This window comes from Micromys minutus, assembly GCF_963924665.1.
Source record: "Micromys minutus genome assembly, chromosome: 23".
Classification (NCBI taxonomy): domain Eukaryota; kingdom Metazoa; phylum Chordata; class Mammalia; order Rodentia; family Muridae; genus Micromys; species Micromys minutus.
In genome coordinates, this window is record NC_137958.1 from 11,372,947 (window position 1) to 11,444,380 (window position 71,434).

Consider the following 71,434-nt stretch of genomic DNA (forward strand, 5'->3'; position numbering starts at 1 on the left):
ACGTGGGTCTTTGTATTTGATATCTCAGTGGTCTTAGACAACCCCTTGAAAGGGTCATTGGAACCCCCAAAGGGATTGCTACCCGTAGGTTGAGGAACTGTTGATTTACAAGGTTCAGAGTTGCAGCCAGGGAATGATGCAATTTACAGTTTGTGGGCCCTGCACAGTTCCGATGAACCCATTCAGGATAATTCCGCACAGGCATGACCAGAGGCTTGTCTCCCAAGTAATTCTAGACTCTGTCAAACTGACCACACTAATCATCACATATGTAAGCATCACACATGCAAAACACTCGGATACAACAAACACAACACACACAAGTCTAAGAGGAATACAAAGATCTGAAATAACCTGGGTTTTTTGTTTTGTTTTCGTTTGTTGTGTTGTTGGTTTTGGTTTTTGGTTTTAAAAAATCAGGGTCCTACCTAACTCATCTTTAGCTGGGGTCCCTTACATAGTCCAAAGTGCCCTTGTGCTTCTGATCCTTCTGCCCATCACCTGAGTGCTTGGATTATGGGTTTATGACTTGCCACAAATCACAAATCTTGACCTATTTTATTATATTTTATTTTACCCTGAGTTGAAGTCTGGCAAAATATTAGACCTGAAGCGCTATTGGGTACTTTGGTTTGGTCAGTTTGCTACTTGAAGAAAAATACCATTTTCTTTTTCTTTACACCAAAGCATTAACCAGCTATGACCGGATTTTCTTGAAGACAAATCTGGGAAGCTGTCAAAGGTGAGAAACCCATTCTATTACTACGCACTATTAACCATTATAAAAGGCCATCGCTGTGAAAGACGCTCCCATTCAAGTACAATTAACAACTACTAAGACGGACTCCGTTTTTTTGAAGTCCTCAAGGTGTTCTTCAGGGTTCTTCGCACTCATAAAGCAAGACACTTCCCAGGCTCCGAGGGGCGGAGCGTCCTCCGGGGAGCCGTGGGCGGGTGGAGCGGGCCCCGCCCCGGGGCGTGGTCGGCGCGGCGCAGCGCCGCACGTGTGCGAGCCCGGCGGCTGGTGGGGGAACCTGTCCCTGTGGGTCTCCGCGCCGTGCAGCCTGTGCGGTCAGCGCCGGCCACCGCCTCCTCCGAGTCACCGTCGCCGCCCTCCCGCGTCCGGAGCCGAGCGCCTTCTTTGCCGCTTGGCCCGCTCCCTCAGGCTCCCGGTAAGTGCGCGGCTTTGCGGCGTGGCCCCAGGCCTCTGGAGAGGCGCGCGGCCGGGGAGGGAGGACGGCTATGGTCGCGGCCCGCGCCGCTCCCGGTTTCAACGCCGCTGGCTCCACCTTCCCCGCTCTCCTATCTCTGCTCCGCGCTCCTGGATTCTTGATCCCAAACCCCCTAATTGCTGATCCATGCTCCCGGATCCCGGCTCTTCGCCCTCACCGCTGGTCGTTAGGCGGCGCGGCGTCCCGACCCCTTCTCTAGCCGCGCGGCTGTGGGCTAGAACCTTCTTTTCCCTTTGCTTACTTGCTTTGCAGTGCCTCGGGCACTCCCCGAACTCGTCCCCCTATTAGAAAAGCCAACTCCGGTCTTGCTCAACGCTCCCAGATCGCCCGACCAGCCTGCACTGCCTGGTGCTGGGTACTGGCCGCAGACGTTTTACTTGTTGGGCAGGCCTTAGGGGCCGCTGCTCTTCTCAACCCTGAGAAACGATCAGACTGATATCTGGGGTCTTTCTCCAGCCTCTGCTGGGTGACTGTGCAGGTTACTTTCTCTTTGGGCCATACCACTAGCCCATCACTGAGAGGACTTTAAAATGACCAGCATGTTACCTGTCAAAGAAGGGTTGGGAGAGAGTTTAGTTCAAGGCCATTTCTTTAAAAAAAAAAAAAGTCTCTAAAATAAAGGTGTTACTTTGGTTTGCTTTTACTCTTAAGCAACAACAAAAATCTGTGGTCATCTGTGAAACATTGTGTGAGGGCAATGGTTTTATTATTGAAGGAACTGTCACAAATCAGACTGTTCACTGTAGTGAGAAAGAGGAAGTTATGTCCAGTCATTAGCAAATAACCAAGTCAGAATTTGTTAATTTCACAAGTTCATTTGAACACATACCTCTTTTGTTTTGAGACAGGACTTACTATGTGGACCAGGCTGGCCTGAACTGGAGACACACCCCCTGCCTCAGCCCTCTGGGGGTTGGCCTTACTGGAGCAGGACAGCCACTGAGTTCCCCTCTAAGCATGTCACTCTCTTTCTTGGGGGACAGGTTGAGGCAGAGTCTCTCTATTATGTGGCCTGTCACTCCTGGGATACTCTATGTAGACCAGGCTGGCCCGGAGCTCCTAGGCTTGGGCTACTGCTGACATTCTACACTTCAGTGTGCCTGAGACTTGGCAGCATGTCTGATAACCTGACTCCTAGCTGGGACCTTTGCAGGCTCTGTTCTGTCCCTGTGGAACTCTCACACATTTTCCAGGTCTTTCTTCAAATCTTAAACACCTTTACAGAGGCTTTATCCCAGACCAGCTTTCCTTTCAAATGGCCTGTATGTCCTGATACTGGGTTCATTGGCTTTTGTGTTTGCAGGACTGAGGACTGAACCTAGGGCATGCTAGACAAATGTTCTGCCTCTGAGCACATCCCCCACAGATTTAGTTTGTTCATTAATATATTTTTAAGTAGGTTGTAATCTGTTTAATGGCAAGAAGCCTTTCATTTTTCTCCAGTGCCTATCCAGGATCTACTCAATAAATGACTCTGACAGACTTATTATTTTTTTTTCAGATTAGCATGTGGAGTGAGTTCTGCCATTAAAGAAAGTAATGCCTGCTGCTTCAGGCCAAAGCAGGAGGATCACGAGTTCAAAACCCGCCTGGGCTGCATTGTAAGAACAAGGGCATTCCCAGCATCCTAGCAAGACCCTGTCTCAAAAATGAGACCAGGAGAGTGTAGTTCATTGTCAGCATGCTTGCTTGTCATGCACAGTACTTCATGAGACCCTGTCTCAAAAAACAAACGTATCTGAAGGAGCAAACCATGGTTAAGCAGCAGCAATAGCTCAAGAATCAAAAACTGAGTAAAAAGTATCTTAAAGACGTGGCGTGGTGGCACACACCTTACATCCCAGCACTTAGGAAGCAGAGGCAGGTGGACAGCCAGGGATACGAGGGGCGACCCTATCTCAAAAAGGGGGGATGGTCCTTGTATGCCATGTCCCCTCTCTCCCCAGGGGAATAGTAAATGTCAGTGAGCGAAAGTGGACGGCAGCAGGTGTCGGAGAGTATATCCAAGGCGCTGTAGTTTAGAAGGCTGGAGAGATGGCTCAGTGGTTAAGAGCACTGTCTGCTCTTCCAGAGAGTTCAATTCCCAACAACCACATGGCTCATAACTATCTGTAATGGGATCTGGTGCCCTCTTCTGGTCTGCAGCCATATGTGCAGGCAGGATGCTGTATATACATAATAAATAAATCTTTTTTTAAAAGGCAAATTTTTAAATAAATAAATATATATATATATATATATATAATTCTGGCTTAAAATGACGTGTGTGTGTGTGTGTGTGTGTGTGTGTGTGTGTGTGTGTGTGTGAAAGCGAGAGAGAAAGAAAGAGAGAGAGAGAGAGCACACTTTGTTTGTTTGAGGAAGGGTTCTTATTTATAGCCCTGACTGGCCTGGTCTGAAACTCAAAGAAATCCACCTGCATCTACCTCCCAAACACTAAGACGGTAGATGTGTGCCACCACGTTTTCTTTTTACACATTGGAGTGCATGGCAATGTCAGACTTACTTATTTTCTCATTAAGCGACCTTTATATTTTATTTATATGTATGTGCGTTGGTGTGTGCCACATATTTGCGATTGTTTTAGAAGGCCAGAAGAGTGTCTGCTTTCCTGGAGCTGGACTTGCAGATGTTGGGAGCCACCTGATAGGTGTGCTAGGAACCAAACTTGGGTTCTCTGGAAGATCAGTAAGTGTTCTTAACCACTGAGCCATCTCTGCACATGCCTGAGAATTATTGTAGTGAACGGTTTTTTTTTAAGGGCTCTCTGCACAAAGTTCAGTGTGCTTCTGTTTGAGCCAGCCTCTTCATAGGAGATTGTTAACTTTCTTTCTCCTGTCAAAGGTTCTCTTAAATGTTTTCTTGGAGCCTTAAAGATGGAAATGACAAGCGTGTCCCTGAAACGTGGGTGCCTTGTCGTGGAAGATAATGACAGTGTGACCCCACACGAGGAGACAAAGAAGCAGAAGGTGTCTGAGGGCCATCTGACCAACAGTCAGGACGGGGTAGAGAATGACAGTCCACACAGCAGTGAGAATGAGCCCGGGCCTGCAGATGAAAGCACCGTGAAGGATGGCGAGAATTCCAGCGCTCAGGTGCAGGAGGACGAGGAGGAGGAGGAAGATGGTCTTTCAGAGGCAGGGGAAGAGGAGGAACCAGAGAGTTTTGCGGACATGATGAAGCACGGGCTCACCGAACTTGATGTGGGCATCACCAAGTTCGTGAGCGCTCACCAGGGATTCTCGGGCATCTTAAAAGAAAGGTGTGTTTATCGAGCGTGTTGTTTTTGGTTGTGTTAGTACTGTCCTTCAGAAAGAAAGCAGTGATGCAGTCTCGCACTTAGCTTTCTCTCTTTATTTCTTCCTATTCGGATCCCAGGGCTTAAGGCATGCTAGCCAAGCTCAGCTACTGGGCTACAGTCCCGGCTCTTTCCCTTTTCTTCTTCCTTTCCTCCCTCCTCCATTTCTCCCATCTTCCTCATCTTTCTGTCCAAATTAAAAAAAAAACAAAAAAAAACAAAAAACTAACTTTTTGTTTTTTTTTTTTTTTTTTTTTTTTGTCTCATTAAGTAGCCCAGGTTGACTCAAGTTGTCTTGAACACCCAATCTTCAGCCTCTTGAGCATTAGAAATTTGGGGGTATACCTTTACACCCAGATTTCTGTTTTGTTTTTTATTCCTTTTTAAATTTGTGTTTAATGTATGAGTGCTCTGTTGCATACACACCTGCAGGCCAGAAGATGCCATCAGATCCCCTTATAGATGGTTGTGAGCCACCACGTGGGTGCTGGGAACTGAACTCAGACCTCTGGAAGAATAGCCAGTGCTCTTAACTGCTGAGCCATCTCTCTAGCCCCTCGACTTACTCTTCTAACCCAAGGATTGTTTATACCTGTGATGCAAAAAAAAAGCCAGTGTGTGGGGGAGCTGCCTAAGTAAGTAAATGGTTTTTGAACATCCTGGGTCTGTTACTGGGCTTTCAGTCTAAGAAAACATTCTTGCTGCACCATACCTGTAATGTTTCTTGCTTTCTTTTTCTCCTCCTGTTTCTTTTGCTTTTAATCTCATTCTTTCTTGACAGGGTCTTGCTAGGTAAAGCAGTTTGACCTTTAATTCACAATCTGGCTCATGATGAATTCTGACTGTTTGAATAAACAGTGATATGGGTTGTTAATGTGTGTATAGGGGCTGGTAGTATTTGTTTTGTTTTAAGGTTTTTTTTTTTTTTCTTTTTACATTCACCATATAATCTTAACTCTTTCATCTGAATGGGCCATATTTTCAGTAGGAAGGAGTTATTTGGAGCTAGAAATTGGATATGATTACATTCTGCTACTTAGTAGGTGTTTAAGGCTCCTGAGTTTCAGTGTTCATATCCAGAAGATAGAGAATACCATCACAGTGAGAGTCTGTTAAATATGGTGGGAACAAGTCTTCACTGTAATGCCCCTGCATTAGGAGCAGGATTACTGCATTCTGATTTAACTATTCTTAATTAATTAATAAATAACTTATTAATACTTTAAAATATACTGTCTAATCTTAGGGGTGTGTGTGTGTGTGTGTGTGTGTGTGTGTGTGTGTGTGTGTGTGTGTGTAAGGCTAGAGGCCAACCTCAGGTGCCATCAGTCACTCACCACATGGTTTTTTCCTTTACTTTTTTTTATTAATTTATTTTAGAAAATATCATTACAGCTCACAAAATTTGTTACATAATATATGATGAATACACAATTTTTTTTTCTTTTCTTTTTCTAAGAAGGACCAAGGCTTCCACATTTTGGCCTTCCTTCTTTTTGAGCTTCATAAAATCTGTGAGTTGTTTCTTGGGTATTCAGAGCTTTCTGGGACTAGTATCCAATTATCAGTGACTGCGTACACATGGTTATTTTTTAAAGATTGGTTTTATGTGTATGATGTGCGTCCCTGCATGTATTTATTTGTTCCACATGTGCACAGTGCCTGAAGGAGGCTAGAAAAAGGCATGTGGTCCACTGGGTGTGCAGTCGCTGCCATGAGGTTACTGGGGACCAAGCCCATGTTCTCTGCGAGGACAGCTGGTGCTCTTAACCATTGAGTATCTAGATCTTCAGGCCTCTGTGTTGTTTGTTTTTGAGACAGTTTCAAAACCTGGGGCTCACCAGTGCATATGGACTGGCAGGCCAGCAGGATCTAGGGATCCTCTTGTCTCTGCCTTCCCAGCAGCTACCAGGCCTGTGTGACCACAGCTGGCTTTTTCACCTCAAAGGCAAGTCCTCTTCCGTGCTTGCTACTCAAGTGCTCTACTGACAGAGCCCTAAATATTGATGAACTTTCCTTCTGCATTTGCTCATATTTTCTATGATAATATTTTAGAAGCTTCTAGTATAAAACTGCATGTGTTTCGGTGTTCATTAAAATAAGAGAAAATTGCTCGGTATTACTTGACAGTAAAGATTTTCTTTAAATTTGTTTTGAACAATAGTAAACTTTGTCCTAAAATTGGGTAGAAAGTAAAACAACATCCACTTCTTGAACGCTTTGGTTTTCTTTTCATTAGATACTCTGACTTTGTTGTTCATGAGATTGGGAAAGATGGACGGATCAGCCACTTGGATGACTTATCTGTTCCAGTGGACGAAGAGGTAAGCATGTCTCTCGAGGAGCCGTCTTCTGTCTCTTCTGAATGCTCCTGGGATTGAAGTGTTACTGTCTGTGCATGACTCTTGCTTTCTTGTGGTTAAAGGACCCTCCAGAAGATGCTCTCACTGTCTTGACGGCTGAGGACAGGCAGCAGTTGGAGGAACTGCAGCTTTTCAAAAATAAAGAAACTAGTGTTGCCATTGAGGTAAGCTGCTCTGGAAGCGAGGTCTCGGGGTGGATGTTCACACATGACAACTAAAGACTGATCTGTGGTTAACAAAAGGGTGGCTTATCTTACTGATCTCAAAGGACACAGTGGACCATTGATCAAGTATATTTGTTTAATTCAGGGCAAATAATCAGCTTCAAGATAAATATATCACAGGAGAAAGTTGGTTTGGTTTTATTCTTACTGAAGCAGGATTTCAGTGAGGGCTGGATTTGAACCTTTAGTCCTTGTGGGTCAACAATGCAAATGCTGAGATTACAGTGTTTGCCAGCACAACTGGCTTCTGTTTGGGTCAGTGTATCTCCCTATAGCCCAGACTGGCCTGAAACTCAGCTAGCAAAGTAATGATTTTTCTGCAAAATAAAAGTCTATGAGCACAGTGTAACCAAGACCTGCTATTTAGAACCACAGACTCCATGGTGATCTCTCTGGGGTCTGAGGGGAGAGATGGGGGTGGGGAACAGAGGAGGAAGCCCTTTGCTCACTCTGAGAAAGGAAAAGCTTCGATAACAGGTAAGCTAGTGCCTCTGCCATTCTAGCTTTTTCCTATGAAGTTTTATTTCCCTAGGTCAGTCTGTCTAGTGATATTGTGATGTTAACTAAACATGGTGCTGGGGCTTCCTTGATGCTAGTCACGTGCTCTGCTCTGAACCTCCCCACTTCCCTCTGGCTTTGTTTCGACCTCACGTGGACCAGACTGGCTTGGAACTGAAACACACTAGATAATCAAGGATGGCTTTGAACTTCAGGTTCTCTGTCTCCTAAACAGCTAGATGTGAGCTGTCGTACCAGCAGTATAAGCTCCTCGGGATCAAACTCTGGACTCTGTGTGTGCTGCACTAGCATTTTGCCACTGAGCCAGGTCCCAAATCACAATTGTAATAAACTACTAAATTTTAGATTGTCCTAAAATTTTTCCTCGTATGACTTAGCCTCTTAGTTTGGGTTTCCATTGCTGTGAAAAACACTATGACCACGGCAGCTCTTATAAAGGCAAATGTTTAATTGGGGCTGGCGTACAGTTGAGAGGTGTAGTCATTGTCATCGTGACATGGTGCCCGAGAGCAGCTGAGAGTCCTGCATCCCGATCAGCAGGCAGCAGGAAGAATGATGCTGGGCCTGGCCTGAGAAACCTCAGAGCCCACCTCCAGTGACACACTGCCTCCAGCCACTCAGTTTCCTCCAGCTTCTCACAACTCATTAGGCTGTGAAATCAAGTTAGTGGGTCTCCTAATCAGCACTGTAATGTTTCTGGCTGTCAGAGGCAAGGGACCTTGAAGTCAAGTGGCCCAGTTAACTTATTCTTTTAGTTTTTAAAAACTCTCATAGAGTGTGTATATGTGCACACGTGGCCACCAGAAGAAAATTGGTGTGACTGGTGCCCCAGCCATTGAGCCATCTTGGCAGCCCCAGCATCAGTATTTTTAACAGACTAATTATAAAATAATTAATTATAAAATATCTGTGCACTGAATACAGAGAGCATCTGTGCATTTTGGGAAATCTTTTTGTCTTTAAAATATGACATATTCAGCCTTTTGTCCTATTGGGTAGAGGTAAAATCTGTTTCTAAGTGAAAAACATTAAAAGCTGACAAAAAAAGTTGTTAAAATGACAAGTCTACGTTTTCTTTATGCAGATTTTCTTTATTGTGTTAGGCTTCTCCTCATAAAATTAATTTAGTACAAAGTTCAGTAGGAGGCAGGTGTGGCAGAGGGATTAACTTTCTGACACCCCAGATGCTGTCTGTAAGCATCTTGCTCTGGGGCTCCCCCGTGCTATTTGTCTGATACCACAAGCAACCCCTGTGATGACCGCAGAGGCTCACTGCCTGTTTCACATGCAGGCCCTCCCACTGTATAACTGCAGACATTTCTCTGTTGTGTGGCACAATAGTAGATTAATAGGAAGATTATGGGGATTAAAGGAAGAGGTGAGTCTGGAGGGCTTGTGTAGTGTCTGAAGTTGGACATGCTCTGACAACAAGCCTTCGGGATCCGAAATACCAGAAAACCGTTTTCTGAAACACTGGGCAAGCGTTCTTGTTGACTTTGTGGAGTTGGTAAACAAGCTATGTCTTCCCCGTTTAACACTGTTAGAGTAATGCATCTTTCACCTTAGGTCATAGAGGACACCAAAGAGAAACGAACCATCATCCATCAAGCCATTAAATCTCTCTTCCCAGGACTAGAGACCAAAACAGAGGATAGAGAGGGGCGGAAATACATCGTAGCCTACCATGCAGCTGGCAGAAAGGCTTTGGCAAGTAAGTGTGACATTGGCCCGAGGCCTCCTACCAGGCAGGTGGGACGGGGCAGACCCTGCTCCTTTACCTTACCCGGTCATGTCCATGCGCTGACTTGCCATCATATGGAGAGGGATCTATGTATGGGTCATGCCACATGTCAAAAAGACAGTGGAGGGATTACTGCTCATTGTGTGCTCTTAAAGGGAGAAGAAACCTTTCATAAGCGTTCACCTCCCCTCCTCGGGGCATGTTCCCTGTTCTGCATGTCAAACACGGGTGTCTTCCCTCACATACAGAAAACATGGTATTTTAAGGAGTTGGCCATCACCTGAGCCCATCTCTCATTACTATTGTTCAGTTAGTGCACTTATCTTCTCCACAGCCATGAGAATTTCCATTTACTTATAGCTTGATATGAAAATCAGTACATAATATGTCTGTGTCTCTGCTACATGTCTCGAGTTCTCCTGTCAGTGGTCTGTTATTTCAAAGTAGGTGTGCCACAGGAAACCCTTAGGATGATGTCCTGTGAGACTTGAACCCCTTAGGATTCGGTCAGTACCCCCAAATGACTTTAAGAGAGAACTCTGTATATGAAGATTCCGATGTTTGTGATGATGCTTCCAGTGAACTGAAAGGGCTGAAGAAAAAAGCCAGGCTGACTCCCTGAAAACAGTCAACCAGAAGTGAGAAGCTTTGAGTTGCAGGGAGGAAAAGGTGGAGACCTGAGGCTACTTCTCTGTTGATAACCCCTGTCCCCAAAAAGGAGGAGCTGGGCGTGGTGTCACATCCCTGTCATGGGAGGATCAGGCAGGAGGATGTCTGTGTCACAGTGTGAAGCAGGGTCTTAGCATCCCTCTGTCAGACAAGCTTGCAAAGGACTCATGGCAAGGGAGGTGATTTCAGCGACCGAGTTCCTGTGTTTTCATTTCTCTCAAGGGCAAGATGCCACTTCCAGATGTCTTCTAGGGTAACTTACCAACATGTGGGCACGTCGGGTCTTCATTCTCTCATGTGGGGTTCATTCGAGAAGGCAGGTGATCAGCATTTGTTCAGCAACCACTCTGCAGAGAAGAAAGGCACGGTGCTAGTGTGGTCATGAGGATGCAGATTGCGGCAGGCACAGGCTGTGAAGCTATGTGGTTTTTGACTGACTGCCTCTTTAAAAAGACCTTCATTTCTTAGGAGAGGCCATATTTTGCGCAAGGACGAGGGAGTTTGTAGCCCAAGGTAGCCTTTATAGTATGTCCCCTCTTTTTCTTTAAGTAATACTGTCTCATCTTGTTCCGTTTCCATCTGGATATTCTGTGCTTATGTCATAGGCAACTGTTTGTTTGTTTTTGAGACAGGGTCTTACTGTGTAGCCCTGGCTGGCTTCAGACTCACCATGTCTCAAACTGTCTGGTCTCAGACTCAGAGATCAACATGTATACTTTAATCGTAAGATTTCATCTTCAGTGCATTATGTGACATGAAACACCCCTCCCCACTAGAGTAACAGAATATTTTAGTTTTCAAAGAAGCATATCAGAGTGCCATTTTCCCAGAGACCTGAACCGCTCAGGCTTGAGGGCATTTGGACAAAGGTGGGCTACATCTGTTCTGTGATTTCTTCTACTGCCTCACAAAGGCTGTTTTCAGGCTGAGATAATCCCTTTGGGAGGCTACATTTATCTTTCCTCCTCCTGTTCTCCTGTCCCCAGTTGAGAGTATCCTAAGGTAAAAGTCCCCAAGGAATCAGAACAAGTCTTGAGATATCACCCCGTGCCCATGGTGCTGTTCTCCGGGCCCTTTGGCATTTGAATGTCACAACCTCTAAAGCTTGTCATTTGTTTGGAACTCATCCACTGCCAAGCTCTGGTATAATCTCTGAGTTATTTGATATTTAGCAGTTACAGCACTCCTTCTGTTTTCACTTACTTATCTTGTCAGGGTGTTGTAGCCCAGGTTGACCACAAATTCACATGTAGTGATCTTGAACTTGTGATCTTTCTGATCCAACGTGGGCCTCTCCAGTGCAGTGTTTTGTTTTGTTTTGTTTTGTTTTGTTTTTTTGTTTTTTTTTGAGATAGGCTTTCTCTGTGTATCTCTTGGAACTTGCTCTGTAGACCAGGCTGGTCCCACACTCAAGAGATCCACCTCACTCCCAAATACTGGGATTAAAGGTATGTGCTACCACTACCACCCAATCAAGATTAACAATATTAAACTTTCCCCAAGTATGTTCTGAAACATACACATTAACTTCTGAATCACAGCACCCAGTATCAGAAATAACCTAGTCCAAAAAGACACATTGCTCTACCTGTTCACGCATGGTAAATTTTATAAAATTATTACAATATATAAGCAAGTAATAGATTGATATTTTTGGATTATATGCATACCACTGCTTGTTTTTAGCCACAAACTTGAAAGAGATCTGGGGCTGGCCATGGAAGCATATTGTATCATCTCTGCTTTTAAGAAGCAAAGGAACTGTGAGTTCATGGCTAACCTGAGCTACATAGTCCAAAAGGGCACTGCCTTCAGGGAGGGAAAACTTGTACTTTCTGAAGTAAATGGCTCCCAGGCAGGGTCTCTGGACCCAGGCCTTTATCCACTGAGAAGAGGAGACACAGATACAAGGACGCTCTCTGGGACCAGCTCCAAAAACAAAGAATCCCAGAACCACAGTGGAACATGCTCCAGATGTAGCGTGCTAGTGACCTGGAACCTTGCCCATCACTGAACAGCACAGGAAGCCGCTAATGCCTGTTGTTTAACCGGTGTGGTGTTGGAACGGTGAGACTGGAAGAGTACACACTGGGCTGAGACAGAAGGAGCCAACAGAGAGTGCTTTTAAATAAAACGGTAAAGGGGAAAATAGAGTAAGGAGAAGGCATAAATGTGCCTTCGAAGATAAGGGGCCATGATTATTTTATATATCAAATGCAAGGGCTTGAGAAAGGGGCAGACTCAAGACAGCCAGAAAGGTGGCGAGTGGAGCAGGGTGCTGAGAAGCAGAGGGCTGGCTGTGGGTGCGTCAGTGAAGGTCACCTTGAGTAGGCAGAAGGAAGTGCTGCCCCGTTGTGTCGCTTTCCCCAGGCTTCTAACATCTGCCTTCCTTATTCGTGGGACCTCGGAGCATGATTTCTCTCATTTCCTATGAAGTGGTTTCCTCCATGTAGGTCTGGACTGTGATGTCATTGCCTCCCTAAGGAGTGCTCATCTGTGTAAGGGCCAGTGGTTACAAGTACCACTGCACTGCACCAGCTCACACCGCTCCTGGCTTTTAGCTTTTAATGATAGACATACATATATGTTGATAAAGCAGGGACAGAACCTCACATTCACTGGGTGTGCCTCATAGGTCATTTCTTAAGCCTTCTAATCTGTACGGTGGTGAATATACTAAATCCCAGTGTCTAAATTTTAAAGATTTTTACATTGCAGTGCAGGAAACATTTAAAACACATCAGCATGAAGCAAATCGGCAGCTTCTCATTCCCACGAATGTCACACACAGCATTTCCCTTATTGCTTATGGGGGGAAATTCCGTAGAAAAAGCGGCATTCAGTATCTAGGCTTAAGGATTTGCTGAATTCCAAGGCTGCCACAGGACAGCTTGGAGACTGGACATTGTGAAGAGACTGAGACAGGGAGGCTGTGTCGAGAAGGGAGTTCCCTAGTGGTTCACTCAGTGTTTGCCTCTACAGCATTAGCATTGAAGTCTGAGTGGCTGTTGACCAGCACAGAACTGTTAGGTGCTGTGGAAGTCTTCGGTCTGCCCTCACCATGCGACCATGTGCATGCTCACCTCTAACGCACGCTAACAGTGTTATAAATTAAACATTGCTCTCTTGTGCTTTTTATGCTGTGCATTCGGACAGAGGTCAGAGCTGCGGCAGGTAAGAGCGGTTGGTGTTTCCTGTAGACAGGGTGAGGTGCCGGCGTTGTCATAAGGGCTGAGTACAGAGAACTTGGCTGAAGGGTAGTCAGCTAGAAGGAAAGGGAAAAAGGTATTTCCATTCACAAAACCCTATGGAAATTGTGAGACATTCACTCCAAGAGCTGAAGAGGCCCTTGTAATATTTCCCTATATGTGACTGTACAGTGTTTCTATACATGACTCATGGTCATCAAGAAGGAAGTTGATTTTTCTCGGCATCTGTACATACTGTGGTGGTTTTCTGAGGTGGGTTACTGCTTGTCTACACTGGGTGATGGTTCTTTACTTTGTAAGTGAAATCACTAACCTGCTGCCATAAGTGTTTTTACTTCACAAAGCCAGATGTTCAGTTAACTTCCATACCAGGAGTATTATAAGTTTGTGTGAAAAAGACTTGTTTAAGGACAAAGGAAATATTTTCAAAACAAAGGGATTCTTTCTAGTTGATTGTGCAAGATCCTTTTTTATCATTTTTCTTTCTTGGAGTTTTGTGCCATTGAAGCTAGATGCAGTCCTTGACACACGGTCCACTGTTGTATAGGACTCACGACTGCAAATTGTAGCTTAGTTTTCTCAAGAGTCCTGATTTCTTTACTCTGAATAGTTTACATGTAAACCTTGCATTATTTAAAATCGGTTTCTAGGTTGTGGTTGAAATATCAGTTTAAAGAACGTTGTAACACTCAGCTCTCCGAGTCAGACAGTTTTTATGGTATATATGACATTTACATTGTTTTGTTTTTAAGATCCAAGAAAACATTCTTGGCCAAAATCCCGGGGAAGTTACTGCCACTTTGTTCTCTACAAGGAAAACAAAGACACCATGGACGCCATCAATGTGTTGTCCAAGTACCTACGGTGAGTATCTTGTTCTTGTTCTCGTATAGATCGGTAAGGTGGGGGTGTGTTCTTTCTTTCCGTGTGAGTTTGGGAAAAGCAGGAACAAAGATTAGTGAAGGAAAAACGGGCTCCTTAATGGCCATGTTCTGGGAAGTAGAGCAATAAAGCTTTTCATCTGCATGCTTGTGATTCAGGAGGAGAGTTCTGGAGGTAAGTGATTCACATACAGTTTACAGTTGCCAGTACGGCCAGGGGGAATGATATTTGCTCAAAGGAATAAAAAAAGTAGAGATTGTAGGTTTTGAGGGTAGGTGAGGTTTCTGAAATTTTTGTGTTTGTGTTTTTAGTATAAATGAAGTGATAACTTAGCAGTTAAGACTGTTGGCTGGGGGGCTGGAGAGATGACTCAGCGGTTAAGAGCACTGACTGCTCTTCCAGAGGTCCCAAGTTCAAATCCCAGCAACCACATGGTGATTCACAACCAACTGTAATGGGATCTGTCATGGGATCTGCTACCCTCTTCTGGTGTGTCTGAAGACAGATACAGTGTACTCACATACATAAAATAAATAAATAAAGTCTTTAAAAAGAGCACTGACTACTCTTCCAGAGGTCCTGTGTTCAAATCCCAGCAACCACATGGTGGCTCACAACCATCTGTAATGGTGTTTGATGCCCTCCTCCGGTGTGTCTGAAGACAGCTACAGTGTATTCATATACATTAAAAAAAAAAAAAAAGACCGTTGGTTGCTTTTTCATAGGACCCAAGTTAATTCCCAGCACCCAAGTCATAGCCTGTAACAATGTATAACTCCAATTCTAAGGGATCCAACACCCTCTTGTGGTCTCCACAGACAGCAGATGTGCTTATAATACACACATAAGTATGTGCAGGTATACACTCATAAAATAGGGCTTTTGTTTGTTTGTTGTTTGTTGTTTCTGATTTGTCAAGACAGGATTTCTCTGTGTGACAGTCCTGGCTGTCCTGAGCCTACTATGTAGACCATGCTGGGCTGGACCTCTCAGAGATCTGCCTGCCTCTGACCTCAAATGCTGAGATTAAATGAGTATACCATGCCAGATTAAGATAAAAAATTTTTTAAAGAAAGAAAAATATCTGCAGATATTGCAACAAATTTGTATTCTGTGGAAATACAGGGTATGTGTTTTCCAGAACAGCCGTCACAAAATACCACAAACCTTTAACAGCAGACGTCAGTCACAATTCTCCCACAGCTCCAGAAGCTACAGTTTTCAAGATCAGAATATATAGGTTTTTTTTTTTCCTTTTGCTTTTTTGTTCTTTTGTGTTTGTTTATGTTTGTTTGTTCAGGCAGGGTCTCTAGCCCTGTCTGTCCTAGAACCCTATGTAGAGCCCACCCTAGAGGCCACACTGTAACCTGGTCATCTCTTTAAGGGCCTTGTTTCTAAGTGTTATAATATGAGACAGTGAGGGACAAGGTTTCTAGGAATCGAGGAGCACGCAGGTCAGCCCTAATTAAATAACATTTTACCTTTTTATTAGCTTCCTGAAAAAGGAATCTTTGGCTTCTCGCCAGAGCCTCCTGTGAGAGCGGTCCTTCTAAGGATGTAGGCAGGTGGAAATAGTTCCTCTGGGAAGTACAGTTGGGACTTCTGGGAGTATGCAAATACCCTTCTGAGGAACTTTGTGTATTTTCATATCAGAACTATCCAGATCCCTGTTTTAACTTTTGGCGTTTTTAAAATGTCGAGTTATAAATTATATTTAAGGTAAAAATCACATTACTATAGTGTCTTGAAAACTGAAGCTATAAAATGTTCTACTTTATACCTCTAGCATATTTCCCCCTTTACTGTCATAGTTTTATGTAACTTAACAGATTGTTTCCGACTATGGAAGAGTGTGACTTGTGTGTTTTTCCTGGTTAGCCCAGTCTGAACACCAGCTGATTCTCTGAGTGAACCTTGATGTGTTAGTGTGTGTATTAAGTTACTAGAAATGTGGTTTGGTTATGGTGTGTGACTTCACATTGCTTTGTTTCTGTCTCACCAGGGTAAAACCAAACATATTCTCCTACATGGGAACCAAAGACAAAAGAGCCATTACCGTCCAGGAGATCGCTGTGCTCAAGTAAGTAGAGCACCCGCCCAGCGCCCACCCAGGCTGTGCTAAGGCCTCAGCTCTGCTTTACCGAACTTACTGCTTTCAGCTTGATGTAGTCTCTCTGCCTTTTAAAGTCTTGTAGACATATTTATTTGCTGTGTGTGCTTGTGTACATGTGTGTGCACACACAGTGGCATGTTTGTGGCAGTCAGTGACCACTGGAGGAAATCCATTCTCTCCTACCCTGTGACTCCTTTGGATTGGAGTTCGCAGCAGATCTGCTGAGCCAGCCAGCCAGCCCAGCTTCTGGTTTTTTGTAGATGCTATTTTCTACTTCATTTTTTTTCCACCCCGAGTCTCTGTCTGTCTCCTAATCTATCAAACGTGGGTTTTGTTTGTTTGGTTTGATTTTTTTTTTTTTTTCAGTAATTTAAGAAGCTGTTTGTGATGGGACCAAAAGAATAAGTATGCCTTTGTCTCGTTTATTAAATGTCAACATGTTTCCTTTAATACTCACCTAGGAAACAGTGAGTAAGAGTTTGCGAATGTGAAGGACAGACAGATGGGTAGAACCCTGCTGGGGCGAGATGAGAGCTGAACTGGGGGGTGTGCTTTAGTCAGTCTGGGGGCAAGCGGGGACTTGTTATGAAGGCCAGTCGGGAAGTTTGCACAGATAAAGGATGCTGTGGTTTTCATTGAGCTGAGGGTGTCTCGCCTCTGCGCTGTGTGCTTCGCAGCTGGGAAAGTGCCTGTTGTGGGAATGGTGCTGTTCACTGTAAGATATTTAGCAGCCTCTCTGATCTCTGTCCTTTCCTTATGAGCCCTGCTTCTCATACAGCTGTGAAACTAAAACTGTCTCAACTTGTCTAGTACAGTACCCCTGGAGGTGGGCGGGCAGGGGCAGTGTTGCCTCTGGGTGAGAACCAATAGTCTTGATTCTGGAAGGTGAGGTGTTTCTTGGGGGCTGGGGGGACTTAGGTTGTTATCTCCAAAACTGATAAAACAGCTTATGTGGTATTGGAAGGACCTGCAGCACTCAGCACATGGCCGCTGGCTGAGTAGCCTTGTGGGCGTGTTGTAAGACATGCAGTGTGCTCTGTGCCCCTTTGAGCAGTGTTTATGCTACACTTGGAATCATGCAGATAGCATGACATCCACACAGGAAAGACAAACTGCTAGGCTCCGATATTTGCAGGTAAAAAGGTGCTGCAGAAGAGCATTAAATAAGCAAAATTCCCCAAGACTCAACCTGCCACATCTGGTTCTATGTGCAGTTTGTGTGTGTGTGTGTGTGTGTGTGTGTGTGTGTGTGTGTGTGGTGGGGGTATCATGATGTCATGAGAAGAAGGTAGACATCTCAAGAGGGAAGACGGGAGAAAAAGGAATATAGGAATATGTGTGGCAGAAATGGAGAGATGGAGGCTATTTTGAGAAAGTTTGGAATCTCAGCAAGTATTGGAGACTCGGCAGGGTGCAAGGCATCAAATAACGCATCTGTACGAAGGAAACTCTTCCACTGTATGCTAAACTACGGGGGGGGGGGGGTGGAAAAACAGTAAAAGTGAATTAAGACTATTAAGGAAGGAAAGGACGAAGGGAAGGAAAGAGGGTGGCCGAGGGAGAGATGGAGGGAGAAAAGGTCCTTTTCTTCCTTAGCCTAAGGCAGCGGCACAGTGTCATGGGAAACCTCTCCATCACGTTTACTGGGAACTCATGAAGATGCTGCTTTGTTTGGAATGGGGGCAGAGGAGAAGCCTTGCTAATTTAAGGATTAAAAACATAGTAACTTTTAAGTAGTCGCCTTTAATCCTGGTACTTGGGAAGCAGAGGCAGGCAGATAGATCTCTATAAATTCGGTGCCAGCCTAGTCCAGTACAGCCTGGGATACACAAAGAAGCCTTGTCTTGAAAGACCAAAAAATTAATAATAATAATTTTTTAAACTGAGGCACTGGGCTCCCCTCCACAGCCAGCAGGTGTCAGGCTTGATCGGGGTATTGCTCTGTCCTCACCAACCCTGCTCTCAGCTTCCTGTTGACTTTGTGAGGAACTACAGTCAACTTCCAAATGCACACAAGGACCTGTGCTAGACTTCCAAATGCTGGCCTCTTGAGAGCACGTCACACTTATCTCGAGGATACAGGCTACACCCTGCGTTTTCTTAAAGGATGCGTGTGGCGGGTGAATGGGCCTTTCCCGTGAGAACGGTAAACAGGACAAACCTATTCTGCCACACAGGGATTTTCATTCTCACCGGGTTGCTCCATCCTGGGATAAGCAACATTTCTTTCCAGCTTCTTGCAACTCTAATCTATTTCATCATTTCAACTCTAATCAACTTTGTAATCTCAAAGTACCTTATTCAGAGTGACTCCCTTCTTCCCTGCCTACTCCCGTCTGAGCTTGGGCTAGCATTTCTGGGGCTGTTTTACAAAAAGCTTTTGTGTGACAGATCAGTTTAACTAGATTGTCACACATAAACTTACCACCAAAAGTGCTTGCTCTGCATTCTCCAGAATAGGTGGACAGTGTTGTCAGTGAGAACTGAATGTAGCCCTGCACTTTGGGTGCATGGGTGCAGAGACGGCTGTCCATTGTGTGTTGGGGAAGAGGATGTTATTCGGCTATAAAAAGAGTGGGATCTCTTACAGCATAATAAGCTTACGACTGTTGCATTGTGGGCATGTTGGCACAAGCCGGTAATTCTCCCGCTCTGTAGAGTGAAGCAGGAAAATGGCATGTTTGAAACCAGCCTTGGCTACACAGGGTGACCCTGACATTTAAAAACAATAAAAAAAATTACACTAAGTAGTCAGGCATTTAAAAAAAATCATTATTTGATTTCTTTTCCATTTACATGAAATGTCCAAAATGGAGAGATCTGTACACATAAAACACATTAGCCGTCACAGGGGCAGCAGGGAAGGTTGGAGGCCATGGAGCTGGTGCTGCCTGGGTGGGGTTTCTTCTTCAGGTGGTGGGGACACTGCACATGTGAAAACAGCTAAGATGCTGAGCTTTATGGGCTTAGAAAAGGACGGAGCTGGGCACTGTCAGGACACAGGCAGAGGCAGGCAGGTCTCTGTGAGACCAGCAAGGCTGCATTGTGAGGCCCGGGAGGGAGGGAGAGTGGAGGAAGGGAGAGAGGGAGAGAAGATAGCCATCAGTCTCTGTCCTGGCAGAAGCTGTCTTCCAAGGTCACAGGACAGCCAGACTGACAGATTGATTTTTTTTTTTTTTTTTTTTTTGCCCCATCTTTTGCTTATTTTTATTTTATTTATTTATTCTGTCCTGCTCTGGAACACTGTCCCTTTCTCCAGCAGTGTCTACTGACTACAGAGCTCCCTCAGTTGGTCCGCACTGTGGGTCCTTTGCAATACAGTCCTGGACAATTGCAATACAAGCCTTGACTTTCAGCATCCTCCCCCCACACCACGATTCAAGGGCCTGCTGCGACTTGGTGGCTGGAACACACCTGCTCTTCTGCTTGAGCTTACCCTGGTTTGTGTGAGGCCTCCCACTTCACCGGTACTAGGGGACCCGGTGTTCAGATTTCACCCATTTCCTGACTTAGATGGCTGTCTTCCTACCTTTCCTATTAATGAATGGAGCAGTAACTTTTGTTTTTAACTTAGTAAGGCTGGATACCCGACAGTGACCAGGAATGGGGAAAGGAGAAGCAGCAATGAGAAGCTAGTCAGTCTGCTTCCTTACATAGCAACCTAGGAAATAAACAGGCTGATACCCAGTCATGTGTGTGCATTCCTGTATTTGTGTCTGTGAACACACAACCATAGAAGCCCTGGGGGTGTGCTTCAGTGATTGTCTTCAGGGAGTATTGGGGCATTTTTGCTAAAGAATTCCAGGAGAACCAAGAATTTCAGGGTAGAATGTTTGCCTGGCATGTGTGAAGTCCTGAGGTCAATTCCTAGCATTAAGTATCCTGAATTCCAGGAACTCAAATATTATAGAGATGATATTTTAAAAGGATATGTGTTATTTGTGTGTGTGAATGGTTTTCTAGCTTCTATGTCTGTGCACTGTGTGCATGCCTGGGGCCTATGGAAGTCAGAAGAGGGGTCACATCTTCTGGAACTGAAGATACAGATGGTTGTGAGCCACTGTGTGGATGCTGAGAAACAAGCCTGGTCTCCTGCAAGAGCAAGGAGCAAATCCACTCCCGGGTGAATTTTTTTCAAGATTTTATTTTTAATTTGTGTGTGTGCCCTGTGTGAGGTGCCTTTGCAGCCAGAAGAGGGCATCGGGTCTCCAGCTAGAGCCGTAGGTGTGTAACCGGGCGTGGCTGCTGAGAGCCACAACCATCTTAGGTTCTAGAATAGCAGCAGGTGCTCTTAACTGCTGAGCCACATCTCCAGCCCTGTAAAGGTGAATTCTAAAATGTACGTAGCTTCATTTTCTTTTGAATTTATTTACTTTGGCCAAGGAGTAGAGCGAAGTGGCCCCATTAGCTTCCCCCATGTGTTGGAACTGGAGAGGCCTGTGGAACCAGTCCCAGAGCAGCTGCATGGGGGTGGAGCCACACCCCAGTGTTTCCATGGTTCTGTGTTCATAGACATAGATGCACAAGTACACACATGAGTACACACATGCACATAAATATTCACATGTACACACATAACCAAAATGTAGCTTGCATGCACAGACATAAATATACTGGAAGCCACTGGCCGACTCAGGCTCACCCCCCGGTTTCTGCTACTTGCCAGAGTAGCTATCAAAGGAAACATGGGCGTGGGAAAAATTAAAACCATGCTCTTAGGCACCATGGGGTATTATGTTGCATTGTTTCTAATAATTGAAAATTGGAAACAACTAGTCTATGATACAAATTAGAGAATCTTAAAGATAAATCTTAAAGAGAATCTTAAACTAATAGATAAATTAAATTGGATGGATCTAAGGACTCCATTTGTATTCGGATTGGTTTAAAGCTAGGTATGGAAGCCTTCGAGGTGGTGATGTCAAGTGACTGTCATGGGGCTGAAAGCACTGGCAAGCACGTTTCATCTGAATATTGAATTTTGAGGTTTAGGGCGTTGTTTATCTTTAGGCAGGGCCTCACTTGTGACCTTGGCTGACCAGGATGCCTCTTTAGAGCCCTTACAGGGGCTTTTGGCTTTGCCTTTTTTGTTTTGGTTTGTTTAGATTCGTCTTATGTTATGTGTGAGTATTCTGCCTATGTGTGCACTATGTGCAGAGGCTTGGTGCCTGTGGAAATCCGAAGAGGACATTGGATCTGTAACGAGTTCCATGTGTGTGCTGGGAATCAAACCAGGTTCTCTGTAAGATCAGCCAGTGCTCTTAACCACTGAGCCATCTCTTCAGCCCCAGTGTGGTTGGTTGTTTGTTTAATAAAAATATAAAGTTTAGCAATTTCAAATTTTTTATGTATCAAGAACATGAAGCCCTGTGAAGTAAACATCTTTTGTTATTTATATATTCATATATTTGTTATGTTAATATTAATCTTATTTCAAAACTATCCAGGCCAACAGGCTACAGATATAGTTCTGCAGTAAAGACTGTATGCTGCTTTTACAGAGACCTGAGTTTGGTTCCTAGCACCCACTCTGGGCAGTTCATGACCTCCGGGGTCACCTATACTTACTCACATACACACACACACACACACACACACACACACGCACGCACGCACGCACATAATTAAAAATAAACTAAAGAAAAAACCTGTTAACAGTAGCCATGAGTGGGGAAGGTTATGGGATAAAAGAAGAACAAAGACTTTTCAGTGTGCTGTTTGCTTTTCTGCATCGATTTCCTGTCGAGGAAGACAGAAGACTTTTTAAGGAGACAATTCTAACAACATGGGAAACACTTGTGTAAAATAGCAGGGTACAGGGTTGTCTGAGTCTAGCTGTACACATCTTCAACGTGCTTTTAAATGAATGAAGAAATGCAGAGACCTGGTGCTTTTTCAGGGGATGAGCCAATGAAGTTTCTTTCTTCCCTGTGTTTTTGTGTTTCCAAGGTTGTGGGTAAGTCTGCAGTAGTTCTCTTACTGGCCCAATTACGATTACTCTTAACTGTTAGAGAACCTTTACATGTATGTAGATTGCTATCTGCCACTTTGTGCCCACAGAGTGGACACCACTACATCTCATTTACATGTTCTCCTTGGTGTCAAAGTCCCATCTTTTTCAATGCTGATATGCACAGGAAGAATTCAGTGGGAAAGGAAGACAAGGCACCTAGCTACCTCCTGCTGGCCTCCTCGGTGACACAGCCCCGGTGTGACCTGTCTTCTGTGGGAACTCACGGTGTTTTCTCCCCTCCTTTTTTCTTTTAAGAATAAGCGCACAGAGACTTGCCCACCTGAATAAGTGCCTGCTGAACTTTAAGCTAGGGAATTTCAGCTATCAGAAAAACCCTCTGAAGCTAGGGGAGCTCCAAGGGAACCACTTCACTGTTGTTCTCAGGTAAAGCACCACAGTGGGAGTGCAGAGCCTAGGCTGGGGTGGGAGTACAGAGCTGGGCTGGGGTGGGAGTACAGAGCCTGGGCTGGGGTGGGAGTACAGAGCCTGGGCTGGGGTGGGAGTACAGAGCCTGGGCTGGGGTGGGAGTGCAGAGCCTGGGCTGGGGTGGGAGTACAGAGCTGGGCTGGGGTGGGAGTACAGAGCCTGGGCTGGGGTGGGAGTGCAGAGCCTGGGCTGGGGTGGGAGTACAGAGCTGGGCTGGGGTGGGAGTGCAGAGCCTGGGCTGGGGTGGGAGTGCAGAGCCTGGGCTGGGGTGGGAGTGCAGAGCCTGGGCTGGGGTGGGAGTGCAGAGCTGGGTTGGTAGCAGGGTTCCAGGAGTCTGTCTGCACATGTGCTAATGGGGTACAGGGTACCTATGTCCAATAGAAAGTCCCAGGAGAGCAAGGCCTATAGGCATGAGGAACAAATACTGTGCAGTGTTTTCCCTGATAAATGGTCTTTGTGTGTCCTTCAGATGCAGAAAGATAAAGATCCTGATGTGATTTGGATGAGTGCCTAGAGTGGACACATTCAGAGAATGAGGAGAGCTTGCTTTGGAGGGAGTTGTTGGTTTAAGTTTCCGTTTGGGGTCAGGAATAGTTGCACAGGCCTGAAATCCCAGCACTCAGGAGGCAGAGGCAGGACATCACACTGCCTTCAAGGTCAGCCTGGTCTACATGGATGGCAGGCTGGCCAGGCCTATATATATAACAAGAGTGCAAAATGAGTGAGCGAATGAATGAATGAGTTTGGAGGCAGTGAAGAAGTCCGGGAACTACATAGTGGTAGATGCTGCACCACGTTGTACATGGGCTTTAGGCTGTAATAATTGGTACTTGAAACTGACTAGAGTGAGCTGGACAATGGTGGGACACACCCTTTATCCCAGCACTAAGGTTTAAGGCAGTGAAATCTGTGAGTTCGAGGCCAGTCTAGTATACAAAGCAAATTCCCAGACAGCGAGGGCTACACAGAGAGACTCCCTTGTCTCAAAAATGGTAAATTTATATAATCACATTAATGACCCAGCAAAGTCCTTGGGAGGGAGACGAAAGAAAAGATGAAGCGTGGAAGCCGCCCTTATGCTGTGCACCATAAAATGTGTTTGGCTATCCGTCTTTCCCTGTGGATAATCTGGGTCCCTGCAGGAATGTAACAGGAACTGATGAGCAAGTGCAGCAAGCCATGCAGTCCCTGAAGGAGACCGGCTTCATTAACTACTATGGCATGCAAAGGTTTGGGACCACCGCTGTTCCTACCTACCAGGTCGGAAGGTTGGTATTCACTTTGCTGACATTTACCTTTTTATCTCTGGTTTTAAGGTTTTTGTTTCAATTTGTCTTGTTTTGTGAGACATTGTCTCACTGTGTAGCCAGAGGCCTCTCCTTTACTTTTTGACAGGTAAGTGGACACCAGTAAAAAACAGGTGACACAGATCTCCAGTACCCAGACCCAGGGCGTGCACACTGATCTCTCCTAACACATGGGTCACCTTTGATTCAGCTTCCATCTGCCCTTCCTCCACCCTTTCAAGATAAGCCTAGAAGATAAAATTAGTAATGTGGAATTCAAGGGCTTGGTTCACACCTAGATAAACTAGAGTAGAAATCCCCTCACCCCCCATCCTCCCATTCCCCATCCCCCTCACCCTCTGTCCCCACTCAATCCTCTAACCCCACTGCTTCCCAGCTTTCTTCCCATTTACGTCAATGTGTTCCACGTGTGTCCCTGAGTTCATTAGTTGATTACAGGAGCATCGGTACCTTATCCCTGAAGAAGGTGTGCATGAGCCACACTCCATTCTATGACGGGGTACCAACGGGCCCCGTTTTCTGTGGAGCTTGTGTGAATGATCACAGCTGCTGAGTGTTCAAGAGTGCCACGGTCTATCGTGCTCAGAAGTTAGCACCCTTCCCCGCCCCCTCTAGCTTATACATTCTTTCTGTTCTCTTCCTCTTGGATGCTCATTGGAGGAGATGATACAGATGTCCCATATATGCCTGGGCATTAAGAAATGGAATTCAGGTCTTCAGGAGAACGGATAAAATAATGTGTGTGTGTGTGTGTGTGTGTGTGTGTGTGTGTGTTTGTGTGTGTGTGTGTGTTTGTGAGGGTTGTGCATATTAAGTGTAATGCACATAGAGTTCAGAAGAGGGCAGCAGATCCTCTGGAGCTGTGAGCATTGGAGAGAGGTCCTGAGAATCAGGTCCTCTGCAGGAATGCAAACTCTTCTTTAAGAGGAGAGACATCCATCTAGCCTAGAGAAGCTCTTTACAGTAGAGGCCACTGAATGTATTAACATTTTACTACATGCTTTTAAATTTAATAAACTAAGAAGTGTTACTTTGAGCATATAAAGCTTATTTTATGCAAAGTCATCAACTGTAAATACTGTTTAATTCTAGAGCAATTCTACAAAATTCCTGGACAGAAGTCATGGATTTAATATTGAAACCCCGCTCTGGAGGTGAGAAAGATTTGTATAAAAATAAAGTGCGTAGAATATAGATCTAGATATTCATGGGGTCACTTTAAGTAAAAGTAACTGCAGGTTGTTGTTATTTTAAAGTTTTTGGTCTTTTATATTCAGATTTTTAATGCTGTTTTATTTTTGTGGGTTTGCATGTGGGATTGAATTTTTAAATCCGTATCCGAGTTTTAGCTCTTTATTCACGCATGTTGAATGTACTTGAAATAAATTGCTGTCCCTGTGGTTACTTCCAATTTTTCTGACTTACAGGAAACTTAAATGTATGGCTGCTTTGCTAATGCGTAGTAAAATGAAATATGTCGTTTTGGCAAAATACTTTAAGGATTTTTTTTTTAAGTTGATTAAAAAATTTCCAGGAAATAAATCTAAAACTACACTGAATGCTAACGGGTGCTGGCAGACCCAGAGAGAATGCACTCCCGTGGGTCCCATGGATCCCACGGGTTCCGTGGGTTTGCTTTCGGGTGACTGAGCTTCCTCATTACACAGAAACACTCTCCCGGCCGTGGCTCTGTGTGAAGCAGGCCAGTGGCCCACGGGAGTCTGTCGGAACTTTGACTGTGCCTTCTCTCTGCTGCAGCTGAGAAGGGGTACTTGGTGAAATGCAGAGAAGAATGGGCCAAGACCAGAGACCCAGCCTCTGCCCTCAAAAAGCTACCCGTCAAAAGGTGTGTGGAGGGGCAGCTGCTTCGAGGACTGTCAAAATATGGAATGAAGAATATAGTCTCTGCATTTGGCATAGTGAGTGCAATCTGTGGAGTCAGGCGCTGACTCGGGTGGTCAGTGCTTTTGAAAGAACCGCAAATAAGAGTCCTCAGTGGTCTTCAGAGGAATTTGCTAGGGTGGGCCTCATTCTGATCCTGAAAGCAGGTTGATGTGGGAAATGCTGGCAATATTTATTGACATTAGAGGCGAAAAAAGCTCGTGTGGAAAATACTTGATATCGCTGAGTGGGATTTGAATTCAAACCCACTGTATGGTCATCTCCTCTGACACTGCAGTTTGCATTTTCTTGGGCACACAGGTGGGGGTCCGGACAACTGGGGAGTTTGTTCTCTCTTTGTATCCTGTCCCCAAAGATGAAACTCAGGTAGTCAGGCTTGGCTACGAGTAATGTTCCTGCTGAGCCATCGTCCTGGCTCCAGTTGATTCTTGGTCATGTCTTATTGGAGCTTTCACCTGCCCAAGGACTGGAGTTGGACAGGAAATAGCTAAGAGGTTGCCAGTGTGTTCTCAAGTAAAGGGAGCATATTGATAAGCAATAGCCCACATGTGTGCATAATTCAGGACACTTCAAATGCTTTCCCACTCAGCCACATTCCCAGCCCCACGTCAGGTATGAGATCTCCTGTTACAATTACCACAAAATGAGCAAAGTATCTGGGAAAAAAGCACTCTAAGTGTTCAGAATTGTTCCTTTGTCTGTTTCTCCGTTCTCTGCAGATACCAAGAAACAATCGCTTAATGTATATCCATAGTTACCAGAGCTATGTGTGGAATAACATGGTGAGCAGGAGAATCGAGGAGTACGGGCTGAAGCCTGTGCCCGGGGACCTCGTCCTCAAAGGAGGTACGCTGGGGGACAGCTGTCGGGCAGCATTTTATCCCAGTGTTGGGATTAATTTGGAGATGAAAGGCCGCGTGAGGTCAGCTGCTAGTCTGTATCACCAGTGGAAAAATATGTATGTGTTTTGAATAAGCAGCTAAGTCTGGGCCACTAGCTTAAGTATAGCAGAATAGTTTTTGGGCCAGTATTGGCTAAAAGTTCTTTACAAACATTAATATTCATGGATGTGTCTCGGTGTTTCAGAGTTCCACCAGGCAGTTTCTTCAGAACAGCAGCCTGGAGCTAGTTGCACTGGTGAGCGTGACAGACTGGTCCAAAGTATTCACAGGGGAAATGCCTGCCCAGCCTTGGTGGCACTCAGCACTCAGGAGGCAGGGGCAGGAACTCCTTGAGTTCAAGGCCAGCCTGGTCTACAGAGCTAGGTCCAAGACAGCCAGGGCTATAGGATAAGCCCTGTCTTTAAAAGACAAGAAAAAAAAAGAGAAAAGAAAAGGGGGTTAGGATGAGTCTAGAACATGGCTCAGCTGTGGAGTACTGGCTGTTCTTCCAGAGGAGCCAGGTTTCTCCCCCAGCACCCACATAGCAGCTCACAGCTTTTTGTGCGTCCATTTTTTCAGGGGCTCCAGTGCCCTCTTCTGGCCTCCAAGGTTCTGCCCCTACATGGTGCACAGACATACATGCTGCCAAAACATCCACACACTAAAAAGAAGTGCTAATACCCTGTACACTGAGAAATTTGCTGTGTGTCACAGTGCACTTCGTCAGTGTCACACTGCTACGGAGTGTTCTGCTTTTGATAAGATTCAGCCCAGGGTTCCTCAGCTGATAAACAAAACAGCTCTAAGCATCCTGGGCCTCAGCTGGACACCTTGTGCTTTCAACTCACCTGGATGATTTTTAGAAACCCGGATTCATGAAAAATGGCTGTTTTCTCTAAAGACTTATTTCATGTATATAAGTACACTGTAGCCGTCTTCAGACACAGCAGAAGAGGGAATCCGGTCCCATTACAGATGGTTGTGAGCCACCATGTGGTTGCTGGAAATTGAACTCAAGACCTCTGGAAGAGCAGTCAGTACTCTTAACTGCTGAGCCACCTCTCCAGCCCCCCAAAATGTCTTTTTCTTACCTGCTGTTTACTTGTGGATTTGCAGCCACAGCCACCTATATTGAGGAAGATGATGTTGACAGCTACTCCATTCATGATGTGGTGATGCCTTTGCCTGGTTTTGATGTTATCTACCCCAAACATAAAAGTAAGTTCCATGTTTGGACCAAATAGGTAAGACAAGTTTAATGAGATAGAGCCAACAGTAGCCAAGATTGAAGCAGAGTGGGGAATTCATATTAAAAGTTTTTTTTTTTTTCTGGCACATTTTAATAGAGATTTAGCCTGCAAAAATATATAAACAGCTGGATGTGGTGCCTAATCCCAGCAGAGGCTGACAGTTCTCTGTGAATTCGAGGCTAGCCTGGTCTATAAATTGAGTTCCAGGCCTATCAGGGCTACCTAGAGAGCCCTGTCTAAAAAATTTAAATAAATATATATTGTTCAGATAAACTTTTTTATGGTGAAGGTCTTCCAGGAAGGAATGTATTCAGGAGGAGACTTTAGATTAGAAGTTGCCCCTGTGTGTCATGGGCCTGTGACCTCGGGTCCTCAGGCTGGAAAATGGCTTCATCCTGTCTGTTGGATGCCAGTCTGGGAGGAGGAAATGAAAAGTTAGGATGCTCTGCCACCACGTCCCATTCTCCAGACACTTTGTCGTCACTGACATCTTCATGAATGCTCTTGGTGGTAGAGGGAGGACTTACAACTTCTGTGGTTTGGGATTCAGGGGCGGGAAAGAAGCAGCTCTGAGCAGTTTGGAGGAACTAACCCAACACTTACTCTCAGCCAGCACTGGCCTGTGGACAATGTGTTTTTCTGTTAAAGGGTCAGATTTCTGCTCACTAATGTTACAGTCCTTGAAATGTGAATTAGAAATGATTAGGACTGAAGTCCTTCTTGGGAGGGGATACCTCTAGTCAGGGTTATGGAGTTAAGTCATCTACATGGCTCTGCGTCCAGTACCTGTACTGGCTGACTTCACTGAAGAGAAGGGAACCAGAGAGGATGAGGAGGGTAGGCAGGAACTGTCTGCTTCCCTTAGAAGCAACCTAGGAGAGTGTGAGATGCTAAGGCTGGTGGTTGTCACAGCCACCATGAGGATCCATTGATCCTGCTGCTCCTGAGGTGTTTATTTTGTTTTTCTGTCTGATGCATGCCAGAACACAAGTATGGCTTCTGTGGTTCTTGGCTTCCTTACTGTCTCTGAAAGTCCCCCCTCCTTCCGTTTTGCCCTGTGACTGACCTCCATGCCTGACTCAAATGGCATGGCTTGCTCTCTTCTGTTCTCCTCCTCCCTCCCCTGGATGGCTGCTGAGATCTGCAGCTTGCCTTCTTTTGGAGTCTCTGATAAAATTGTCCTTGTGCTTTTAAGAAGAGTGGGGGAAGCAAACCTTTGTTTTTGTCAAGATCCTCATGGTACAGATATAACTAGAGATAGGAGGGGGTTGTGAAAGGCAGTGGCTTACCTAATGATAACTCCCGAGAAGTCCCGGGCTGTCTGTGCGAGAGAGAACCAGAGAGGCCATTGGCCTGTCAAGTCAGGGCCTTCAGGTATGAGAACCTGGGGTCTGCTGGTCCCCAAGTCCCGAAGCCCAGGAGCAGGCAAACAGTGAGGTCTGGGAAAGAGCTCATCAGCCTCTTTTGCCTTTCTGCTCTGTTCCGGGCACGTCTGCAGGAGAAAGGAACCTAGTCACACTCAGTCACTGAGGGAAGTCAAGACAGAAACACAGCAAGGACAGATGGGGGAGCTGGAGGAAAGTTCCTTACTGGATTGCTTCCTCAGCTCGCTCAGCTGCCTTACCCAGTTCCAGGGATAGCACCACTCAGAGTGGGCAAACCTTCCTACATTAACCAGAAGGCCGGAAGAATCCCGCCCAGTCTTGCTGCAGGCCAGTTTGATGGAAGCAGTTACTTAGTTAGGTTCCCCAGTCCCAGGTGACAATCGTTTGTATCAAGTTAACGAAGCTAATTTTTACACAAAGTGTCCATTAGTCAAGCTGACATCCCAGCCAGCCATCACAAAAAAGAAAAAGACTGTTCCTCCCTCTCCTTTCTTATCCCTCTCAGTGCCTGGTACTTGACTGGCTCTAATTAGAAACACAATTTAGAAGAACACTTGACAAAGCCATTCATGAAACCCTGTAGTCTTGAGCGGGACACGCCCTATTCGATGTTGTTAAGCATTTAGATAGACCTGTAACATGGGCACATTTAGTACCCAGAAGTCCTCTTGTGTAGTGAGGCCATCTTCTTTCTTTGTGTGTATACTTCCAGCATTTTAATTGCTAACTTGAATAAAGAAATGAATTGACTAGATTCCCAAGTTTTGTCATACTTGTAAATAGTGTAAGATGAAGCTAATGTTAGTAATAGGAAAAGCAAGAGCCACAGAAATCATGGAATGTGAATCCTCATGGTCAGACTCGGCCATCAGATCTTCAGACGGAGACGAACACCCTTGCTGTAGCACTGGGGGAGCCGAGGCAAGAGGGTTCATTACAGGCTCCTGAGCTACATGGCAGCATCCTGGATCGATGGCCCAGGAGTCAAGAGAGCTTGTCATTCTCCTGGACAACCTAAGTTCAGTTCTCAGCATCCACACCGGGTGACACAGCTTTACCTGCAACTTAATCCCCAGGGGATCCATTGCCTTCTCCTGGCCTCCATAGGGCATCCACGAGAACACACATGTAGTTACATACAGATGTTTGCATAAGTGGAAATGAAAAACATACTTAAATCTTGAAAACAAATTTAGTTTGATTATAGCTTAGGAAAAATTAGGGGCCAAGAAGGCTGTCTGTGGTGGCTCATGCCCTTAATCGTAACACTGGGGAGGTATAGGCAGGAGGCTCACTGTCCACGGATGTTAGAGACTACCTGGGATGCGTAGTGAAAGTTTGTCTCCAAAAAAAGAAAAGAAAAATAAAATAATAAAACAAGGGCCAGCAAGATGGGGAAAGGCACTCTCTGTGTGACAGTACAGAGTTTGGTCACCATGTTAAGTCCCTAGAACTCATGCGGATCAAGGAAAGGACCACAGTGTAGTCCTCTGACCTCCACATGTGTGTGCCCTGTGACCATGTACAGAACCGTCTCTCTCTTACAAATACACTTGCTCACTCTGAGCGAAGTGTGGTGGCCCGTGGCTCAGAAGGCAGAGGCAGGTGGATCTCTTAAGTTTGAGGCCAGCCTGGTCTACAGAGCTAGTTCCGGGATAGCCAGGACTACACAGGGGAACTGTCTCCCAAACAAATAAATAATCTGTAAAACAACAACAACAAATTAAGAAGTCAGGAGTTACTGTTGAATCCTCTTAGCCTGGGGCAGACAAAACGAAAAATGTCTAAGGAGGGACATTGAAGGAGCCAGGGTCAAATGAAACACCTGACAGTTCCAATAAGTGTGGAGGACAGCTAATCTATCATGTTCCAGAGATGCCAAAGGGGCACACAGGAAAACAAACGTGTTCGCAGTAAAGAACCTTTTCATATGTGCCCTGTGTACTAGTCCCTCACAGGTGACATGTAAGGCAATATTAGAAAACTCTCCTGTGGGCTGAGGTGATCAGGTGGTTGCCTGGGTCTCTTATTTTTAAACATTCAGAGTCACTGTGTATGAATTGTACTTACAAAGTCCACATGAAGTGGCCTTTGAAGTTAGCTTGGAAAATTTATGCCACAGTTCCTGTGGCTGATGACATGCATGAAACCACAAGGTGACTGAAGTAAAGCTAGAGGTACCTTCTAGGCTGGTTACTATGTCACTGGAGTTAACTGACAGTCTGACTAGACTTGCCTTTTAATGGTATTTCTAGTAGCACTGGTTGAACACTAGTTCAAGGTAACCTGCTGACAGGCTGTGTTCCAATTAACTGTCTGTGTTTTGCATTAGTCAGCGAGGCCTACAGGGAAATGCTTGCGGCAGACAACCTTGATATTGACAACATGAGACACACGATTCGAGATTACTCCTTATCGGGGGCCTACCGAAAGATCATCATCCGGCCTCAGAGTGTCAGCTGGTGAGCAGAACTGAAGCTGGGATGGTCTTTAGAACCACAAGATTTTGTGTTTGTGTGTCCTGGGTTCATAACCTACTGTATGATAGCTGGCACCTGTCCTTATCACCAAGGTTACAACTGCCACCCATTTTTGTTTTTCAAGTGATCAACAAATTAGAGTTGGCTACGAACATAGAGTGAGAATTCTCTTACATTTTGTATGAGCTTTCTTGCCTTTCTCTGTAAGACTTCCATTTGCTTCTGGGGCTGGAGAGATGGCTCAGCAGTTAAGAGCACTGGCTGCTCCTCCAGAGGACCCAGGTTCAGTTCCCAGCACCCACATGGCAGTTCACAACGGTCAGTATCTCCAGTCCTAGGGGATCCACACCCTCTTCTGACCTCCTTGGGCACTGCACACCTGGTACACATGCAGACAGAACATTTATACATACAAAATTAAATTAGAATTAAAAATATTTTTAAAGATACTTCTGATATTTATACTGTTTCTTCAAGTTTTTTTTTTTTTTAACTTTAAAATGAAATCTTGAACAAGTTGCCCACTTCCAAGAAACTCCCTTTCCCACTTCTCTTCCTTTTCCTGACTGTGGCCATGAAGTTGGCAGAGTTTGAATTTACCATCCACACTCTGGAGAGCAGCCCCAATACCATTTGTCTTCTACAATAAAGCAGTGGGGACGCTGTCACACAGAATCATCTCTTCTGTTCTGGGAGGCTTGCCAGGCAGCCTGTGTGTTTTCCTTGCTCAACAAATGGGGATGACAAGACCTGTGCCTCTTCTGATGCTCACTCTTGCTCGCCTTCTGTTTTGAAGGGAAGTTGTTGCATATGATGATCCTAAAATTCCACTTTTCAACACGGATGTGGACAACCTAGAGGGAAAACCACCACCAGTCTTTGCTTCCGGTAAATCAGCGCCATGTGAAGTGTTTCTTGTGGGACTGTGCATGCACATCACACACATGGGGACATCAGAGGACAATTTGGGGGTGGGGGGGTCTCTTCACCCTTTGGGTCCCAAGGATCAAATTCAAGTCACCAGGCTTAGTGGCATATGCTTCTACTTTATGGGCCACTTTGCCAGCCCTGCCTGCCCTGTTCATCAGGTTTCTGAGTAAAGTTGCCACACTCCGCTGATCCATGCACTCTCATTTGGTGGTCTCATTCTCTAAGGACCCTTGGGGAATGGAATTGGAAAGAAGGGGTGTGGCTTTGGTCAGCCTGCGGCTACCTTCTGTCTCTGACCATGCTCTGCTCTTCTTTCTTGCCGGCAGAAGGCAGATACAGGGCTCTGAAGATGGACTTCTCTCTTCCTCCTTCTACTTACGCCACCATGGCCATTCGAGAAGTGCTCAAAATGGACACCAGCATCAAGAACCAGACCCAGTTAAACACGAGCTGGCTGCGGTGAGCACCGTGTGGCTCAGAGAGTAGACGCAGACCTGCTTCTGACCTGTTCCATCTTTTAAAGTGCTGACTCATGTTTGGGATACGAAACTTTTATAGTAAAAGATTATTTGTATTTTGTAAAGTTTTTATCAGCTTGAATACTTTGCAATATTTGTACATGTACAGATCCTGAGGATCCTAATTATAGCTCAGAACATATAACCTGGTCAGAATTTCCTTTAGGTGCTTAAACCCTAGCTTTGTGGCTTTATAACAACAGAGGGGGACTTGGTTTAAGGTTGCATCCTATAAGTTTGTGATGGGGTTTCACAATGGTTCGCATCAGAGCAAATGCAGCAGACAAATCTTGACCGGAAATTAGTACTGCACACTTAACACGCAGTACTCATCCACGGGTTTATAAACACGGTGTGGTTTTGTTGTACGGCTGTGTTAGATTCAGGTAAGCGTTTATAGACATCTTAGCTTTCGGTGGCTTTTGTGGGTAGTCTATCGGCATCTTTCAGGGGAGCCTTTCCCTTGATGTAACCTGTAGCTTTTATTGGGTACAGTCTTGATTTTATTCTAGGTGCCTTTTACTTTTAGAACCCTTTCCACTGGACTCAAAAGTAAATCGTGAGCACAGAGAAAATCTGGAGAGCTTGGAAGGGCTCTGCCTTCATCTGCAGCTGCTTACAGATTTCCATCCTGGGCACTGCAGAAGAGCCTCCTCCGGAAGGATGGACTAGGCCTTTCTGAAGCTGTGGAACACAACTCTAGCCAGTTTTATTTTCTAGTATTTCTAAAAGCAAATGTAATAAATATTTTTAAGAATTCCTTTCTACTAATTATGTAAATAAATCAAATAAATATTCTAAAACTGAGTGCATGTAAAAATCTTGTCCCTGGCTAAAGGGCAGCTAGGCGCTCAGCGAGCAGACAGTCCTCAGCAGAGGTGGCACAGCAGAGTCTCCATCAGGTATGGAGTGTGAGACTCATAGAGTGTCCACTTGGGTAACTGATAAAAGCACAAAAGAACCAACAGTGAACCTCTCCCAGTGGCTGTGCGAATGATTCATAGAGCTGACCCTTCCAGCTGGTTCACACCTCTAAGAACCCCCCAAATATGTGTCCATGATTTGCCAAAGAATGATACCCCAGATTCAAATAATATGCAAACACAAAGAGTGTTTTATTCTGTAGAAGTCCAGCACGCTGGGGTCCACCATCTACAAAGAGATCCTGAAGTGAGCTCCCAGGACCAATTTAAAGCACATTAGGGGAATTCCGGGTAGGTGACCTTCATCTTGCTCCATCTCTAGGAATATTCCAGAACCATTGCTGGAGCTTGTGGGCCTGGAGTCTTGTTGCTCTGGAAGTTTGGAAACTTGCTGACCCATTGTCCTTTCCTCAGGCCAGTATTAGGGCAGCTTCTGAGGCCTAGACTTTCCTAGTTCTTGGAAACAGATTTAGGCCTGGTCTCCTGAACTGCCAATTTGAAGCCTGTCATGGAGTTAGCCTGGCCTTCTCAAAGCAAGAAGAATAACCCAAAGTAGCTTCAGGAAGTCCTGAAACTGACCAGATTCACTAGGCCCCTCCCTGACAGAGTAAACAATAGGAGCAGAGCTTCCAAGACTCATGAGAACAGACCAGCTGCCCAGAAGAAGCAGAAACCAGCTGGGCTGCTGGAAGAAGTGGAGAGCAAAGGCCCCTGGGAAGAATGCTCTCCATCTGCTGAGCTGCCTGCCCAACCTGTGCTAAGATGAGCTTTGGTGAGGCAGCTGTCACTAAGTCATTTCTGATTCTGTAAGTGACTCACTCACTGGTTCACCAAGGTGGACATTGGTGGACGAGCAAGTTTACGCTGAATCTCCAAAGTGAACATAATGTCACAAGCAGCCAGAGCATCAAGGCCAGACCGAGGGAAGAATAACAGCAGGAAATGAGGACCAAGAAGAACACAAAAGTAACAGACCCTCACAGGCAGGCAGACAACTCACAGAGTTGCTACTTTGTACACACAGGAGATACTGCAGCTATTAGGCAAAAGGTTGTCCGTGAGTTTAACTGGACTGTGGTCTAGCTGCAGAGGGAACAGGAAGCATCATCCAGAGAACAGTCGGCTGGAGCAGGAAGTATCTCAACATCAAGACAGAGGGAAGACTTAAGGGGCGCATAAAGAGTAGGAATCAGATTTCCTGTAAGCAAGTCTGTGGGCATTTTTCTTCATGTGGGAGGGCCACAACTGGACAAATCGTCCTAGTGTAGGCAGGTAGTGTAAGAAAGCATGCCACAAGGGACCACAAGGGATCAGGCCAGCAGTGTTCTTCCACAGCCTCTGCTTCAGTTCCTGCCTCTAGATTTCTGCCCTGAGCTCCTGCCCTGACTTCTGTCTTGAGGACCGGAAGCTGTAAAACGTACTAAACCCTTTCCTCTGGAGTTGCTTTTGGTCATGGTGCTTTTCACAGCAATAGAAAGCAAACTAAGACTTGGGGAGTATGAATGAGGCCTTGGAAGCCTGGATTTCCAGTTGCGGTCAAGAGAAAACAGTGGTCACCAGAGAGGATCATGGGAGGATAGCTCCTTAGCACCACAAACAGTCATAGAGAATTTTTTTTTTTTTTGAGACAGAGTCTTATTTAACCCTAAAGTTAAACTTGGTATGTAGCAGAGGATGACCTCGAGTTTCTGATCCTCCAGCATCCACGTTCCTTCCTTCCTTCCTTCCTTCCTCACTCCCTCCCCCCTCCTCCCTCCCTTCCTCCATCTCTTTCTCTCCCTTCTCTCACTCTTTTGAAGAGTGTATGGGGAACAGAGGAAGAAGAGTTGGTTTGGTTTTGCTTTCTCAAGATAGGGTTCCTCTGTGTAGCCCTGTCTATCCTGGAACTCAATTTGTAGACCAGGCCTCAAACTCAGAGCTCTGCCTACCTCTGCCTTCCAAGTGCCAGAACCAAAGGTGTGTGAAACCATCTTGTCCCTATTTTCTGTGTGTTGGGTATGTGCACCTGAGTGCAGTGCCCACAGAGGCCAGAGGTATGGGATCACCCTGAACCTGCAGTTACGGGAGTTGGGGTGGCCTGACAGCAGATGCTGTCCTTCTGTCCCTGGCCCACATAGCCATGTAAAATGATGCAGAGCCTCTTTTATTCTTAAAGGCACCATACCGACTAACAAAGATATAGACAACAATAACAAGGAGCGTGATTGTTAGATTAATCTACCAAAGAGGGAAAAGTATTTGTGTTGGTGCAGGTTGCTGTAACTAAGTACCACAGACCATAGAGTAAAGGGGTGTGAAACCATGCGTGTCCCTACTTTTAAGTTTGTACTTACATTTATTATGTTGTTATATGTTATAACCATATTTTTATAATTATAGTTTTATAGTTACTATGTTTTATAATAATTATATATATATGTACTTATATTTAATCTTGTATATGCTACCCTACCATAGAGTGGAGTATAGGAGCAGCTGGGGATGGGGAGCAAACCTTGTCTGGCCTCAGTGGGAGAGGAAGTGCCTGGCCTCGCAGAGACTTGAAATGCCAGGGTGGGGCAGTACTCAGGGGAGCCCCCACCCCTCAGAGGAGAAAGGGAGAGGGGAAGGGGTGACTAGGAGGAAGGTGTAAAGAGCAGGATGTAAAGTGAATAAGTAAAAAGGTAAATTTTAAAAAATGACAGGCGACATTAAAAAAGGGCACTGATCCCATTATCTGGGCTCCACCCTCATGCCTAATTAATTAATTAATTGCCTCCCAAAGACCCAGCACACATTTTAGAGAACATACATATTCAGTCTACAATATTTTATAGGAAGTCTGAAGCCAGCATATCATTAATATTTAACACATATTTAGTAGTATTCTAGCCATAAAAAGTTAATGGTCTGCTGAATATGTCTTGAAATCCCATCAAGTCCCACAGGAAACGCCTTCCTTGGAGATAGTTATCCACTTGGGATGTCTGAGGACGTGAGCTGTAGCTGTCCAGTCAGGAGCCCTGACTGGCATATGGCAGCTTCATTTAAAATATGATCTGCTTTTCTAAAAGTAATGCAGAAGATGAGTACCTGAAGACAGGGTTTGCTGAGTGCACACGTGTGTGTGTGTGTGTGTGTGTGTGTGTGTGTGTGTGTGTGTGTGTGTAACAGACTGCGACAGCTGCTGCATGCCCCATCCCCTACTAGCTGCTGATATTTATCGTGTTAATTAGCCAGGAGTGGGGAACAATGGCTATCCACTTCTGAGCAAACATGCTTTTTTCAGCCAACAATAAATGTGACACTATTAGTTGAAAAGTGAGCACTGACCAGATCCTAGAGACTGCTCAGATGGGTTTCTCAAGTGAAGAAATTGAAAGTGTGGGGTGAGTGAGCACCTCCTCCTCTCTGTCTCCTTTCTGCCTGGGTTCTAAAAGGGGCCAGATCTGCTCCCCCGGTGCCTTGAATGTGTGACGGGGAATGATGGAGCAGTATTGCTCTCTCCTCATCTCTCATATTCTCCTCTGTGAGAATGGTACCTTGAACCTCTGATCCTCCTGCCCCTACTTCTGCTGGAATTATAGGTAAATGCCACCACACTCATGCAAACCCAGTGCTTCATGAATGCTAGGTAGACATGCTGTTAATTAGCCGCATCCCCAGCCCATCTCTTCTGGGACTAACTCTAGGAAGGCTTGTGAGCCCTGCTGTCAGCTCTCAGTGCCTGTCCTTGCTGGGTCTGCATCACCCAGGTTTAGGAACAAGAGAATGTCCCTTGAGGAAGGATTTGAGGTATTATCTGACTACTCTGGCTCTTGTCAGCCAGAAGCCTGAAAAGTCAGTTTAGTCAGAACCCCTGCAGTTGCTTCACACCATTTGCAAAACAAAAATCAAAACAAAAAAAAATGAAACAAAGATATTAAAACTCTTAAAAGGGATCAGGTATGGTGGTGTGTGCTGGTAGCCAGACTGAGTTACAAAGTAAGAATCTGTCAAAACAAAAAAACAATATACAAACAAGCAAACAAACAAAACCAAAAGGGATCCTGGAGTGTTCATAAAATTATTTTTAATTATGTATATACGTATGGCTATGTTCTCATGTGTGGGTACCCACACGGGTCAGAGGGTGTCAGATTCCCTTGGGATTACTGTGTATATATGTATGGAGTTTTGAGTCTTGGCACTGGAATTTGAGCAGCTGTGATCTGTGCAATGGAATTTGTATAATGGATGTGCTAGGAACCAAACTCAGGTCCTCTGCAGGAGCAGTGCGTACTCCTACCTCTTTAGGCTCCGAGCTGCAGGTTTTGTTTTTAAGGAAGCTTACTCTGATAATGATCAAAACCAGTGCACTAGAATGAGGGACCCCATCCCTTCTACCTTTACACCTGAGCATGAATTTCTATCAGGACACCTGTGTTGCACTAGAAGCAGAAAGCTGTTGGACACCTGGGGCTTTTGTTTCAACCAGTGCTCACACATAAGCTTATGTTGATGTACTATTGGAAGCATTACTTTAAAAATGAAAACAGGCCGTGGCCTGTACTACCTTAAAACCCCCTCCTTAGCCTACCCCAAAAACAACTCATGGGCCTTCCACCATGGTGAGTCTCAAAGAAGCTCTCTGGCCTCTCCTTAGGGGGATGAGTCCCCTGTTTTCTGGATTTGGGTTTTAAATATAGCACTGATTTGTTGTGTGTCCACGCTCACAAGTTTACAGGTCGGACTTAGGGGAGTTGGTTCTCTTCTACTATGCACTCCTAGAGACTGAATTCAGGTCATCAGGATTGGTGCAAATACCTTTGCCCTTCTTGCCTTTGAGAGGACTGAGTTAGCCAGAGCCAGACTCCATGACAGGCAGCAAACTGACAGTTTAGGAGACTAGGCCTAAGTTTCTGCTTTCCAGAAATGAAAACCAAATTTCAGAAACCTATGGTCAGCCAACCACAGCCACAAACAGCCAATCCGGGGATGCCCTGGAAAGTCACCGGAGCCCTGGAGATAAAGCCAATCAAGCAAGGGCAAGAAAGGTAAAAGTCACCCACCCCTATCCTGTAAAGTCTACACCTGTCTTCCATCCTGATGTATAGTAGACCCTTGCATGTGGGTTCTCTGCAGAATAAATGCTCATGCTATTGCATACTGTTTGAGTCTGGGGTATTATTCTCCAGCAAATCATGAACCTTACACCATTTTGTCAGTGCTGGTTGTCTATGTGATTATATCTGGAACCAAACTAAAACCCAAGTTTTTGACTGGATCATTTGGGATATGAATGAAGGCCAACCCTAAACTTGGACCACACTTTCAGGTGGCAGCCTATACAAAGGGACACAGAAGGATGCTTGCTTTGGCTTTTTGCCTACTTGCCCTCACTCTAGCTGGCAAGTTCACCTATCCTGTTGCTGAGGCATTTCTTTGCTGAATTAGAACCTAATTCTTTGGGAGTCCAAGGTAGACTGAAAAGCTCACTGGGAATCCTCTAGAACTCCATCAACAAACTGGGGCTGCTGAGACACCCAGTCTTATGGACCAAACACCTTCTGAGTTCTTAGCCTTTTCATCAGATGATAACCATCGTTGGACTAACTGGACAGCATCATAAAAACATTCAAAAAAATTCCCTTTAATAATATATTCATTCAGGCTGGAGAGATGGTTCAATGGTTCAGAGCACTTACTGTTCTTCCAGAGGTCCTGAGTTCAGTTCCCAGCAACCACATGGTGGTTCACAACCATCTGTAATGGGATCTGATGCCCTCTTCTGGTGTGTCTGAAACCAGCTACAGTGTACTCACATATAAAATAAATAATTTTTTAAAAAATGTTTTTAAAAATAACATATTCATTCTATCAGTTTTAGTTCCTGAGAAAACCCTGACCAATATACCTAGTCCTCTATCACTGTTCTGAACACACAAAAAAGGCCAGCTTTTGTATAAAAGCTTTAAAAGATTTTCATGGTGGGGTGACTTTCAACCTATTAGATTCCACTAACCCAAAAGGCACACTAGTTAACAAACACCAAACTTTTTAGTTTATATGAGAAAGTGAAATGCAGCTTTCACTTTTATGTTTTTTTTTTTTTTTTCCCAAAGAGATCGTCATACCGATTTTCCAAATATCAAGATAACTATGTTGCCAACATCTGGAATTATATCCCAACAGATGTGGGCAGCTCCTGCATACTGCTGGCATGGAAGGGACAGCTCTTCCAGAGGTGATAGTGCCTTATTGTTGGAAACCTTCACAGTGTGTGATTTACGGGCACACCACTGGGAGAGTAACCTCTTAGGGTTCTCAGAATCTATCCCAAAACAAATATAGACACTCTGAGTGTGCTGTCTGCCTGGTACAGTCCTCTCAGCTGCTCTCATGCATGGGGACATGGGGACAGCCCTTAGCACCTCTGTCCTTAATGGCAAAGCAGAGTCTCAACTGAAACAAGGCCAATCAGAGTCTTTCTCTTAAAAAAAAAAAAAATACGGAAATGGGACTGCAACTTTAATTTTTTTTTTCAAATCCTGTTTTTAACAATGGTTCTTAAATATTTTAACCTCCCTTCTAGCCCAGCACCCACCAGAGGTAGTAGAAAGGACCCCGGAGAAGTGGACCTGTTTAGTGAGAAATGGTTCTTTGGAGCAAATCCCATGTGTGCTGTCAGGAAATTAGCAGTTCAGTTCACAGGTCAGCAGTGGCGCCTCTATCCACTCGCTAACACTTCACGGATGTACCAGCGCGGTAACATCCAGTTTGGTAGAGCCGAGATAGCAAACGTGAATCAGCAACGGTAGCAAGACAGCAGAAACAGCCAGGCCTCCGCCAAATCAGCAAGAGGCAGCCGGAAGGACAAGCGCCAACAGGAACGCTGGGAAAAGTTCTCTCCCTGGCCTCTCTCGGTGAAGCGAAGGTCAATGAAGGTACAAGAGCACAAAGCGTTTACCTACGTAGGCAAACCAAGCTCAGCCTCCATCGCTGTCCGTTGAGTCTGTTTTTGTGCCCTCCAAACATCATGTGTTCCCCGGGTGCTTGCTTTAGCAGAACATCCTTTCACCTGCGTCTGCTTCAGCTAAACGTTCCTTCTCCGGTTTGCCTTAGCAAAATGTCCTTTTGCTTGTGTCTGCTTCAGGAAAACACTCCTTCACCTGTTTGACACAACAAAACACCATCCAACACTTTCCAAGGATCCCTCAAGTTTCCCCTTCATGGGACAAAGAGACTCTACTTCAGTCAAAAATGGGTTCTTGAATGAAAGACGTAATGTATAGTGTGGAGAAACAGAAAAGGGGTTACTTTTCCCACCACGGGGCTCAAGAAACAAAAGGCTAGCAAGTGACAGAAGGGGTCCAGCTGACTCGAGGGTCAGTCTGGTCCTTTCCGGTCCACTGCCTTTTTTCCTGTGGCCCACTTCCATCACTGGGTATTTTTCAGCTGACTAAAGGTAAGTTGAGATTGTGTCTTAAATCTAAAAGGTGTGATCACAAAGTAGCTGACCTAGACACTCATTACAGCAGGATTCATGCTGTTGAAGCAACCATAGCAGGAAGTGGATCTGTGATCAGTACAACTCTGCAGCCCTTTAAGATGCACTTTGCCTTTCCTAGACCAGAGCAGCAGAGTGTAAGGTTTGTTAAATGACATAAAGACACAGTTGCAAAATCCCTTAAGACTTAAATTTTTACTCAAGGAAGCCAGTTGAAAAATAGATAAGAAACAGACAGGCAGATGACAGAAAGAAGATGGGGAAGAAGACATGGGGAGGTGGAGAGAGATGACTCAGCACATAAGAGCACTTGCTGTCCTTCTAGAGGACCCCATTTTGAATCCCAAACCCCAGTGGGTAGCTCACAACTATCTGGAACTGTAGCTCCAGTTCCAGAACATCTGACAACCTCTTCTTGCCTCTCTGAGCACATGGTGCACAGATAGTTGTATGCATGAAATAAAAATAAATAAACCGGGGGCTGCAGAGATGGCTCAGAGGTTAAGAGCACTGACTCCTCTTCCAGAGGTTCTGAGTTCAAATCCCAGCAACCACATGGTGGCCCACAACCGTCTGAAATGGGATCTGATGCCCTCTTCTGGTGTGTCTGAAGATACTCACATACATAAAATATAAATAAATAAATAAATAAATAAATAAACAAACAAACAAACCTAAAAATGAGAAGAGAGACAGATAAGTAGGTGACAGAAAACAAACAGGGAGAAGGAGCTGGCCTTGGACAACAGCAACACAAGGTGGTGGCCCATTTAGCTGGGGTCCAGAGAGGATAAAGGCACAACACACAGTGGACAGGGATGATAATTTGGCCTCCTGGCTCATTGCTAAGTTCCCCACTCTGTTCAGGACCACTAAATGTTATAATGTGGGTGTATACCAAAATCAAGGCAATGCACAGTATTACAGAAGATAAAAAAAGAAAATGGATAGATAGATAGATAGATAGATAGATAGATAGATAGGTAGGTAGGTAGGTAGGTAGGTAGATATCTAGATAGATAGATAGATATGCTGGATGTGGTGGTACACACTTAAAATCCCATCACTTGGGAAGCTGAAGCAGGAGTTTGAGGCCAGCCTATAACACAGAACGAGTCTCAAAGGTGAAGAAAAAGGGGAAGCAGAGGACGAGGAAGTATAAAGGAGGGAAGGAGACTTTCTAAAGATAGGGTAGGCAGAGTAGGTGACATTGGAGTTGTCAAGGTAGATTTGCAAAGTGTCCCCAAGCCAAAAGAAGCATGGTCATGAGTAACCAGGTCCCCGGATTCAGCATCAAACTCCAGAGATGATACGGATCTGGGAACAGTGATGTCTCAGTGGTCACTGTCCCGAGGGCAGATGTGCACATGGAGGACACAGGTCGATTGTCCCCATCCACGCCATGATCCTCTCCACCATGACACACAGAAGATTCTATCTGAGGAAACATGTAGAGAGAGAGCAGAAACCCAAACACTGAACCCTCTGTTGGGGTCTGAGAGTCGCTCCACAAACCAGAGGAACAGCAATCTCGGTCAGACAGGGATGGTTTATTAAACACACACCCTAATATTGATCTGAGCAGGGACATAGCTCAGAAATATCTGAACTACAACAACAAACATTTCTCATATAAAGGAAAAAAACACACACACAAAAAAAAAAACCCCATAATGAATTCATACACAGGTGCAGGAAGTATTGTCTGGTGGTCTGCTCTGACTTATAAATACACATAAAAGAAAAAAAAAGACACAAAGAAAGATACAGTCATAAAGAGGGAACAACTCTGAATTCTTGCTGCCCATTTTGATCTTCATATGTCTTGTGAGGCTCCTCCTACAAAGGCTTAATGGGACAGATTTTCCCCCTCCTTTTTAACATGTATGTATACATGCTGGGACATACAGTGTGTGTGAATATACACATATATATGGCAGACACAGGGCAGCCTTCAGGTGTCAGTCATCCTTAGGAGCACATTGGGAACCATTGCTCTATCTACCTTAATTTGTGCCAGCTTGTGCTGTGTCCAGGCTTCCCAGTGTAAGTCATAAAATCACAGTCAGAAAGGGCAGTGCAGACATGTAGCTCCCCCTCAGTCACTGTTGTTTCTCTAAAGGGCCTTTATTAGCAATCCCTGCCCCAGCTTCTAAGGCCTGGGGTTTAGACATGATGTTCTGTCATTGCTTTCTCAGAGCTGGGATTCCAAGCATGTGCCACCATTCATGGTTGGTTGGTTGTTTAATAACATGGGTTCTGGGGATGGAACTTGGGCCCAACTGAGAGGCTTTTCTTTAACTTGTTATCTAAACATTATTATTGATTTCCCCCTGGGGTCTGGAGGCTTCAAGTCCAAGATCAAGCTGTCCACAGTGTCCGGTAGGAACCTCTTTTGACTGCTGTATCAGGTTTGTCTGTTGTCATGTGAGAAACATGATTGAGGTTCTAAAGGGTGAGAGCTGGTACTCAGAACCTTCCTTAACCTTCTGAGAGCCCCATGTAGACATCGCCACTGTGGGGGCCCCAGAATCACCACACAAACCATATGTACACCAATCTCAGTTAAGAAGAATAGTTGTTGAATGCACAGCGTAATGCTGGGCGTCCAGGTCCACAAGAAGGAAAAGCCTAACTGTGGCACCAGTCCGTCCTTAAGGCCGGCTCTTTATATGAAAACCAGGTTCAAAAGTTCTAAGGCGGGTAGTGAAGTGGTACATTTTTGGCTAACTAGACAAAGTATTACCAGCCAACCTTTAAGCTGACTGGTCCCAAGTGAGAGGTAAGGCAGCTGCTGAACAGGTTTCAGAACATTGAGATAACAGGAAACAAGTGATTCAGCCATAATATTTTGGCTTATTAGTAACAATGTTTAGTGTCAGCTATGGATAATTCCTTCTAGGTAGTAGAGTCTAGAACCTGAACTTAATTTCACCTTATGAGCAAAATGTAAACTAAACAGAGGATGGCTACACTTGTGTGGAAAGGCGCAGGCCTCAACAGACACATTGAGGGGTGGGGTTTTATTTATTTCATGTGTGTGAGTGCACTGTCGTTGTCTTCAGACACTAGAAGAGGGCATCAGATCCCATTACAGATGGTTGTGAGCCACCATGTGGTTGCTGGAGAGTGAACTCAGGACCTTTGGAAGAGCAGTCAGTGCTCTTAACTGCTGAGCCATCTCTCCAGCTCCAAAATTTTAATTTTATCTTTTCTTTGTTTGTTTTTAACAACAGGGCCTAGTGTAGCTCAGGTTGAGTTCAAACTCAGTAGCCAAGGCTGCCTTGAACTAATTTTTCTAAAAAAGGGTCGCACTCTTTAGACCAGGCTGGCCTTGAACACAGAGAGCTCCACTTGTCTATGCCTTCTTAATTTGGGGAAGGCTACCACACCTGGCTGCCTTGAACTCTTGTTCTTTCTACCTCTACCTCAAAAGTACTAGAATTGCAGTCATATGACATCATGCCAGTAAACTTACCTTTCAGTGCTGGAGAGATGGCTCAGTGGTTAAGAGCATTGGCTGCTCTTCCAAGGGTCCTGAGTTCAAGTCCCAGCAACCACATGGTGGCTCACAACCATCTGTAATGAGATCTGATGCCCTCTTCTGGTGTGTCTGAAGACAGCAACAGTGTACTCATATATACAATAAAGAAATCTTACAAAAACCTTTACCTTTCAGAGTAATTTTGTATTTGTTGGTTTGTTGTTTCTATCTGTGTACATGGGTGCAGATGTCTCTCCAGGCCAGAAATGGGCAACAGATCTGCAGGAGCTGGAGTTACGGGTGTCTGTGAGCCCTGGGTGAGGCTGCTGGGAACTGAAGAGCAGGAAGTACTCTTAACCACTGAGCCATGTCCCTATCCCCTTAGAGCAAGTTTACAGTCATAGGGAAATGTAGCAGGGAATATGGAATTCTCACATCAGTCCTTCCCTGTACACACATCCATCCGCGCTGTCATTATCACACATGAGAAGGCTGTGTTTGTAGTTAGCAAAGCAACACATATGTCTCTGTGCCATATGTTGTGTGTCAGATGGCACTTGACCACACTTAATTGCAGAAGAGTTATTGTGTACTAAAAGACAAAACAAAACAAAACAAAAAACAGTTTTATTTGCTCACCCCTTCCTCAGCTGTCAAGTTTTCCCCCTTTCTAAATGTTCTGTCCTTCGAATCACAGAAAATGTAGCCTATTTAGATCCACTTCTTTCATTTAAAAATATACTGAGGCTCAGGGACTGGATAAATAATTTCTGTTTAATGCTAATAATATCCCATTGTCTGGACATCGTTTGTGTGTTCTCTCCTGAAGGAAAGCTTGGCCGCTCTCAGGTTTTGCAAGGATGAATAAAGCTGATGAAACATTTCTGCAGGAACTTTCTGTGTGTACATTGTCTGTCTCCCATGGATAAATATGAAGGAACAGAAATGCTGATCTCACTCTGAAAGTGTGGGTAATGTTGTAAGGAACCACACACTGTCTTCCAGATACTCCATCTGCATTCCCACAATAAATGGACGAGTCGGGCCCGTAGTCCAGGCGTTTGCTAAGTGTGTAAGTGGTACGACTGTGGTGTCTTTTCAGTTCCATGGTGGCTTGTGACGCTTAACATACCGAGAGCAGGAAGGGTTAGGGTTAGGGTGGCTCACTTGTGGCGGGAATTGAACGGTGGGTTGAGGTCAGTTTGATTGGTTTCCTTTTGTTTTCCCGTGGCTAGAAGGATGGTCTGGCAGTTAGAGAGCACGGCTTCCCCAGAGAATTTAGTTCCAGCATCCAGTTCAGGTATCTCACAGCCGTCTGTAAGTCCAGCTGCAGGGAAGTCCACACCCTCTTCTGACCTCCACACGCAAAGTCACAGACATAATTTAAATTTTTACGTCTCTTTTTTAAACAAAAGTTCTTATCCACAGCAGGGATCTGTGCATGAAATGTGCAGCTTCATCTTAACGTGGTTGACGTTCATCCTTAGGTACTGTGGACAGCAAGGCTGAGGCTCGTAACTAAAACCTCTGTGTGAACTCGTTAGTAGCCCTGCTGGGATCATAAACAAGAGCGTGGTATCCCAGGGTATCCAGGGCACACACTCAGTAGCTAAGAGGATGAGACCATCGGCCCCATCAAGGGAGGACATTCTCTTGGCTCACAAGTCTGGCTGCTGAGAACAGGCGGGCTGTCCTGGAAGAGACCTGTGCGTGTCAAACCACTCAACAACCATAACTAGAAATATACACAATGGGGGCAATCACTTACATAGTGTCTGCTTTTTCCTTTGTCCTCACTGCCCTGCAGCAACACTGAAATACGTATATGCACATATGCATAAGAGCCATGAATGGGACCCTGACCCACGGCAGCACCTTCCCATGTCAGTGTCTGCGAGTCCATTGAGGACAGGAGAGTTTTCCATCCTCCTGGGGATGTGGGTCAAGACATGGGTGGGACCCAGGAAGATGAGAACACACTTTCTTCCCTTTTCACATGAGGAACCACCTCAGGCAGGAGAAGCAGTTTCATTACTACTGAATCAGGGTCTATTGCCGAAGCTTCTGACTTCAGAACTGAGCAGGTCCCACCCAGCCCCCATCCAGCTGGGCAGTGAGGGGGAAGGAGATGAGGCCTCGAAGCCTCCACACTGATGGCGGATCTCCCTCCAGGAGGATGGGCTACTGGTGTCAGCCGGCACACAGAACAGAGAGGACTGGAGACTTACACTGGGCCAGGCTCGCGGCATTGCACACGGTGAAGGAGGAAGATGCTTTCCTCTCAGCTAGTCCTGTAAAAGAAGCTCGAGGGTTTAAAGTTGATAAATGAATCCAATTGACTCCCCATTCAATGGCTTTCAGAGGGCCTCTTACCCTGCTTCCTCCTCCCCCAAGAAAGAGCCCTGCTGGGCTCCTATGGAGAGACAGACAGAATGGACGGTTCTGGACTACCTCGGATTCCCATCAACAATTTTACATCAGCGCAGAATCTTACTCACATTAATTTCTCTGGAAGGGGATGAGGAAAGGCTAAGCAGGAGCCCAGAGCATGATCTAGCAGAGTGTGGAGCTGGGGACAGACTGTCTCTGATCCTAATACAGTGCCAAACACTGCCAATGCTCTGGGATTCCTACTGTCTTCATATATAGTAGTTTGAATATGTTTGGCCAGGGAGTGGCAGTATTAGCAGGTGTGGTCTTTTTGGAGGAAGTGTGTTACTTTGGGGGCAGGCTTTGAGTCTCTTCTCCTAGCTGCCTAGACAACAGTCTGCTCCTGTCTTCCTTTGGATGGAGAGGTAGAACTCTCAACTTCTCCTGTGCCTGGAAGCTGCCATGCTCCTGCCTTGACGATAATGGACTGAACCTCTGAACCTGTAGGCCAGACCCCACTAACTGTTGTCCTATGTGTTGCCTTGGTCATGGGCCTCTTTATATCAATGGAAACACTTAGACAATATAGTTCACTGGGTAAGTGAAGGCCAATCCCTACCCAGAGAGGATATTTGAGGGGTGAGGGTGTTAACTCCATGATAGAAAGTGTACCTTGCCAGATCAAGGCCCTGAAAAGCAAAATATTGCTGGGTCCTAGGATATAAGAACTCAGTTACTGTAGCACAGTGGTTTGTAATGTGGGGGGGTGTCTCAGTCCCTTCGAGAGATATCAGGCATCCTATTTATCAGATATTTATGTTGTGATTCATAACATGAGCAAAATTATAGTTACAAAGTAGCAACAAAATAATTTTGTGGCTGAGGGTCACCACAACATGAGGAACTGTACTAAAGGGTCACAGCATTAGGAAGGTTGAGACCCATTGCTATGCATATAAATGACAGAGTATTATTAGTCCTTGGTGACATTTCTTCTTTTGTGAGGTGAGTAAGGTCTTGCTATGCACCAAGTTGGTCTTGATCTTCAGACTGCCCTATCTCTCCCTAAGGGCCGGGTTACAGGAACTCAGAACACAGTGTCATCTGCCTTTATTCAAATCTACTCTAGGCTCTGGGCAGAATTTTTGGTTCTCACTAAAGAAGGAAAATTTTCTCCGGTGCTCACTGTCCCCTCAGGTTCAGCTCTGTTGGTTTGAATGAGGAATGTCTCTCAGTCTCAGGCACTGGAAGGCTTGGTCCCCACACAGTGGCACTATCTGGGGAGGCTGAGGAGAAATCACCTGGGAGGAAGTTGGCTCTAGAGATGGGTTTCAAGAGTTTAAAGACTTGTGTGATTCCTAAATCTCTCTGCTCTGTGTTTCCAGTTCCAGTGTGAGCCTCAGCTTCCTGTTCCTCCTGCCGCGCATTCACTCAGCCATCATGGACGTGAGCCTATAAATTCGTCTATACGTTATCTTGGCCATGGTGTTTTTCACACAACAACGGGAAAATAACCCACACACACCAACACCAGTCATAGTATTTGGCACAAAAATACGAATTCCCTTCTCCTAGCTCAAATGGTCTCAACTCCATCAGTATAACACCTCAAGTTTCACAATTGTACATAAAAGCAAATGTTTGTAAAAGTAGGCCAGAGAACCCCTGGGTGTGGCCCGGCAGTGTTTCTGTGGCTTGTAGACCACCCCAGAGGAAGGCATGCGATTACATGGTTTCCTGCTTCCCACACCTAACTCCTCCCCTTAGTTTTCCCTCAGGAGAATTCCTGCTTTAGGAGAGAAGGTAAGCCCTTCGGGTGATGGGAACATTGGTTTGCTTTAAGAGTTTGTAAATGTCCAGCCAAAAAGGTCCCTAACCTCCGGCATTCCCAACTAGGATGTTCCCTCCGGCGTTTCCTCAGCAGGTGAGTAACTCAGCAGACATCTGCAGAGGTGGCTGCGAGTGTACACATCAATAAACAGCAGTGGGCAGGGGAACCAGGGTCCTGAGGAAATGCTGGCCTTCCCTGCCTGTCATTAGTTAGTTTCCTGGGGTGCAGTCACAAAGTCCTTAATGGCTTCCACAGAAATGCCAGCTCAGTGCTGGCAGCCAAGAGTCCAGAATCAAGGTATCAGCTGGACCAAAGTAGCTCTGAAGGCCACTGAAAGGAATCCTTCCTGTGTCTTCCAACACAGGGGTCACAATCCTGGGCATTGCTGCCCATGTAGTCACATCTCTCCCCACTCCCTTGTCACTCACATCAGTCTCTGTCTTTCCTTGTTAGAAGGACAGTTGCTTTTAATCAAGAGGGTGGTGGCTCATGCCTTTAATCCCAGCAATGTAGAGGCCGAGGCAAGCAGATCTGTGAGTTCGAGCCCCACCTGGTCTAAGAGGCTGTGCCAGGACAGCCCAGAGTAAAGGGAGAAACATTGTCTCGGAGGAACAACAAATAAACAAAACCAGAACAAGACAAAACCCAAGTTTTTTCAGCCTGATTATGTCAGGCACACATGCCTCCTGGGTCACAGTGAAAGACCCCCGGAGGGTATCTTCCGTCTGAAGAGACCCGTCCCAAGGAACAGCGAGACCACTCACTTCGGATGCAAGTAGCAAGAGGTTTATTTAGATACACAGGTACCGGTGGGCGCACAGTCTCTCGGAGGACTTGCGCGCCGGACAAAGGGGCAGTCCCCTTTTTATAGGGCTTGGGGGGCAGAAGCAAGGTACAGAAGCAGAAGCATAGGAACAGGGCTTTAATTGGTTAGTTTAAATGTGGCCAGGGAGTGAGCCCAAGGACATGGCTCCAAGGACACAACTCTTGGTTCTAGTCGGGGGCTGCAGCTTATCTGAAAGTTGGACTTGTCTGAATGTCTTCTTTTCTTTGTCTATCGCCAGCTGGCCGCCCACCGATATCTTGCTTGGCCACCTGGGACCCTGACCTAGTCTGCACAGCCTTACAGACCCAAGTTATCGGAAGAGGAGGGCGGCCTTGGCCCCTCCTTTGGGACAGGGAGTTGTTTTTTTTTGTCCTTGCTTTAACATGTGTGGCAGGATGTCCTTGCCTTGGTCCAGGTGGTCAACTGCAGATATTTTTGTTCTGACAAAGACTGAGCTGTCCTCTGGCTCACTTTTATTTCAGTAGTATTATTATTATTTTTTTATCCCTGACTGCTCTGGGCCTAGCACGAAATGGCATTACTGCAGCTAAAGCAGGAGGGGGGTCTTTCAACAGAGGGGCTATGAGGACAAGATGTTTACAGAGCTGGGCCAGCATTGGCAGTGCAGGGTCAGCAGTGGGATTTCTAGGCATGGGGTCCTCTCCTTGCACCAGCCCACTCCATTCTCCATGATGTTACATTTTCCTTCACAGGAGCAAATTCTGTTACATATTGGTCTTCTAATAAAAATAAATACACAAGAAAGTGGAATCGTTGTGGCCCCAAGATTAGCGCAGTTCTTAACCTTCAGCAAGGTGACAGATTCTGCAGTTAGGGCAGTGGGTGGGACAGCTGTCCTGTGGTAGGGGAAGGTTGGGAGGCGCTGTTGCCGCCAGGGCCCGCGGTGGAGTCAGGCGGGAACCGGGGAGGGGGCGGGCAGCAGGGGCCCTGGGTCACTCTGGTTGGCTGAGCCCCGGTGCTCAATGTCCGGTCCTTTTTAAACTCGGTCCCGCCCTGGCGCTCTGCTTTTCCGCCGCGGCGCGCTCCAGGTAAGTACTCATCGCCTTGGCGATCGGGAGGTGCCACCACGTGGCCTCGGAGGTCCCCACTGCGCTCGCCCCGCGCGTTGTCCCTGCCCCGTGTGCGTCCCTTCGGTGTGGGACAGGCGATCGGACTCCCGCAGCCCGGATTTCTCCTCTCCCGGGTTGTGGGCACGCGCTGGGTCCGGACGGCCCCGGGTCCTGGGCACACTCGGGGCTCCGGACTTTCCGACCCCCCGCCTAGTAATCCGGTGACAGGGACATCGAGTATTTAGGAAGCAAGTGAAATCAGAGATCTGAAAGTAGCAGTGTTAGCAAGGGCGGGGGTAATTTCACCCACGCAGCCGTGTCCTCGCCGCACGTGTCCTTCAAATGCCGCTTGGTACAGAGGCTGGGCTTTTTGTTCTGTGCTTGTTTGTTTTAAGGTTTGGGGTTATCTTCAGAGCAGATACTTGCAAGCGAGACCAGCGGGACCTCTACCTTCAGGACCTGGATTTCCTTAAGGCTAACGCAGACCCAGCCAATCTGGGTTTTGGGTCCTGGGAGAAATCTGAGTGGCTAGTTTCGCACTTGAGCAAGGAAACCTCTAAGCATGATTTAGGAATTGTGATTTAGAGTTCCTAAGATCAGGTATAGGTGTTTAGTGAGCAGCCGGGAGTCCTCCCTGTTTATGAGGTGGCTGGTTGACACATCAATTAATTAAATAAATGACTCAGTGGTTGAGAACACTGACTGCTCTTCCAGAGATCCTGAGTTAGGGTCTCAGCAACCACATGGTGGCTCACAATCATCTGTAATGGGATTGGATGCCTTCTTGTGTGTCTGAAGAGAGCAACTGTGTGCTCATATAAAATAAATCAAGATTATTTGATTATTGAGACAGATTATTATGCTGGTCCAAAGAATATTTCTGCTCCACCTTAAGTATTAAGACATTGTAGCTGGTAAAGGGCATTTTAGAGGGAAAATAGGCTTGTTGCTCTTGTAAAAGTTCTCTGAGTGGTAGTAATTTTTGCTTTAGAAGTTAGGTTACTATTGAGCCAGTTAGAAGTTTGAGCCTGGAGTGAGCCACTTTTTAAGGACTAGTTCTGAGGTTAAGAATTATTTCCCAGTGGCTCAGAGGTTAAGAGCACTGACTGCTCTTCCAGAGGTCCTGAGTTCAAATCCCAGCAACCACATGGTGGCTCACCACCATCTGTAATGGGATCTGATGCCCTCTTGTGTCTCTGAAGACAGCTACAGTGTACTTATATATAAATAAATAAATCTTAAAAAAGAAATTACTTCCCTTCCCTATTCAGCCTCAGCAGACAGGTCTGATGTTGCTTCTGGTTTTGAAATCAAAGATCCCATGGTTCAGCTTTCCTAAAGGAATAGTGCCGGTAGTAATTTTGTTTCTAAACATTAATAAGAGTCTGTTTCTGGGATGGAAACAGTGGGAAAGGTGGCCAGGAGGGAATAAAATGATCTGCTGGCTGTCAGAAGTGTGAGGATCAGAACTCTGCAAGAATCAATGTTATTCAGAGACAGGGCTTCATCATCAAATACAACTAGTAACCACCAGAAAGCTCCTTTTTGTAAAAAGCTCTGGCTTGTAATATTGTTTATTTTCTTTCTTTCTTTCTTTCTTTTTTTTTTTTCCTAGCAAATGTGGTGCTGTGTCCAGGATGCTGAGGAACTTAAGGTGTGTGTTCGATGGAAAGATTTGACTCTCCAGGCATAATTCCAGGAGCAATTCTTGGCCAATGATGAGAACTCTAACCTGACTGGATTCACTGCTGTGATGGGTTAAAGGATTTACCTGAGGCCAACAGACTAGGCAGGAATTTAATGCAGTCACCCCACTTCTTAAGTTAGATACGGGGGTTGGGGATGTAGTGATAGGGCTTAGCAGTACCGAGCTAGGTTACCTTCGATTCTGGGGTCTGGTGGGGAGAACAACTCTCTAGAGTTATTCTTGGACCCTCATGTGTGTGCCAGCACACCTGTGTGCACACTCAGAATAAATGTAATAAATGGGAGTGTTGGTGAATGAATTAATACAAGAGAAAGATGTGGCTTTGCATTTAAAATCGTGTTAAAATGTTCCTGAGTAGATGTACCCAGTGTACTGGGTGGTACTTTAAGGATTCTCTGAAAAGATAGTTAATGTTAACATACTGTACACATCTCTGTGTAGCTGTATTTATTCTATTATAGTTTCGGGTCTGATTTCCTCTGGTGTTTCTTCTGCAGCTCTGGAGCTTGAGATGAACTGATTCAACCTGGAGAAGAGAAGGTACGCTCTGCGTGTAGTCAAGGTTTTAGGTTTCTTTGTCCCCTTCATGGTGGGAACAGATGAATTTTGAGGCAGTGCCATTGCATACAGAGAACATGAGAATTTTGTGCCTGTAGAATTTAGATCCATTATTTAGTTTTCTATGTGTCAGCCCTAGACTAAAACTTGCCACAATATTAACATAAAAATTTGGCTTTATATTTTTTTACATATTGTAGTGTTCAGCATTTTTAAATTAAAATGTTTACATTCACAAAAAAGAAAAATTTTGGCTTTATTTATAAAATGTTTACTTTTAAATGCTTTGCCTGCATGTCTGTACCGTGTACACGCGGTGCCCATGGAGGCCAGAAGAGGGCATCAGATCCTCCTGGAATTGGATTTACAGTTGTGGACTGCCATATGGATGCTAGGAATTGAACCTAACTCCAAGAAGAGCAGCCCACCAGGGCTTTTGATTGCTGGAGCCCACACAATGACCTCCCTCCATTCCCCCCTAAGTGAGAGCATGAACTTTTCCCAGGCCCCTGATATTTACATAAGATGAGCTGCATTCCGGAGCTCCCGAAAATGACTGCCCAGGTGTCCGGAGAGCTAACTGAACCCTAACCTTAGTCCTAGCAAACAACTGATCAGATATTCTTGTCTGTGTGCACCATGTCTTCATTCCATTTCCTTGCTTAAAACATGGATCTGAGAAACATTAAACAGACCTTGACAAGTCTCTGGTTGGTCTCGCTCCTCTTTTTCACCCTTTTCTCTTCCAGGCTTGGTGTCCCTCGACCCCTTAGTGCTTGGTGGGCTCTCCCGACCACAGGCTAGGTTATTACCCCCTTAACCAAGATCACCCAGGGGGCTCAAGAAGAATACAGTGAATTTGTGAGTCGCCTACTTGAGGCTGTGGAGAGAACCCTGGGCCATGTAGAGTCAGACAACAAACTTATTAAGCAATTGGCTTATAAAAATGACAACCCTGTAAGGCTGTGCTGCCCAGTAAGGCTAAAGACAAAACTCTTGATGAAATAATTCGCCTCTGCCAAGATGTTGACCCATTTACCCATAAGGTATCACAGACTGTCCACCTTGCAGTTGGCGCAGCCCTAAAAAAGGTTGTTTTCAATGTGGTCAACCTGGGCACTTTGCACAGTGTCCTGCTATGCCTTCTGCCGACAATCCCCAGCTCTCTGTAGGCCCCACCTGGTCTGCACAGCCAACCACCCTCTGCCCACGGTGTAGACAGGATAAACATTGGGTTCCCCTACCAATGTTGGCGGGCACCCTCTGCCTCCCCTTAAGGGAAACGGCCAGAGGGGTCAGACCCGGGCCCCTCAATCCATCTCATTCCTTCTGGCCTCAGGGGACAGCCAGCAGCCCCTACCCTCTACAGAGCCACCCCAGGGAGCGCAGGAGTGGACTGTGTGCCTCCACTGCTACAATACTAACGCCAGAGGATGGCGTTCAAGTCCTCTCCTCTGGGGTTTTTCGGCCTCCTCCATCATACTTATTTTCTAATCTTGGGGCGGGTGTGCTTAAATGGACTCACAGTCCACCCCTCTTTGGTAGATAGTGATTACACCGGGGAAATTAAGATCTTAGCCAGCGCCCCTCGAGGCCCAGTGTCAATTCTCCAAGGACAACGCCTGGCACAAGCTCTGTCTCTGCCCCTAGGTACCTCCCACCCAGCAATAGGAGCACAGCGCAGCCCTTGTCATCCAGGTGTCTCAGACCTTTACTAGGTTCAGACCATCGCCAGGGACCGCCCAGTACTCAACATTAAGATACATGGTGAAACCTTTGAGGGTATCCTAGATTCCGGTGCTGACTCCACCGTGATCTCCCAGAGCGCTTGGCCTTCCACTTGGCCCCTACATGCCTCCATGACCCATTTGCAAGGAATTGGGCAGTCAAAAAATACTCTTCAGAGTTCACAGTTGCTGACATGGGAGGATAGCGAGGGAAATGCTGGCACCACCCAGCCCTTCATTGTCCCTGGCTTACTGTTAACCTCTAGGGAAGAGACATTCTCTCCCAGGTGAAAGTCCTCATGTGTAGCTCCAGTGAAGTTACTCAACAAATGCTTTCTCAGGGCTATCTCCCTGGACAGGGACTGGACAAACAAGGGCAGGGGAGCCCTATGCCACTGACTACTATCCCCAAGGTGGGTCGCACGGGCCTAGGGTTCAGTGACCATTTTTTATAACGGCCATTGCTTCCCCTGCACACCAGGCAGAAAAGATCACCTGGAAAGCCGATTCCCCTGTCTGGATTGACCAGTGGTCCCTCCCTGCTAAAAAACTGTTCCCAGCCATAGTTAGTGCAGGAACAGCTGGCTGCCGGACATTTTGAAACCTTCACATCACCATGGAATATCCCCATAATCGTTATCCAAAAAATGAAGTGATAAATGGCGGCTACTGCAAGATCTTAGGGCAGTCAACAAGACTATGGTCCCCATGGACTCCCCTCCCCCGTGGCTATCCCCAGGGGACATGTCAAGTTAGTCATTGATTTAAAAGATTGCTTCTTTTCCTTCCCCTTCACCCTGAAGATTGCAAGCACTTTCCGCTTAGCTTCCCCATAGTTAATTGTATGGGGCCCTCCCCCTATTTCCAGTGGAGGGTCCTCCATCAGGGTGTGGCCAACAGTCCCACTGCCAGAAGTATGTGGCTCAGACCACTGATCCCTTCGGGACATCCTTTCCCAATTTGTACGTCATACATTATACAGATGACATCCTTTTGGCAGGTCTTGATGAGAGACAACTATACTATGTTGGTCAGCAACTCATTGCCGCCCTCCAGAGTTGGGGACTCCAAATCTCCCCTGAAAAAATTCAGACTTGCCCTCCTCATATTTTTAGGTTTTGAATTGTTTTCCAACAAGATCCTCTCCCAGAAGGTTCATTTAAGGCGTGATTCCTTACTCAATGATTTTCAGCGACTGCTGGGTGATATTAACTGGCTTCAACCCTATTTAAAACTTAAAACGGGGGAGTGTTAAAACCTTTATTTGATATTTTACTCGGGGACTCAGTCTCGTCCTCCCCATGTGTGCTGACTCATGAAGCACAAATGTCGTTGGCCAAGGTAGAGCAGGCCATCAATAAACAGCATATTGGATACTTCTCCCCAGATTTACCCCTCCAGTTCCTTGTTTTCCCTACTCCTTTCTCCCCCACCGGCTTTCTCTGGCAACTTAAACCTCTGTTTTGGGTCCATCTGCTGGCTTTTCCCTCTTGATTACTGCCTACCTATCTTCAGCTGGTCGCCCATATTTTATGCCTTGGCAGAGAAGCTGCCCTTAGGCTTTTTGGGAAAGATCCTGATATCATCATTCTCTCATACGATACCTCCCAAGTTCAGTGTCTTATCCAAACTAGTGACGATTAGGCAGTTAACTGCACCTCCTTCCAGGGTACAATTGATAACCATTATCCCTCTGACAAATTGGTCCAATTTCTACAAAAGACACCTATGGTCTTCCCAAAAAGAACAGAGACAGCCCCAATTCCAGGGGCCGTGGTAGTCTTTACCAATGGATCCTCCTCAGGTATGGCTGTCTTCAGCATTGGCGGGGAGGTCTGACCTCCTTGGGCCTAATATGTTACCTCCCAAAGCCCTAACCAGAGTCTGCAACCAGACCATTTTAGTCAATGGCTCCTTTCAATATATTTCAACCCTCAATAACTCTTGCCTCACTTGCTCCTCAGGATTAACCACCTTTATAGTCACTGCTACCTTTCTTAGTAATCTAGAATATTGTATAGAAGTTACACTTATCCCACCCCTAACCCTTCATGAGGCTAACAAATTTTTGGGACAGGAATTGCCTCCTTAGTTATCTCTACCCAACAGTATGCTCAGCTTAGTGCAGCAGTCGACAGAGACCTTTCATAGGGTTGTTGGAAACCCTATAAAAGCCATCCCAATCATGCACTTGGAAAGTAGAAGCTTCCCCCTCCTCGGATGTCCGATTCTTTTACCTGCTTGTGCAAGACACGGTCGGGTTGCAAGTGTCTGGATCTGTTGATTTCTGTTTTGTGCGTCTTTGTCTTGTGTGTCTTTGTCTACAGTTTTATCACAGGACAGACATTGACCACTCCCCTTAGTTTGATTCTTGACCATTGGACTTAAGTGTTAAAACAATTATCTTTCAGACTGGACCCGGCTCTCATCCCGATCAAGAGCCCTATAGCCTTACATTGAAAGATTTGGTAGACAACCCTTCACCATGGGTTAAACCATGGCTAAGCAAATCAAGAAACCCAGGCTCCAGAGTTTTGGCCCTTGAAAGTGAAAAGAAACAATCGCCCGAAAAAGTTAAACCCTCTTCTATCTACCTTGAGATTGAGGAGCCACTGGCTTGGCCAGAACCTCAACCTGTTCACCCACCCCCTTATCTGGCACAAGGTGCTGTGGGGAACCTTCGCCCCCTCCTGAAGCTCTGGCGGTGGAAGGACCTGCTGCTGGGATTCAGAGCCAGAGAGGTGCCACCCTGGAGCAGGCAGACAGGATGATGACGTTACTGCTGCACATCTTTGGACCTCCTGTGCCGGCTGGCCAATTGGAGCCCTCCAGTATTGGTCTTTTTCTTCTGCAGATGTTTATAATTGGAAAAACTAACCGTCCCCCTTGATCCGAGGATCCCCAATGCCTCACAGGAATGGTGGAGTCCCTTATGTTCTCTCATCAGCCTATTTGGGATGACTGTCAACAGCTGCTGCAGATGCTCTTCACAACCGAGAAGCAGGAGAGAATTCTATTAGGGGCTAGGAAAAGTGTGCCTGGGGCCGATGGGTGGCCCATGCAGTTGCAAAATGAGATTGACATGGGATTCCTGTTGACTCGCCCCGGTTGGGACTACATACGACATGGCTGAAGGTAGGGAGAGCTTGAAAATTTAACACTAGGCTCTGGTGGCTGGTCTCTGAGGCACCTCAAGATGGCCCACCAATTTGGCTAAGGAAAGAGAGGTGATGCAGGAACTGACTGAACCTCCCTTGGTGTTCCTTGAAAGGCTTATGGAAGCCTTCAGACGGTTCACTCCTTTTGATCCTACCTCAGAAGTTCAGAAAGCCTCGGTGTTGCTGGCCTTTATAGAGCAGTCAGTCCTGGACATCAGAAGGAAACTTCAGAGATTGGAAGGGTTACAGGAGGCTGAGTTGCATGATTTAGTGAAAGAGGCAGATAAAGTGTAGTACAAAAGGAAGACAGGGAAGAGAAGGAACAGAGAAAAGAAAAGTCGAGAGAGAGAGGAAAAAAAAACATGATAGACGGCAAGAGCAGAATTTGACTAAAATCATGGCTGCAGTGGTTGGAGAGAAGAGCAGCAGAGAGAGAGAGAGAGAGAGAGAGAGAGAGAGAGAGAGAGAGAGAGAGAGAGTTTAGGAAATTTTGGACAGGTCCTAGACAGTCAGCAAACCTGGGTAATAGGACCCTGCTTGACAAGGACCAGTATGCTTATTGTAAAGAGAAAGGACACTGGGCAGGGGACTGCCCCTAGAAGAAAGATAAAGAACCAAAGGCCCTAGCTCTAGGGGAGGATGAAGATTAGGGGAGACAGGGTTCAGACCCCTTCCCCAAGCCCAGGGCAACTTTGAAGGTGGAGGGGAGACCAGTCGTTCCTGGTTGATACTGGAGTAGAGCATTCAGTGCTGTTAGAGCCATTGGGAAAATTGAAAGACCAGAAATCCTGGGTGATGGGTGCCACAGGGCAACGGCAATATTCATGGACTACCCCAAGAGCCACTGACTTGGGAGTGGGACGGGTAACCCATTCCTTTGTACTCATCCCTGAGTGCCTGGCACCCCTCCTAGGTAGAAACTTATTGACTAAGATGGGAGTTCAAATTTCTTTTAAACAAGGGAAACCAGATGTGTCTGCAAATAACAAACCCATCACTGTGTTGACCCTCCAATTGGGAGACAAATATCGACTATATTTGCCCCAGGTGAAGCTGGATCTAGACATACAATCCTGGTTGGAGTAGTTTCCCCAAGCCTGGGCAGAAACCGCAGGGATGGACTTGGCAAAACGTGTTCCCCCACAGGTTATTCAGCTGAAAGCCAGTACCACACCAGTATCAGTCAAACAATACCCCATAAGTAGAGAGGCTCAGGAAGGAATTCGGTCCCACATTTAAAGACTGATCCAGCAGGGCATTCTGGTTCCTGTTCAATCACCTTGGAATACTCCCTTGCTACCAGTTAGGAAGCCCAGGACCAATGATTATCGACCAGTACAAGACTTAAGAGAGGTCAGTGAAAGGGTGCGGGATATACACACATCTGTCCCCAAACACTTTTAACCTCCTGAGCGCCCTCCCAACTGAACGAAACTGGTACACAGTATTGGACTTAAAGATGCCTTCTTCTGCCTGAGATTATACCCCACTAGCCAACCACTTTTTGCTTTTGAATGGAAAGACCCAGGTACTAAAGATCTGGTCGACTTCAGGATTCAATACCCCAGGTGACCCTCCTCCAGTATGTAGACGACCTATTAATGGCAGGAACCCCCAAACAGGATTGCTTGGAAGGTACAAAAGTACTGCTACTGGAATTGTCTGACCTGGGCTACCGAGCCTCAGCCAAAAAGGCCCAGATTTGCAGGAAAGAGGTAACGTACTTGGGGTACAGTTTATGGGACGGGCAGCAATGGCTGCTGGAGGCATGAAAGAGAACTGTAGTCCAGATACCAGCCGCAACCACTGCCAGGCAAGTAAGAATTTCTGGGTACAGTTAGGTTTTGCAGACTGTGGACTCTGGGGTTCATGACCTTGGCAGCTCCACTCTACCAGCTGAGCAAAGAAAAAGGAAAAGTCTCCTGGACTCCTGAACATCAGAACGCATTTGATGTGAGCAAAAAGGCCCTGCTGAGCGCACCTGCTCTAGCCATCCCTGATGTAACTAAACCTTTTACCCTTTATGTAGACGAATGTAAAGGAGTAGCCCGGGGGGGGGGGGGTTGGCCCAATCCCTAGGGCCATGGAGAAGACCTGTTGCCTATCTGTCAAAGAAACTTGGTCCTGTAGCCAGTAGATGGCCAATCTATCTGAAGGCTATCGCAGCTGTGGCCGTACTGGTCAAGGACACTGACAAGTTGACTTCGGGACAGAATATAACTATAATAGCCCCCCATGCACTGGAGAGCATCATCTGGCAGCCCCCAGACCGATGGATGACCAACTCTCGCGTGACCCACTATCAAGGCCTGCTTCTTACAGAGAGAGTCACGTTCGCTCCACCAGCCGCCCTCAACCTGCCTGAAGAAGCTGATAAACCAGTGATTCATGATTGTCATCAACTAATGGTTGAAGAGACTAGGATCCGCAAGGATCTTACATACGTCCCACTGGCCAGAGAAGTGCTGACCTGGTTCACTGATGGGAGCAGCTATGTGGTAGAGGGTAAGAGGATGGCTGGGGCGGCGATCGTGGATGGGACACACATGGTCTGGGCCAACAGTCTGCCAGAGAGAACTTTAGCACAAAAGACTGAACTCGTCACCCTCATGCAGGCCTTGTGGCTAACCAAAGGGAAATCCATAAACATTTACATGGACAGCAAGTATGCTTTTGCGACTGCACACGTGCATGGAGCCATCTATAAACCGAGGGGACTGCTTACTTCAGCAGGGAAGGAAGTCAAAAACAATTCTAAGTTTGCTGGAGGCCTTACATTTGCCAAAAGGCTAGCCATTATACATTGCCTTGGGCACCAGAAGGCAAGACTTCATTCATGTCAAAGGGGAACAAGATGGCCGACCAGATAGCCAAGCAGGCAGCCCAGGGTGTTAACCTTCAGCCTGTAGGGGAGAAGTCCAACACCCCAGAACCCGGATGGAAGTATGTCCTAGAAGACTGTCAGGAGAAAAAAAAAAAAAAAAAAGACCAATTCTATAGGACCCCAGAGGGGATCTTCTATACCTCGGATGGGAAGGAGATCCTACCCCACAAAGGATTCAAGTATGTCCAACAGATAAATCTCTAACCCACCTAGGAGCTAAACAGCAGAAACTGGTTAGAGCATCCCCTTATCATGTTCTGAGACTATCAGGAGTGGCTGACTCAGTGTTTAAACATTGTGTGCCTTGCCAGCTGGTTAATGCTAACCCTTCAAGAATGCCTCATGGGAAGAGACTGAGGGGGAGCCACCCAGGCACTCACTGGGAAGTGGACTTCACTGAGGTAAAGCCAGCCATGTATGGTAAAAAGTACTTATTAATTTTTATAGATACCTTTTCAGGAAGGTTAGAGGCTTAACCTACCAAAAAGGAGACCTCCACCGTGGTGGCTAAGAAAATACTGGAGGAAATTTTCCCAAGTTCTGGAATACCTAAGGTAATAGAGTCAGACAACGGTCCAGCTTTTGTTGTCCAGGTAAGTCAGGGACTAGCCAAGACATTGGGGACTGATTGGAAATTACATTGTGCCTACAGACCCCAAAGCTCAGGACAGGTAGAGAGGATGAATAGAACCATTAAAGAGACCCTCACCAAATTGACCACAGAGACTGGCATTAATGATTGGATAGCTCTCCTACCCTTTGTGCTCTTCAGGGTTAGAAACACCCCTGGACAGTTTGGGCTGACCCCCTATGTATTGCTCTACGGGGGGACCCCCCTCACTGGTAGAAATTGCCTCTGTACACAGTGTTGATGTGCTGCTTTCCCAGCGTTTGTTCTCTAGACTCAAGGTGACTCCTAAGAAGCCCTAAATACCTCAAATTCCAGACCCTACTCTCTGCCAGTAAATAGGTAAAAGGTCACACTTATTGCTGTTCCAGAGCCAGCCTGCTTTCTATATGAAACTGGGTGAAAGGGTGTAGGACAGGCCTTTGGATATGTGATCCTGGCCTAGTAAGTTACCAGGAAATGAGCTGACCAACAATTTATCTGGCTTCTGTAAACTGCTTGCACCATAGAAACCCCAGCCCTAGTGACCTCTCTAAACTACAATTGTCACCCCAGGAGCCCAAGCAAATGCGAAAAAATGATTGGTCCCTGGAGCGTGGGCTTAGATAGTCTAAAATGATTGGTCCCCGGAGGAGCGAGGACTTAGATAGCTTAAAATGATTGGCCTAGAAACTGTGGAGTGGTACAAATTGATTGGTCTGCACAGCGCATGCTCTTAATGCTTTGAAGTGATTGGTTTGCAATGCGTAGGCTTTGTTGGAAACCCTATAAAAGCCATCCCAATCCTGCACTCGGGGCCTACAGTCCTCTACCCTTGTGTGGCGTGTGGCTGTGGGCCCCAATGCGCTTGGAATAAAAATCCTCTTGCTGTTTGCATCAAGACTGCTTCTTGTGAGTAATTTGGGGTGTCGCTTCTCCTGGGACGGAGCATGGAGGTCCTCACTTTGAGGGTCTTTCAGTACCTCCTCTGTATGCTGTTCGCCTGTGTCATTTTGTTCACTTTCAGTTTGGTGTGAATTCTGTGACTGGTCTATTTATGGCCAGGAGCAGTGGGCAGACTTGCCTTAATGTCAAAGCCAGAGATTCTCTGTAATCTTATAGTGGAACTCTACTAGTCAGAGGTTCTAGCTGTCTGCAGATCATGAGACCACACCCTAGTCAGTTTTTCTCCTGTCCGTGGTGTTCGTGGCAGGGACACTCGAGATTTTTGTTTTCTGGTGTGTGTGTGTGTGTGTGTGTGTGTGTGTGTGTGTGTATACTTGGACTGATATTATTTTTGGATATGGGACAAAGCACCTCTACCCTTTTGAACTTGACTTTAGATCATTGGAATGATGTTAAAAAGAAGAAAAAATTAAAGTCTAAATGGGTTAAACTTTATTCCTCCAAGTGGCATACATTCGGAGTTGGGTGGCCTGCAGATGGAACCTTCTCCCTACCCTTGATTCCAGCGGTAAGGGGGAGAGTTTTCTGCCTGGGAGTGGCTGGACACCCTGAACAAATTACTTACATCCTAGTCTGAGAAACCTGGTGGTGGACCCTCCTCCTGGGTCCAGCCCTTCTTGCCCTCCCTTCAACCCAGATTCTCGATTTACAGGACACCATGCTGCCTAAGAATGAGATTCTACCAGACTCTTCCTCCTCTGACCTCCTCCTAGATACCCTTCCTCAACATCCTGGCCCCCACTCTTGAACCAAGGAGTCTTGAGGAGAGTCAAGGAGTCAAGGGGAGGAGATCCTGAGCCAGCAACAAGGAAACTGAGCCAAAGGGCTGCATCTCCAGATACAGGCATTGCCCTTCCCCTCTGGGCTTATGGACCACTTGAAAGAGAGGGCAGACAGCTCCGGCAGTACTGGCCTTTTGCCACAGCTGACCTGTATAATTGGAAGTCTCAACATCCCCCTCCCCCTTTTTGGATAATCCTAGGGGTCTCACTGACCTTTTAGATTCTGTTTTATTCACCCATCAGCCTATCTGGGACGATTGTCAGCAGCTTTTGCAGATTCTCTGTACCACTGAGGAGAGAATGTATTATTCTAGAGGCCAGAAAGATCATCCCCAGGGCAAACGGGACTCCCATTCAGAACCCTTCTGAAAAAGATGAGGGCTAGATACCCTCTCCACATACCAGACTGGGATTACAATTCTCCTGAAGGTAGGGAGCACCTAAAAGTCTACCACCAGGCTCTGTTGGCAGGTCTCAGAAGGGCTGCAAGACGTCCCACAAGTTTGACCAAGGTAAGACAGGTGACCCAAGGTCCTGAGGAGTCTCCCGCTGTCTATAACCCAAGCAGTGAGGAACACAGGGCGACTGACTGGCATTTATAGACCAGTCTATCCGGGACATTAAGAGGAAGCTTCAAAGACTAGGAGGTCTCCAGGATAAGACCTTAAAGGTGAACAACATGGCTGACAAAGCTGCACAAGAGGTGGCCCAACAGAGCCTTCCAGTGTTAGCAACTATGCAAGATGAAAAATCAAAGAAGTCCTTGCCACAAGGACTCTGCCAACTTCTCTGACCCAGAAAAAGGAGTATGGTGGGCCCCATCAGGGAGACGTATTTTGCCTCAACAACAGGCCAGACTGATGATTAAGCAGATCAGTGGACATTTGGGCATCGACAAACTTATGATGACCATACTATGGTCAAACTCCTCCATGCCAGATTTGAGGTGTTTAATGGAACAAGTTGTGGACCATGTCAAAAGGTGAATGCATGCAGAATTAAGGTAGAAAAAGGAAAAAGGCCAAGAAGAGATAGACCTGGGATTTATTGGGAAGTAGATTTTACAGAGATTAAGCCAGAGATATATGGATATAAATATCTATTAGTCCTTGTAGATTACCTTTTCTGGGTGGGTGAAAGCCTCCCTACCAAGAGAGAAACAGCAGCAGTGGTGGCTAAGAAGATTCTAGAAGAAATCTTCCCTAGGTTTGGTACCCCTAAGGTATTTGGATCAGAAAATGGGCCAGCTTTTGTTGCCCAGGTAAGTCAGAAATTAGCTCATTTCTCGGGGACCAATTGGAAACTTCACTGTGCTTACCATCCCCGAAGTTCAGGACAGGCAGAGAGAATGACTAGAACTCTAAGAGAACTTAACTAAATTGACCTCGGAGACTGGCGCAGACTGGGTGGTGATCCTTCCCTTAGCCCTTTTTAAGGCTAGGAACACGCCCTCCTGCTTCAGTTTGACCCCCTTTGAAATACTATGGGACCCCCGCTCCTCTCACCCTATTGGGGGATGTTCCCAAATTGACTTGCCGTAATGATAATGATTTATATGGAAGACTTCAGGCTCTGCAGACAATTCAAAAAGAAGTCTGTGCTCCCTTGGCCACTGCCTATGATCCAGCTACTCGGGAGACTGCTCACCCTTTCCAAGTCGGAGACTCAGTTTATGTGAGACACCATCAGATGCAGACCCTTGAACCACGTTGGAAGGGACCATACCTGGTTTTGCTGCACCAACAGCAGTCAAGGTGGACGGGATTCCAGCCTGGATATACAACCAACTCCTGTGTGAAAACTCCTCCAGCACTTGAGCTGTGTGACATCTCCAATTGGAAAAGCAAAAAGACTAACAACCCCCTAAAACTCAAGATCTCCCGAACGCCATGATCTTGCTACTGGTTTGCCTGTGACTGATGGAGGATGCCTTGGGAACTGTGAGTAACCCCCACATCTCTGCTAGACTTACATGGCAGGTGATATCAGCTACAGGAGATGTGGTGTGGTCCACGTCTAAAGAATCACCCCCTTACACCTAGTTGCCCACTCTAACCCTGGACCTATGCAAATTGGCCACTGTGTTGGACACGTGGGATATTTCCACTCAGGAACCAAGAGAGGGACTACCAGAATGCAAGAGTGAACCCACATGCTTCCTGAAGCCCTGTCCCGGGGATGGTCTGGGAGGACTGTAGAGAGCCGTTTATGCCGCACCCAAACATGGCGCGGGCTTCCCGCCGAGGACTCAGCAAACAGAGCTGTTGCCCAGCCAAGAGACTTAAAGCGCATGCGCCACATACATCATAGCCCGCTCTCGGGGCATACTAATGAGCTACTGGAGAGCGCACCAATCAGTGACAGGAGTCTCCTGGGCATATAAAAGCAGTGCATTTCTCTCCCACGTGGGAGTCCCCTGCTCAGAGTATTGTACAATAAAGGTTGTTCACAGAAGAATCCTGTTGTTGCACGCCTTTTCCTGCCGGTGGGACGTGGGGCGCATGACAGAGGACGAGGATTAGGATGTGGGCACCCTCAGCTAAGGAGTAAGCTACGCCTCGTCCCAGTCTCTGTGCTCCCAAAATGGGCGGAGTAGGGCATGGGCCAACATGTGCAGAGGAGCTGATGGCTACTTTTGTGGTGCATGGAGTTGCGAGACCACAAGGGATACCTATTGGAAGCCCCACTCCTCATGGGATTTGATTACTGTAAAGAGGAATAACACATGTGGGGGCCTAACATGCAGCAGCTATTACACGAGCCCATGGACCGGTGGGGCTTCCGGGTCTTTTGGGGCCCTTGGCACCCGCCCAGACTTCACCTGGGGAAGTGGTAGCTGGGAAGGAGAAGGTCCCTGTCTTGATTTCTCCTGTAACTCCCTCTCCATCTGGTTTACCAAAGTGGGAAAAGGAACATGTACTTGGGAAAAAGGAAACACCCGGGGGCTAAGGCTATATAAATTTGGCTATGACAATGGACTTCTTTCTACCATCCGCCTGCAGATTGAGGCCTTGACTACTTCTGTTGGGCCTAGCTCTGTTATAGCTCCACTGCCTCCAGCTCCCAGGCCAGTGGGCCTTCGACTGACTATGGTAAGGCCCAGGATGGTAACCGGAGTCACTATGGTAACTGAGGTAGCCCGGGCAACAGAGAATCTGTTTGTTGATCAGGACCCCCAGAGCAATGGGTACCTACTTCTAAACCTAATAGAAAACGCTTTCCTAGTTCCAAACTCAACCAAGCCTTCCCTTTCTAGCTCTTGTTGGCTCTTCTATGATACGGCTACCCCATATATTATGAGGTCCTCGGGTCCCATAAGACAGAACGTCACAGATGAGGGCTGCCGGTGGAGGTCCCAACAATCTCTCACCTTGCAACAAGTGTCAGGGCAAGGACTGCATAGGCACTGTCCTCCCAGAGGAAAATATTTCTTTGTAACTCTACTCATGACTATGGTAGACCGGATGGATATTTAATCCCCCCTGAGGATACCTGGTGGGCTTGCTCTTCAGGATTGACCTCTTGTGTACATCTTCAGGTCCTGAATCAGACCAAGGGGTTTTGTGTCTTAGTTCAGCTGATGCCTCGGCTCCTATATCTCGAGGGCTCCAAGGTCTTCGATAGATTAGAGCAGGGATCAGGTCTAAGCCAGAGAAAGAGAACCAATTACAGCCTTAACCCTGACTGTGCTTCTGGGAGCCAGCCTGGGAAGGTTACAGTCAGGAATTTCCTCCCTGGCAACCTCGTCCAGCCACTACTCCAGTTTGTGTGCAGCTATAGACCTTGATATCCAGAGGATAGAACATTCCATCTCCCACCTTAAGGAGTCACTCACCTCTCTGGCAGAGGTAGTCCTCCAGAACAGAAGAGGGCAATACCTATTATTTCTACAGCAGCTGGGATTGTGCAGAGCCTTAGGAGAGGAATGCTGTTTTTACATAGACCACTCAGGGGTAGTTAAAGACAACGTGGCTAAGATCCAAGAAGGGCTGGCCAAAAGAAAGGAAGGAAGAGAGGCATGATTTGAGTCTTGGTTTTACTCTTCTCCATGGCTGACCTCTTTAGTTTCAACTCTGATAGGACCTTTGATCATTCTATATTTGCTCCTAACTTTGGGTCCTTGCATTTTGAATCCTTTAGTTGCTTTCAGCAAAGAGCACCTTAACACTGTGCAAACAGCATAGCAACAGTATGAGGCTGTGGAGCAGGATGACCCTTGATTTCAAGATTGAAATAGTGGCCTAGAAAAAGGGGTGGGGGGATGGTGAAGAAGTTGAAGTGGAATATTCTCTACCCCTGATACTCGCCCTCCAAATTCCCCAAAGTCTCCTTGTCCCTCCTGTGCCTGACAAATAGAGATAAAGGGAACAATGGACCAGTGACCCACCTCTCGGAAGGAATACTCTGACTGAACTTAAGCCATTAGGAAATGGAAACCTACTTCCAATATTTCTTAGGAACCTTGTGATCTGGAAATTGTTTCTCATTCCTCTCTAAGTGGCCAGCCACCATGAGCAAGGGACCACCTGCCACTTAAAATCCCAGCACTCATAGAACAGGGCAGGGAGGCTAGGTGGAGCTGAGTTGCCGAGGGACTCCCCCAGAAGCAGGCTAATGGCCTTATGTCTCCATATCTTTATTATTGAACCACAAGTGGGACCCTGAAAGGCCCTGAAATATGTAGTGCACTGACATTAGGTACAAGTTCCAGATTAAGGCCAGACTTGAGATCACTCAAGGGAAGTGACATGGTGATGAACACAAGAAACTGAGATTCCAGGCCTCAGAGTTGGAAACATGCTGTGTGTAGCCAGGCCTTGGGACAGTTTCAGGGAAGCGTAGGTGCAGACACAGGAGGTTTGGGAGCAGCGAGAGAAGTAAGTGGCAGTGTTTGTAAGTGTACATAGACGCTGGAGAAAGAAAAGGATCTGATGGCTAATAGAAGAAAATCGAACATTCGAATATAATAAAGCCCTGAAGTAAGAAAGCAGGATTTAAAAAGAAAATGTTAAAAAAATGGAAAGTAATATATCAGAAGGGTACCAAACCCGGACCCTGAATGGTTCCATTTTAGTTATGGGGCATATCTGTTACAGTAGGTTTAACAATCTCTAAGGTCAGGAGAGAGATGAAAGGAACAAATCTTGTCCTCTCTCATTCACAGGAGGGAGCCTTAGATAAAGAGATGAACACTAGGGTACAAGCTGTAGAACAGAAATTAGAGGATCTTTTAAATCAGAATAAAAAGTTCACTCCACTCAGGTCAAAAGAATTCAAGCCAAAGCCTACAGTGCCAATTTATAACAAGATTGCAAGATGGCAGCCCAAGCCTATTAGAAAGCCCACAATGACTTTCCCATTCACTATAAGTCACCCACAGATGAGAGAAACTGCAAATGATTTTGGTTACAATGAATTTGGTTGGCAACACAGAGATGCTAGATCTAAGGAGATTTCAGGAGGCAGTGGTAGTCTGCTGAACACACCCAGTGTGAAACAAGTATTCTGTAACTGAATGTTTACAAAGTAACTTAAGCTGTAGATAGAGCAATATAAGATCCAGGTGCTAGGGAACTTTCAATTATATCTTTAGCTTTGAGAATGCTCATGCTGAATGCAAAAAAGCTATTAGACTTTCAAGGATCAGATCCACAGCTTTTTATGGATTAAAACTACTGTGGATATTGGATCTAACATTTCCAATTCAGTTATGATTGGACAGACAATTGCAAAAGGTATTCTGAGTGCCCAATGCGTTTAGTTGTGACAGACATTTTTGAGTAGGAGGGCCTAATTTCATTTTAGAACAGACAGCCATGTTAGGCCTTAAATGTCCCAGGACAGCCCAGCTTTTGTCAAAAAAGGGCAGTCAGTCGGCAACTGCCCTGATATCTGGTCAGGAGCTTAGCACAGATATGGAAGAGTCCCTATAAGGTAATAATTTCTTCCTTGATGTACAAACTAACCAGAAATGTACAAATATCCCATACCATATGTGGAGAGCATTTTTGGCACCTCTGAACAGCTGATGGCGGAGTAATGTTAATTTTATCCCAGGACATTTTGGGGCTAACCAAGTCAGGAATCTGGCCTCTGTGCTACACCCTGTAAGGGCTATTATCAAGCACATCTGCATCTGTAGCCCTAGGGCAGGTTCTTAGAATTAGGCTGTAAGGAAGTACATTTACATCTGTAGTATGGGGCAGGACCTTTTAGAACACAGCATAGGGAAGTACTTTCATATTTGATGCTCCAGGCAGTATCCTTAGAAATGCAGCTTAGGGCAGGGTGGATTTTGGACTGTAGGCACGGCAGTATCCATTTTTGTCTCTGACCTTTTCAACTGACCTCCAAGATTGTTAACTCATTTGATCCCAGAACAGTTGTTACCATTTTTTTCATGTAATTAAAATGGTTTAAAAAGAGGACAAATAAAAAAAAAAAGCTATGCTTCCGCCATGAGGCTTAGGCCTCAAGTCTGGCCGAAGTCATATTGCAGCTTTAACTAACTTGTCTTTTTCTTTCAATCCTCACTCTAGTTCCGGTGGACCTCTTGGGAGTTCGAGCTGGTCTCTAACAATCATAAGCTCAACCAAACCTAGTGAACATGACCCAAATGCAACTGGAAAATCCCAATTGGTTCTAAAGGGCCCAAGAGGTTCCCTCATGGTCGCTGCAAGTGATCTCTCAGTGTTGACAGGGAAGCAGACAAAATAGCATAGAGGTTTGATATCTGCCCAGCTCTAGTGCTTTAAGGATTATAACAGCTTTGTGCTTATTTGGGAACTAAATGATTTAATGTCAGGTAGACACCCCCAAATAATATTTATTGCAACACCCTTTAGCATCTTAGTTACTTAAAATATGACCTATTATAGTGACTCATTTTAAAGATAGCTTTTTCTCAATATGCCTTGAAGGACCTGGGCTGTATCTCCAGAAGAGGAAAAAAATAAATAAATAGAAAGTAAGGGAGGTAACTGTGTGTATAGACAGAGACACATGGACCTGCAAAATAAAAGTTTTTAAAATCTGCTAATAAGGGCTGGAGAGATGGCTTAGTGGCTAAGAGCACTGACAGCTCTTCCAGAGGTCCTGAGTTCAATTCCCATCAACCACATGGTGGCTCATAACCATCTGTAATGGGATCAGATGTCCTTTTCTGGTGTGTCTGAAGACAGCAACAGCATACTTATAGACATAAATAAATCTAAAAAAAAAAAAGTGAATGTAAGCTGTATTGAGAAAAATAGTAAAATTACATGTTAATTAATAATAATAAAAATGTTTGATGAACTAATAAGAATTTTTGCATTCTTGGGGATTACAAATTGCTCCTAGAAAAGATAAAGAGAGGAGGCTATAAATTTCATAATTTTACAGAAAATTTAGCAACAAAAGGTACAGCTCAGAAGATACCAATTACAAACTCTTATTTTGAAATTTTACTCTGAGATTAATTGACTGCAGCCCATAGTTGGATTAACTACTCAAGACCTAAGTAACTTATTTAAAACCTTACCTCACAAGGTGATCCAGGTTTAAATAGTACAAGGAAATTATCAGCTGAAACTGAGAACTAATTGGCTCTGGTAGGAAAGAAGTTACAGGATGAGCACATGGATATCCTGCATCCAAAGCTGGACTGCATTTTACTTATTTTACCTTCTATTCCTTCTCCCACAGGAATTCTTATGCAGAGAGAAAATAATATCTTAGAATGCATCTTT

The 71,434-nt window shown here is 45.8% G+C and overlaps 1 protein-coding gene across 4 annotated transcripts; it reads left to right on the forward strand.

The window, feature by feature from the left end:
- Window positions 1–1,038: 1,038 nt before the first annotated feature.
- Window positions 1,039–34,040, forward strand: PUS7 (pseudouridine synthase 7). Of its 4 annotated transcripts, XM_080936459.1 has the most exons (18): window positions 1,039–1,172; window positions 2,734–2,833; window positions 4,077–4,494; window positions 6,770–6,854; window positions 6,956–7,057; window positions 9,203–9,347; window positions 14,008–14,119; window positions 16,140–16,217; window positions 22,519–22,647; window positions 23,832–23,957; window positions 25,089–25,150; window positions 25,755–25,915; window positions 26,618–26,744; window positions 27,896–27,997; window positions 31,747–31,876; window positions 32,691–32,782; window positions 33,151–33,283; window positions 33,872–34,040. In XM_080936459.1, the coding sequence occupies exons 3-18, from the start codon at window positions 4,109–4,111 to the stop codon at window positions 33,903–33,905; spliced, it is 2,004 nt and encodes a 667-aa protein (XP_080792585.1). In that variant the 5' UTR covers window positions 1,039–1,172; window positions 2,734–2,833; window positions 4,077–4,108; the 3' UTR covers window positions 33,906–34,040. The 4 variants fall into 4 exon arrangements, with proteins under 4 accessions (XP_080792585.1, XP_080792587.1, XP_080792586.1 ...); XM_080936461.1 differs by having other exon boundaries at window positions 33,151–33,956; XM_080936460.1 differs by lacking the exon at window positions 2,734–2,833 and having other exon boundaries at window positions 1,049–1,172.
- The last annotated feature ends 37,394 nt before the right edge of the window (window positions 34,041–71,434 follow it).

What these genes read in the sequence shown, in the direction of transcription:
- PUS7 (XM_080936459.1), top strand. Translation starts at nt 4,109, where the DNA reads ATGGAAATGACAAGCGTGTCCCTGAAACGTGGGTGCCTTGTCGTGGAA. An exon ending in TAGTCTCTGCATTTGGCATA is followed by an intron (nt 25,916 to 26,617) that starts GTGAGTGCAATC and finishes CGTTCTCTGCAG; the next exon opens with ATACCAAGAAACAATCGCTT. An exon ending in TATCTACCCCAAACATAAAA is followed by an intron (nt 27,998 to 31,746) that starts GTAAGTTCCATG and finishes GTTTTGCATTAG; the next exon opens with TCAGCGAGGCCTACAGGGAA.